The 72,089-nt window shown below is 39.1% G+C and overlaps 1 protein-coding gene and 2 pseudogenes across 1 annotated transcript; 2 read left to right on the top strand and 1 right to left on the bottom strand.

The window, feature by feature from the left end:
* Window positions 1-4,178: 4,178 nt before the first annotated feature.
* Window positions 4,179-4,978, top strand: LOC134482434 (large ribosomal subunit protein eL8-like; annotated as a pseudogene).
* Window positions 4,979-30,845: 25,867 nt separating this feature from the next.
* On the top strand, window positions 30,846-33,185 carry Ezr-ps1 (Ezrin, pseudogene 1; annotated as a pseudogene).
* A 6,326-nt stretch (window positions 33,186-39,511) lies between these two features.
* Window positions 39,512-62,073, bottom strand: Slc10a2 (solute carrier family 10 member 2). Its single transcript, NM_017222.2, is given in 6 exon segments — window positions 39,512-42,768; window positions 45,958-46,115; window positions 48,191-48,366; window positions 49,515-49,603; window positions 53,575-53,693; window positions 61,590-62,073. Coding segments are annotated over 6 exon segments (1,047 nt in total). The 5' UTR covers window positions 61,967-62,073; the 3' UTR covers window positions 39,512-42,640.
* Between the last annotated feature and the right edge of the window lie 10,016 nt (window positions 62,074-72,089).

The following is a 72,089-nucleotide window of genomic DNA, read 5'->3' as shown; positions in this document are numbered from 1 at the left end:
TCTAGAGCTTTTAGGTGTGCTGTCAAGCTGCTGACATATGCTCTTTCCTGTTTCTTTCTGCAGGCACTCAGCGCTATGAGTTTTCCTCTTAGCACAGCTTTCATTGTGTCCCATAAGTTTGAGTATGTTGTATCTTCATTTTCATTAAATTCTAAAAAGTTTTTAATTTCTTTCTTTATTTTTTCCTTGACCAGGTTATCATTGAGTAGAGCATTGTTCAATTTCCACGTATATGTGGGCATTCTTCCCTTATTGTTATTGAAGACCAGTTTTAGGCCGTGGTGGTCCGATAGCACGCATGGGATTATTTCTATCTTTCTGTACCTGTTGAGGCCCGTTTTTTGACCAATTATATGGTCAATTTTGGAGAAAGTACCATGAGGAGCTGAGAAGAAGGTATATCCTTTTGCTTTAGGATAGAATGTTCTATAAATATCCGTTAAATCCATTTGGCTCATGACTTCTCTTAGTCTGTCTACATCACTGTTTAATTTCTGTTTCCATGATCTGTCCATTGATGAGAGTGGGGTGTTGAAATCTCCCACTATTATTGTGGGAGGTGCAATGTGTGTTTTGAGCTTTAGTAAGGTTTCTTTTACGTATGTAGGTGCCCTTGTATTTGGGGCATAGATATTTAGGATTGAGAGTTCATCTTGGTTGATTTTTCCTTTGATGAATATGAAGTGTCCTTCCTTATCTTTTTTGATGACTTTTAGTTGGAAATTGATTTTATTTGATATTAGAATGGCTACTCCAGCTTGCTTCTTCTGACCATTTGCTTGGAAAGTTGTTTTCCAGCCTTTCACTCTGAGGTAGTGTCTGTCTTTGTCTCTGAGGTGTGTTTCCTGTAGGCAGCAGAATGCAGGGTCCTCGTTGCCTATCCAGTTTGTTAATCTATGTCTTTTTATTGGGGAGTTGAGGCCATTGATATAGAGAGATATTAAGGAATAGTGATTATTGCTTCCCCTTATATTCATATTTGGATGTGAGGTTATGTTTGTGTGCTTTTCTTCTCTTTGTTTTGTTGCCAAGACGATTAGTTTCTTGCTTCTTCTAGGGTATAGCTTGCCTCCTTATGTTGGGCTTTACCATTTATTATCCTTTGTAGTGCTGGATTTGTAGAAAGATATTGTGTAAATTTGGTTTTGTCATGGAATATCTTGGTTTCTCCATCAATGTTAATTGAGAGTTTTGCTGGATACAGTAACCTGGGCTGGCATTTGTGTTCTCTTAGGGTCTGTATAACATCAGTCCAGGATCTTCTGGCCTTCATAGTTTCTGGCGAGAAGTCTGGTGTGATTCTGATAGGTCTGCCTTTATATGTTACTTGACTTTTTCCCTTACTGCTTTTAATATTCTTTCTTTATTTTGTGCGTTTGGTGTTTTGACAATTATGTGATGGGAGGTGTTTCTTTTCTGGTCCAATCTATTTGGAGTTCTGTAGGCTTCTTGTATGTCTATGGGTATCTCTTTTTTTAGGTTAGGGAAGTTTTCTTCTATGATTTTGTTGAAGATATTTACTGGTCCTTTGAGCTGGGAGTCTTCACTCTCTTCTATACCTATTATCCTTAGGTTTGATCTTCTCATTGAGTCCTGGATTTCCTGTATGTTTTGGACCAGTAGCTTTTTCCGCTTTACATTATCTTTGACAGTTGAGTCAATGATTTCTATGGAATCTTCTGCTCCTGAGATTCTCTCTTCCATCTCTTGTATTCTGTTGGTGAAGCTTGTATCTACAGCTCCTTGTCTCTTCTTTTGGTTTTCTATATCCAGGGATGTTTCCATGTGTTCTTTCTTGATTGCTTCTATTTCCATTTTTAATACCTTCAACTGTTTGATTGTGTTTTCCTGGAATTCTTTCAGGGATTTTTGCGATTCCTCTCTGTAGTCTTTTACTTGTTTATTAATGTTTTCCTGTGCTTCCCTAAGTGTGTTCATGTCTTTCTTGAAGTCCTCCAGCATCATGATCAAATATGATTTTGAAACTAGATCTTGCTTTTCTGGTGTGTTTGGATATTCCATGTTTGTTTTGGTGGGAGAATTGGGCTCCGATGATGGCATGTAGTCTTGGTTTCTGTTGCTTGGGTTCCTGCGCTTGCCTCTCGCCATCAGATTATCTCTAGTGTTACTTTGTTCTGCTATTTCTGACAGTGGCTAGACTGTCCTATAAGCCTGTGTGTCAGGAGTGCTGTAGACCTGTTTTCCTCTCTTTCAGTCAGTTATGGGGACAGAGTGTTCTGCTTTCGGGCGTGTAGTTTTTCCTCTCTACAGGTCTTCAGCTGTTCCTGTGGGCCTGTGTCTTGAGTTCACCAGGCAGCTTTCTTGCAGCAGAAAATTTGGTCTTACCTGTGGTCCCGAGGCTCAGGTTTGCTCGTGGGGTGCTGCCCAGGGGCTTTCTGCAGCGGCAGCAACCAGGAAGACCTGTGCCGCCCCTTCCGGGAGCTTCAGTGCACCAGGGTTCCAGATGGTCTTTGGCTTTTTCCTCTGGCGTCCGAGATGTGTGTGCAGGGAGCAGTCTCTTCTGGTTTCCCAGGCTTGTCTGCCTCTCTGAAGGTTTAGCTCTCCCTCCCACGGGATTTGGGTGCAGAGAACTGTTTATCTGGTCTGTTTCCTTCAGGGTCTGGCGGTGTCTCAGGCAGGGGTCCTGCCGCTCCTGGGCCCTCCCCCACGGGATCCCAGAGGCCTTATACAGTTTCCTCTTGGGCCAGGGATGTGGGCAGGGGTGAGCAGTGTTGGTGGTCTCTTCCGCTCTGCAGCCTCAGGAGTGCCCACCTGACCAGGCGGTTGGGTCTCTCTCTCACAGGGTCTGGGAGCAGAGAGCTGCTGCGGGCTGGGATCCGCGGGTGTGGGACTTCTCGTAAACACAGAACGTGCCCGGTCCTAGAGAAATTCTGCTTCCGTGTTTCCCAAGCTCACCAGGCAGCTTTCTTGCAGCAGAAAATTTGGTCTTACCTGTGGTCCCGAGGCTCAGGTTCGCTCGTGGGGTGCTGCCCAGGGGCTCTCTGCAGCGGCAGCAACGAGGAAGACCTGTTCCGCCCCTTCCGGGAGCTTCAGTGCACCAGGGTTCCAGATGGTCTTTGGCTTTTTCCTCTGGCGTCCGAGATGTGTGTGCAGGGAGCAGTCTCTTCTGGTTTCCCAGGCTTGTCTGCCTCTCTGAAGGTTTAGCTCTCCCTCCCACGGGATTTGGGTGCAGAGAACTGTTTATCCTGTCTGTTTCCTTCAGGGTCCGGCGGTTTCTCTGGCAGGGGTCCTGCCGCTCCTGGCCCCTCCCCCACGGGAGCCCAGAGGCCTTATACAGTTTCCTCTTGGGCCAGGGATGTGGGCAGGGGTGAGCAGTGTTGGTGGTCTCTTCCGCTCTGCAGCCTCAGGAGTGCCCACCTGACCAGGCGGTTGGGTCTCTCTCTCACAGGGTCTGGGAGCAGAGAGCTGCTGCGGGCCGGGATCCGCGGGTGTGGGACTTCCCGGTTCTTTCCTTTTAATGTTAGAATTTCTTTTCCACTTTGCTGTTTCTAGGTGGGAAGTGGCATCACTGACCTCTTGTGGTTTGATTGGTGATTTAATCCTAGTATTGAAAGCTGAGGAAAGGCTGTTTGCTGCTGTGGAACATAGGTTATGATTACGCTCTTGGAGCTTAGGAAAGGGCTCTCTAGATGTATCCATTCTAATCCTTATGCAGACTTTTCTTATCATCTTATAGCTAAAAATTATTCTCTTAAAAATTTGTTGGCAAGTTTACTTGTCAGGTTCACACTGAGGTAAATGTTGGCAGGTGGACAGGCAGCTTTTGTTCCAGCTCCTGTCTGATTATGTTCCAGTTTGATGTGGGTTTCTGGCATAATCTGAGGAGTGTCTGATGCCTCCTCCACTTCTGGCCCAGAAGGCCTCTTGTGGGCAGGGTGGGAGGCAGTTCCATCCTGTCACTGATCTGTTTCTCCATTTCTTTGCATTGTTTAGCCTGAAAATCTGCCTTTCTTCTGTGGCATTTCTTGGAACTCTCATGTGTGATGGGAATTCCAAGAATAGAGGCTGTGATCTGTGATTTGAACATTTATAGGTTTTTGTTTATAGTTTTTTTATTTGTAGAAAGCTAGAGATTTCTTTGCTAAATGTCTTTGCTTCTAGTGTAGAACTTTAGAACTCAACTATAAAGATGCCTTTTGCTCCTCCAGCTGAGCAAGATGCCCAAAGGAAAGAAGGCCAAGGGGAATAAGGTGGCTCTGGCCCTCCCCATCATCAAGAAACAGGAGGCCAAAAAGGTGATCAATCCTTTGTTTGAGAAAAGGCCCAAGAACTTCGGCATTGGGCAGGACATCCACCCCCAAAGAGATCTAACACGCTTCGTCAAATGGCCCCCCTACATCAGGCTCAGCGGCAAAGAGTCGTCCTCTATAAGCGGCTCAAAGTATCTCCTGCCATTAACCAGTTCACCCAGGCTCTGGACAGGCAAACAGCGACTCAGCTGCTTAACCTTACCCACAAGTACAGGCCAGAGACAAAGCAAGAGAAGCAAAGGCTACTACAGGCCCGTGTTGAGAAGAAAGCTGCTGACAAAGGGGATGTCCCAACTGAGAGACCACCTGTCCTCTGAGCAGGGGTCAATACAGTCACCACCATGGTGGAGAACAAGGAGGCTCAGCTGGTGGTGATTGCCCATGATGTAGACCCCACTGAGCTGATGGTTTTCCTGTCTGCCCTGTGTCGAAAGATGGGGGTGCCCTACTGCATCATCAAGAGAAAGGCCAGGCTGGGGTGCCTGGTCCTCAGGAAGACGTGCACCACTGTTGCCTTCACACAGGTTAACTCGGAAGACAAGGGTGCTCTGGCTAAGCTGGTGGAAGCTCTTAGGACCAATTATAATGACAGATATGACGAGATCCACCGCCACTGGGGAGGCAACGTCCTGGGTCCTAAGTCTGTGGCTCGCATTGCCAAGCTGGAAAAGGCAAAGGCTAAAGAACTTGCCACTAAACTGGATTAAATGTACACTGTTTTCTGTACATAAATATAATTACAAAATTATTTTCCAAAAAATAAAAGGCTCCTTTTAAGTGGATCATGCTATTAAATTACTAATGTTTTCCTTTTTCCTCTCAAACCACATGCAACCAGAAAGCAAATTTAATTCACAATTAAAATTAAACACAATTATGTACAGCACGATATTTTGATTTTTATGTACTGTGTGAAATGATACAATTGGTATTCAACACTTGACTTTCCAGTTCAGCTCTCTTATATCACATGTGACTTTTACATTCTACAGATGAGTGTATTCAAGTGTTGTATCAGTTTCTATGCCTGCTTGTTTCTCTTTGTCTCGTGTCCTCCAGGTTTATCCTTGTCACAAGTATGGTTCATAATACACAGATACCACATTTTCCTTTCCATTGCCCTGTTGATTGACATCTAGGTGGATTTCATGTTTTAGCTGTTCTGAATAGTGTTGCAGTGCGTGCAATTTGGTTTGGTTTTCTATCTAACACACCCAGCTCATTATCTTTAAATGTGTATCCTATACAGAATTGATGGGTCACATGGTAGTTCTATTTATTTTCCATTTATGTGTGTGTGTGAGATATACATGTGTATGTTTAAGTATGTTATCATATGTGTAGGTGCACGTGTGTGTATGTGTGTATGTTGAGCCCAGTGTTGACATTGGATGTCTTATTTGATTGCTTTCCATTTTATTAAGGCAAGCCCTCTTTACTGAAACTGAGGCTCTCCAACTACACCTATTTTTTTCATTTTTATTGGATTTTTAAAATCTACATTTCAAATATTATCCCTCTTCCTGGTTTCCCCTCCAGAAATCCCCTATCTATCCCATCTCCCCATCCCCTTCCTCCATGAGGGTTTGCCCAACTCACCCACCCACTGCCTTCTGCCTTCCTGCCCCGGCATTCCCCTACACTGGGGCATCCAGCCTCCCATTGGTGCTGGACACGGCTATCCTCTGCTGCATATGTGGCTGGAGCCATGGGTTGCTTCATGAACTCTTTGGTTCATGGTTTAGTTCCTGGGAGCTCTGGGGTGTATGGTTGGTTGATATTGTTCTTCCTATGGGGTTGCAAACACCTTCAGCTACCTCAGTCCTTTCTCTAACTCCTCTTTTGGGGACCTGTTCTCTCAGTACTTCTTAGAATGGGGAACAAAATACTCACAGGAGGGAATACGGAGACAAAGTGTGAAGCAGAAACTAAAGGAAAGGCCATACAGAGACCGAAACACATGGGGATCCATTCCACATGCAGGCACAAAACCAGTCACTCTTGGGGATGCCAAGAGGTGCTTGCTGACAGGAGCCTGATAGCTGTCCCCTGAGAGGCTCTGCCACAGCCTGACAAATACAGAGGCAGATGCTCGCAGCCACTATACCTACCTTAATGAGCCTGTTTTCTCTACGGATTCCCTGTCTCTGTCTCTCCCGTAATGGGATTATAGGCAGCTTCCATGACTGTCTGATACTGGGGATTTAGTTGAGAGCCCTCGCAACTATGTTTTCCATAATGCCTATATTAATTTATATTCTCATCAATAATGTGCAAGGGTCTCTTTGTCTACCCTCATAGGGACTTATTATTTTTTAGCTTCTTTGATGATAATCAGTCTAACTGGTATGAGATGATATCTCATTGTATATTTAGTTTGCATTATTATTAATGTTGAAAATTATTTCAAAATACTATTGGCTCTCTGTGTATTTTGTTTGAGAAATGCTCATTCATACCTTTTGCCCATGTTAATCCACCTATTTGCCTTCTTGCTACTGAAGTGTTTAAATATCCATTATGAATAATGTACGAATATGTATTTTGGAGACTAACTTTACAATGTGTAATTTTAGATATTTTCTTTTTAAAAATTATTTATTTTTCTTTTTTCTATTTAATTATTTACATTCCAGCCATCGACTACACACCCTGCCCTCCCCCAGTTCCTCATCCTGTTTCCCTCATCCTTGCCTCCAAGAGAGTGCTCCCCGGTGCCCTGGGGAATCCCCCTTACCTGGGGCCTCAAGCCTCTCATTAGGCACATCTTTCACTGAGGCCAGACCAGGCAGTCCTCTGCTACATGTGATGCCTGTTGTCTGGGAGCTCCCAGAGGTCCAGGTTAGCTGAGACTACTGGTCTTCCTATGGGATCACCCTCCCCTTCAGCTCCTTCCCCTAATTCCTCCATATGGGTCTCTGACTTCAGTTCAATGGTTGACTGAACATATCTGCATCTGTCTCAGTCACCTACTGGTAGGGCCTCTCAGAGGGCAGTCATGTTCCTGTCTGTAAGCACATCAGTGATAGCGTCAGGCCTTGGTGCCTCCCACCCACCATGATGTCAAGTTGGGCTGGTCACTGGACAGCCTTTTCTTAAGTCTTTTCTCCATTTTTATCTCTGCATTTCTTTTAGATGGATATAATTCTGGGTCAGAAATTTTGACTGTGGTTTGGTAACCCGGTTCTTCCACTTGGGCCCCTGTTTATCTACTGGAGTTGGACTCTTTGAGTTCCCTCTTCCCACTGTTGAGCATTTTGGCTAAGGTCACCCCATTGAGCCTTGGGAGTCTTCCACATCCCAGGTCTCTAGGACTTTCTTAGAGGGTCTCTTCACTTCCTGCCCCCTGAAGCTGCATATTTTCACTCATTATCCTGGTCCTCTGGGCTTCTCTTCCATCCCTCTCACCTCCTACACCTCATCCTGTTCCCCATTTTCCTCTCCCCCTCCCCTTTCCCACCCAAGTTATTTTCTTATAAAATGGGTATTATGTCTTCACCTTGTTGCTTTTTTTTTTAGTTTGATGTAATCTCACTTGCTAAAGTAATGTCTTGAAGACTCCCAGCTGACTTCTGTCTAATATTTTAATGTTAAGTCTTAGAATTAAGACAGTGATCCATTTTATGTTGAGGTTTGACCTTTTGTTGTGTATTTTAATGCTGAGTGTGGACCCCTAAGACCTAGTTGCCTGAGAGACAAGAGTCTGTACATAGATCCAAATGACACTATGTTGTCTCTAAGTTATTTCTGATTGGTAAATGAAGATGCTGGACAGAAAAGACATAAATGAGTTTTAGGGTTCTCGGGCCTGGGGACTTGAGAGAGAATCATGAAGGGAAGAAGAAGGAGGAGGAAAAAGAAGCTGCTATGGATTAGGTAAGTTCATGAAAATATGGCCTTGAGGGATGGCCAACTGAAGTTAAGAGCAGCCCAGATGAAGCATAGTAAGTAATAACCCAGGGTTAATGATAGGAAGTAGATTCTAATAGCATAGAGGGTAGATATCTGCCTACTTCTTGTGCTGTTTAAGGATTATTGCAAATAATAAAAGTTGTGTATCCTATCTGGGAATTGAATGATTAAGGTGGGGTAGAAACCCTGGATTGGTATTAAATAATTTCTACAACAATTTTAAGATGATTTTTCCCTCTGAATGTATATATAGTTTATTTTTGTCAATTATATAAGGAATAATTTTAATACATATGTGATAAAGGTGTAATATTTTTCTGAGTGGACATCCTGTTCTGACACCATTTAGAGAAGAGACTGCCAGTTTCCATTGTGGATCAATCACACCCTTATTGAAAATTAACTTACAGTAATGATATAATTTTAGATTGTTTTGTGTTTCTGTATGTCCTTACAGTAAGATTATAATTTTGAATTCTATAACTCTATAGTATAATTTGAAATCAAGTGATGTGATTATAGCTTTGTTCTTTTTGCTCAGTATTTCTCTGGTTACAATAGGTTTTTTTTTGGCCTTGAATTTAAGTTTGTGTTGTTTCTTCTATTTGTGGTCCAGTTTAGGATTTTTTAACTAAATTCTACAGGAGTTTTGATAAGGATTATGTTGATTGTGGTATGATTCTTCAATTTCTTTCAATTCATCTTTTAAGATGACTTTTTATTGCTTAGCTAAATTTATTCCTAATCATTACAATTCTTTCCATTACAATTCTTGTAAATGGGTTTGTTTTCTTCTTTAAGATTGTTTAAGAGTATAGAAAACCCATTGATTTTGTGCATTAGCTATGTATGCTATAACTTAATGAAGTGAATTAAATAATTATAATTACTTTTGGCTAAGAAATTTATGTGCTACATACCTTATTCATTTGTTAAAATTTTTATACCTATTTGTGTGCGTGCGTGCGTGTGTGCGTGTGTGTGTGTGTGTGTGTGTGTGTGTGTGTGTGTGTATGAGTGAACACCATGGCAGACATGTGGAAGTCAGGGGACAACTTGTAGGAGTTATTTCTCTCCCTTCATCATTGTGGATCCCAGGGATGGAAATCAGATTTTTAAGGCTTAACTCACCAAACCATGGCACTCACCACTTCTATTTTATTTACAAACAGAGAGATCTTACTCATCTATAATTTGAATACTTTTTACTTATTTTCTTGCCTAACTTCTCTCCTTGGACTTTCACTGCTTTTTTAAACAGAAGTATGAAGCTGTCATAAGGTTTTCTCATTATTTTCTATTTTCTCATTCTTTCTTCCAATTTTACTCCCTTCTTTCATGATTGAATGCTTTTTTCTATTGCTATTCCTAAATATTTTTTTTTTTATTAACTTGAGTATTTCTTATATACATTTCAAGTGTTATTCCCTTTCCCGGTTTCCGGGCAAAATCCCCCTCCCCCCTCCCCTTCCTTATGGGTGTTCCCCTCCCAACCCTCCCCCCATTGCCGCCCTCCCCCCATAGTCTAGTTCACTGGGGGTTCAGTCTTAGCAGGACCCAGGGCTTCCCCTTCCACTGGTGCTCTTACTAGGATATTCATTGCTACCTATGGGGTCAGAGTCCAGGGTCAGTCCATATATAGTCTTTAGGTAGTGGCTTAGTCCCTGGAAGCTCTGGTTGCTTGACATTGTTGTACTTTTGGGGTCTCGAGCCCCTTCAAGCTCTTCCAGTTCTTTCTCTGATTCCTTCAACGGGGGACCTATTCTCAGCTCAGTGGTTTGCTGCTGGCATTCGCCTCTGTATTTGCTGTATTCTGGCTGTGTCTCTCAGGAGCGATCTACATCCGGCTCCTGTCGGTCTGCACTTCTTTGCTTCATCCATCTTGTCCAATTGGGTGGCTGTATATGTATGGGCCACCTGTGGGGCAGGCTCTGAATGGGTGTTCCTTCAGTCTCTGTTTTAATCTTTGCCTCTCCCTTCCCAGCCAAGGGTATTCTTTTTGCTCATTTAAAGAAGGAGTGAAGCATTCACATTTTGATCATCCGTCTTGAGTTTCGTTTGTTCTAGGGATCTAGGGTAATTCAAGCATTTGGGCTAATAGCCACTTATCAATGAGTGCATACCATGTATGTCTTTCTGTGATTGGGTTAGCTCACTCAGGATGATATTTTCCAGTTCCAACCATTTGCCTACGAATTTCATAGACTCGTTGTTTTTGATAGCTGAGTAATATTCCATTGTGTAGATGTACCACATTTTCTGTATCCATTCCTCTGTTGAAGGGCATCTGGGTTCTTTCCATTTTCTGGCTATTATAAATAAGGCTGCGATGAACATAGTGGAGCACGTGTCTCTTTTATATGTTGAGGCATCTTTTGGGTATATGCCCAAGAGAGGTATAGCTGGATCCTCAGGCAGTTCAATGTCCAATTTTCTGAGGAACCTCCAGACTGATTTCCAGAATGGTTTTACCAGTCTGCAATCCCACCAACAATGGAGGAGTGTTCCTCTTTCTCCACATCCTCGCCAGCATCTGCTGTCACCTGAGTTTTTGATCTTAGCCATTCTCACTGGTGTGAGGTGAAATCTCAGGGTTGTTTTGATTTGCATTTCCCTTATGACTAAAGATGTTGAACATTTCTTTAGGTGTTTCTCAGCCATTCGGCATTCCTCAGCTGTGAATTCTTTGTTTAGCTCTGAACCCCATTTTGTAATAGGGTTATTTGTTTCCCTGCGGTCTAACTTCTTGAGTTCTTTGTATATTTTGGATATAAGGCCTCTATCTGTTGTAGGATTGGTAAAGATCTTTTCCCAATCTGTTGGTTGCCGTTTTGTCCTAACCACCGTGTCCTTTGCCTTACAGAAGCTTTGCAGTTTTATGAGATCCCATTTGTCGATTCTTGATCTTAGAGCATAAGCCATTGGTGTTTTGTTCAGGAAATTTTTTCCAGTGCCCATGTGTTCCAGATGCTTCCCTAGTTTTTCTTCTATTAGTTTGAGTGTGTCTGGTTTGATGTGGAGGTCCTTGATCCACTTGGACTTAAGCTTTGTACAGGGTGATAAGCATGGATCGATCTGCATTCTTCTACATGTTGCCCTCCAGTTGAACCAGCACCATTTGCTGAAAATGCTATCTTTTTTCCATTGGATGGTTTTGGCTCCTTTGTCAAAAATCAAGTGACCATAGGTGTGTGGGTTCATTTCTGGGTCTTCAATTCTATTCCATTGGTCTATCTGTCTGTCTCTGTACAAATACCATGCAGTTTTTATCACTATTGCTCTGTAATACTGCTTGAGTTCAGGGATAGTGATTCCCCCTGAAGTCCTTTTATTGTTGAGGATAGCTTTAGCTATCCTGGGTTTTTTGTTATTCCAGATGAATTTGCAAATTGTTCTGTCTAACTCTTTGAAGAATTGGATTGGTATTTTGATGGGGATTGCATTGAATCTGTAGATTGCTTTTGGTAAAATGGCCATTTTTACTATATTAATCCTGCCAATCCATGAGCATGGGAGATCTTTCCATCTTCTGAGGTCTTCTTCAATTTCTTTCCTCAGTGTCTTGAAGTTCTTATTGTACAGATCTTTTACTTGCTTGGTTAAAGTCACACCGAGGTACTTTATATTATTTGGGTCTATTATGAAGGGTGTCGTTTCCCTAATTTCTTTCTCGGCTTGTTTCTCTTTTGTATAGAGGAAGGCAACTGATTTATTTGAGTTAATTTTATACCCAGCCACTTTGCTGAAGTTGTTTATCAGCTTTAGTAGTTCTCTGGTGGAACTTTTGGGATCACTTAAATATACTATCATGTCATCTGCAAATAGTGATATTTTGACTTCTTCTTTTCCGATCTGTATCCCTTTGATCTCCTTTTGTTGTCTGATTGCTCTGGCTAGAACTTCAAGAACTATATTGAATAAGTAGGGAGAGAGTGGGCAGCCTTGTCTAGTCCCTGATTTTAGTGGGATTGCTTCAAGTTTCTCTCCATTTAGTTTAATGTTAGCAACTGGTTTGCTGTATATGGCTTTTACTATGTTTAGGTATGGGCCTTGAATTCCTATTCTTTCCAGGACTTTTATCATGAAGGGGTGTTGAATTTTGTCAAATGCTTTCTCAGCATCTAATGAAATGATCATGTGGTTTTGTTCTTTCAGTTTGTTTATATGATGGATCACGTTGATGGTTTTCCGTATATTAAACCATCCCTGCATGCCTGGGATGAAGCCTACTTGATCATGGTGGATGATTGTTTTGATGTGCTCTTGCATTCGGTTTGCCAGAATTTTATTGAGTATTTTTGCGTCGATATTCATAAGGGAAATTGGTCTGTAGTTCTCTTTCTTTGTTGTGTCTTTGTGTGGTTTAGGTATAAGAGTAATTGTGGCTTCGTAGAAGGAATTCGGTAGTGCTCCATCTGTTTCAATTTTGTGGAATAGTTTGGATAATATTGGTATGAGGTCTTCTATGAAGGTTTGATAGAATTCTGCACTAAACCCGTCTGGACCTGGGCTCTTTTTGGTTGGGAGACCTTTAATGACTGCTTCTATTTCCTTAGGAGTTATGGGGTTGTTTAACTGGTTTATCTGTTCCTGATTTAACTTCGATACCTGGTATCTGTCTAGGAAATTGTCCATTTCCTGAAGATTTTCAAATTTTGTTGAATATAGGTTTTTATAGTAAGATCTGATGATTTTTTGAATTTCCTCCGAATCTGTAGTTATGTCTCCCTTTTCATTTCTGATTTTGTTAATTTGGACACACTCTCTGTGTCCTCTCGTTAGTCTGGCTAAGGGTTTATCTATCTTGTTGATTTTCTCAAAGAACCAACTTTTGGTTCTGTTGATTCTTTCTATGGTCCTTTTTGTTTCTACTTGGTTGATTTCAGCTCTGAGTTTGATTATTTCCTGCCTTCTACTCCTCCTGGGTGTATTTGCTTCTTTTTGTTCTAGAGCTTTTAGGTGTGCTGTCAAGCTGCTGACATATGCTCTTTCCTGTTTCTTTCTGCAGGCACTCAGCGCTATGAGTTTTCCTCTTAGCACAGCTTTCATTGTGTCCCATAAGTTTGGGTATGTTGTATCTTCATTTTCATTAAATTCTAAAAAGTTTTTAATTTCTTTCTTTATTTCTTCCTTGACCAGGTTATCATTGAGTAGAGCATTGTTCAATTTCCACGTATATGTGGGCATTCTTCCCTTATTGTTATTGAAGAACAGTTTTAGGCCGTGGTGGTCCGATAGCATGCATGGGATTATCTCTATCTTTCTGTACCTGTTGAGGCCCATTTTTTGACCAATTATATGGTCAATTTTGGAGAAAGTACCATGAGGAGCTGAGAAGAAGGTATATCCTTTTGCTTTAGGATAGAATGTTCTATAAATATCCGTTAAGTCCATTTGGCTCATGACTTCTCTTAGTCTGTCGACATCACTGTTTAATTTCTGTTTCCATGATCTGTCCATTGATGAGAGTGGGGTGTTGAAGTCTCCCACTATTATTGTGTGAGGTGCAATGTGTGTTTTGAGCTTTAGTAAGGTTTCTTTTACGTATGTAGGTGCCCTTGTATTTGGGGCATAGATATTTAGGATTGAGAGTTCATCTTGGTGGATTTTTCCTTTGATGAATATGAAGTGTCCTTCCTTATCTTTTTTGATGACTTTTAGTTGGAAATTGATTTTATTTGATATTAGAATGGCTACTCCAGCTTGCTTCTTCTGACCATTTGCTTGGAAAATTGTTTTCCAGCCTTTCACTCTGAGGTAATGTCTGTCTTTGTCTCTGAGGTGTGTTTCCTGTAGGCAGCAGAATGCAGGGTCCTCGTTGCGTATCCAGTTTGTTAATCTATGTCTTTTTATTGGGGAGTTGAGGCCATTGATGTTGAGAGATATTAAGGAATAGTGATTATTGCTTCCCGTTATATTCATATTTGGATGTGAGGTTATGTTTGTGTGCTTTCATTCTCTTTGTTTTGTTGCCAAGACGATTAGTTTCTTGCTTCTTCTAGGGTATAGCTTGCCTCCTTATGTTGGGCTTTACCATTTATTATCCTTTGTAGTGCTGGATTTGTAGAAAGATATTGTGTAAATTTGGTTTTGTCATGGAATATCTTGGTTTCTCCATCAATGTTAATTGAGAGTTTTCCTGGATACAGTAACCTGGGCTGGCATTTGTGTTCTCTTAGGGTCTGTATGACATCAGTCCAGGATCTTCTGGCCTTCATAATTTCTGGCGAGAAGTCTGGTGTGATTCTGATAGGTCTCCCTTTATATGTTACTTGACCTTTTTCCCTTACTGCTTTTAATATTCTTTCTTTATTTTGTGCGTTTGGTGTTTTGACAATTATGTGACGGGAGGTGTTTCTTTTCTGGTCCAATCTATTTGGAGTTCTGTAGGCTTCTTGTATGTCTATGGGTATCTCTTTTTTTAGGTTAGGGAAGTTTTCTTCTATGATTTTGTTGAAGATATTTACTGGTCTTTTGAGCTGGGAGTCTTCACTCTCTTCTATACCTATTATCCTTAGGTTTGATCTTCTCATTGAGTCCTGGATTTCCTGTATGTTTTGGACCAGTAGCTTTTTCCGCTTTACATTATCTTTGACAGTTGAGTCAATGATTTCTATGGAATCTTCTGCTCCTGAGATTCTCTCTTCCATCTCTTGAATTCTGTTGGTGAGGCTTGTATCTACAGCTCCTTGTCTCTTCTTTTGGTTTTCTATATCCAGGGTTGTTTCCATGTGTTCTTTCTTGATTGCTTCTATTTCCATTTTTAATTCCTTCAACTGTTTGATTGTGTTTTCCTGGAATTCTTTCAGGGATTTTTGCGATTCCTCTCTGTAGGCTTTTACTTGTTTATTAATGTTTTCCTGTGCTTCCCTAAGTGTGTTCATGTCTTTCTTGAAGTCCTCCAGCATCATGATCAAATATGATTTTGAAACTAGATCTTGCTTTTGTGGTGTGTTTGGATATTCCATGTTTGTTTTGGTGGGAGAATTGGGCTCCGATGATGGCATGTAGTCTTGGTTTCTGTTGCTTGGGTTCCTGCGCTTGCCTCTCGCCATCAGATTATCTCTAGTGTTACTTTGTTCTGCTATTTCTGACAGTGGCTAGACTGTCCTATAAGCCTGTGTGTCAGGAGTGCTGTAGACCTGTTTTCCTCTCTTTCAGTCAGTTATGGGGACAGAGTGTTCTGCTTTCTGGCATGTAGTTTTTCCTCTCTACAGGTCTTCAGCTGTTCCTGTGGGCCTGTGTCTTGAGTTCACCAGGCAGCTTTCTTGCAGCAGAAAATTTGGTCTTACCTGTGGTCCCGAGGCTCAGGTTCGCTCGTGGGGTGCTGCCCACGGGCTCTCTGCAGCGGCAGCAACCAGGAAGACCTGTGCCGCCCCTTCCGGGAACTTCAGTGCACCAGGGTTCCAGATGGTCTTTGGCTTTTTCCTCTGGCGTCCGAGATGTGTGTGCAGGGAGCAGTCACTTCTGGTTTCCCAGGCTTGTCTGCCTCTCTGAAGGTTTAGCTCTCCCTCCCACGGGATTTGGGTGCAGAGAACTGTTTATCTGGTCTGTTTCTTTCAGGTTCCGGCGGTGTCTCAGGCACAGGGGTCTTGCCGCTCCTGGGCCCTTCCCCACGGGAGCCCAGAGGCCTTATACAGTTTCCTCTTGGGCCAGGGATGTGGGCAGGGGTGAGCAGAGTTGGTGGTCTCTTCCGCTCTGCAGCCTCAGGAGTGCCCACCTGACCAGGCGGTTGGGTCTCTCTCTCACCGGGTCTGGGAGCAGAGAGCTGCTGTGGGCCGGGATCCGTGGGTGTGGGACTTCCGGTAAACACAGAACGTGCCTGGTCCTAGAGAAATTCTGCTTTCCTGTGTCCCAAGCTCACCAGGCAGCTTTCTTGCAGCAGAAAATTTGGTCTTACCTGTGGTCCCGAGGCTCAGGTTCGCTCGTGGGGTGCTGCCCAGGGGCTCTCTGCAGCGGCAGCAACCAGGAAGACCTGTGCCGCCCCTTCCGGGAGCTTCAGTGCACCAGGGTTCCAGATGGTCTTTGGCTTTTTCCTCTGGCGTCCGAGATGTGTGTGCAGGGAGCAGTCACTTCTGGTTTCCCAGGCTTGTCTGCCTCTCTGAAGGTTTAGCTCTCCCTCCCACGGGATTTGGGTGCAGAGAACTGTTTATCTGGTCTGTTTCTTTCAGGTTCCGGCGGTGTCTCCCCTAAATATTTTTAAACATTTTTCTGAGGCTAGTATAAATTTTTTACTGCCTTTATATGAGGCTTATATAAGATAGTTTATAATTAGAATAGACTACTTTTACCTGATTAAATCTTAACTGCCCTTGAATAAAACTAATTACTTTATCTCCATACATATCTCAATAATATTGTAGTTATTATTATATTTAGCAATTTGACCTTTCACCTTTCCTTACAAACATGTAACATTCACATTAACATCACAGTATCAAATTATTTTATATTTGACTGTATACTTACAAAATTTTAAACATTATTTATGGTAAATGTACGTATAGCTGTGCATGCCACAGTTCAAATGTGAAGACTAAAGGAAAACTTGTGGGAGTCAGTTCTCTCCTTCTACCACATGAAATCTGGGGATTGAACTCATTCATCAGGCTTGGTTGAAAGTACCTGTGCCCTCTGAGCCCACTTGCTGACCCCCAAACTCTTATGAATATAATGGAACCATAGACTTCTATTTGTTTCATGTCAGCATCTGGTGTTCTTTTCAACTTGAACCCTCCTTGTAAATAAGATTTAGTGTCGATGAAATCTCTCAGCTTTGGTTTGGGAGAAATGTTTGTTGCTCATTCAGTTCTAAAGTATAATTTTGGTAGATACTGTATTCTTGACAGCTTTCCCTCTTCTGTACTTCAGACTTGCCACTCTATTCTGGTCAACCAGTTTCTGCTGAAAAGTCTGCTGCTAACACGACTGAAAGTCTCTTGTATGTGGCAATCTTTTCTTTCATTCTTACAGTTGCTACACCTATTCATTCAATCATGTGTCAAAAGTACTGAGAAAGATTATACCTATATGAAACATGTACAGACTTCTTTATTTTTTTAACCATTGCTCCTTAACAATGCAGTATAACAGCTACCAGCATAGTGTTTCTATCAGGCATTGTAAACAATCTAGAAAAGATTTGATATATTTTCTTGACCCTGTGAAGTTTTTGCAGGAGCTGCAGTCTCTCATTTGATAAGTCCCAGAAAGTACATTCCATGGGCTCAACTTCCTTAATGCTGTTAATGGAGTTTTAATTTTCGTAGTACTTTCTCTTTATTATGGATCTTTTTGGTATGTTAAAATTTACACTAATACAGAACAATAGTAGACTGGAAAGACTTTTCATGTAGAGATGGAAAGCTAAAGGAAATTTTATGCATTCCGTAGTTAATAATTCTACAGTTGCTGTGTGCAAAGTAAGTAATGACTGCATAGTTACTGAAGACATTTATAGTTTAGAATGATGTCGGTCCTTTATGAAGTTGATTGGACTTCTATCTTCTATTTTGAGTGAGCATCATTATTGACATTGAGGGGTTTCTTGGGAGAGATGAAATCTATTACTTGAATTTGAGGAAAATAGATTTACTTTATTAGGAACAGTATAAAGCACACTTTCTGAGGAGCAAAAAGATTGTAACAGTTTTAAAAGGCCCAATTCAAGTATGAATTTATAGCATGTATGCTTGTCTAGCGGGGTTTATCTAATGCATGTTCTGACTCATTAGATGATGTTGGAGAGGATCTATTGTGAACCACTGCTAGAAAATCTATGGTATAGCCTTGAATGGATAGTTCAGAGGTTGAGTTTACCTAACTCCCATTCAGGCCAATTGTAATAGATAAACCTCATTGTCAGTTGGGTGGGTTAGTATTTCCCACAGAAACACACATGGGAACCTGGGTGTTTCTATGAAAGCATTTTTAGAAAGATTTTATAGAAGAAGGAAGATTCACTGTGTGTGGGTAGTAGCATGTGTCTGACTATCTCATATTCCTGTATATGATTTCCCAGCCATGGTGGTGGATTGTATTTTTCAGATAAATTGAAAATAAATCCTTCTTCCTTAAGTTACTTTCGCTATGTATTTTCATACATCAAGGAAAAGAGTAATTAATAAATGAATCTTCTGGAGTGGAAATGATTCCCTCTTTTAATTATGTTAACTAAGGATAATGAAAACTATGATTTATATTGTTTTAATAAAAGTCAGTTGATCTATTTTCCATTCCTGGAGCACCCTGTTTGCCTAATAAACAGTTGATGCTCAGATGGATGAGAAGTCTAGATATGTTACCTTGTCATCGTCTCAGGCATTTCTAAAAAGATTGTAGATTTATTTCTCTTTCATTGAATATTCACGTTGCAGTCTTAAATATTATTTCCAAACAATTCATAGAAATCTAGAAGCTTTTCAATATAGAAGCATCCTGGACTGTGAATATGGTATTAAAGTCTGTGTGAAATATATTCACAAAAACTGTGTTCAATTATGTCAGAATAAGAGAAAGGATTGATGATCGACAAAAGAGTGTTTTTGTGTGTGTCACGTATGTGCATGCAGGTAAGATATCAGAGGAGTGTGTTGGATATTGTACTTTATCATTCTCTATTCTATTGAACTACAATCTCTTTCTGAACAAGGGTTAGGCTGCAAGCCATTCAGTTCAAGTAAGCAATCCTGTCCCCCTACCACCCAGGGCTGGGATCACTGATTCAGAGGTGCAAAAATGCAGATTTTCATGTGAATTTTGGAATTTGAATTCAAATACTCATGCTTGAACATTGTACCTACATTTTGAACCATTTCTTTTGCCCCATGTTGAAAAATTTTCGCCATATCCTGTTTCTTAGTTATGAAATTTGAAAATAAGAATCACATAAGCATTCAACTTTCAGTCACCAGAAGGCTATCTATCACTTGGCTGCTCTGGGGTCCTTTTGGTACACCTCAATAATATGAGCATATAACTATCAAGAGCAAGGAAATGTTATGTTAGAAATTACTAGGGATCCTTTTGAACTTTTTCCACTGCTACAAGTGTTACAAGTTAAAGACTTTGGCCAAGGCAGCAGTGTACCATAAAACCATCCTACAAACCAAGAATATTACTCATAACTATAAGGGGACTCATCAAATGTTAAAGTAAATATCTTTGTGGTATTATTTGTGAGGGGATTTAAGATAGAACATTTATATTATAAATATTTCTCTTCCTTTACTGTGTTCCCTTGTTTTCCTTTTTGAGTTTGGATGAAAAGCTTTCAAAAAAAAATACAGTGATAAGTGTTGATTCATTTTCTGAAGAGTGTTGAATAGAACAGTTGGAGGGTGGACCAGGAGGGGAATAAAATCTGGAGTGTAAAAAAAATAAAAAATATATTTTTTCTATCTTTATTAACTTGAGTATTTCTTATTTACATTTCGATTGTTATTCCCCTTTCCGGTTTTCGGGCCAACATCCCCCTCCCCATCCTTCCCCCATTACCACCCTCCCCCCAGCAATCACATTCACTGGGGGTTCAGTCTTGGCAGGACCAAGGGCTTCCCCTTCCGCTGGTGCTCTTACTAGGATATTCATTGCTACCTATGTGGTGGGAGCCCAGGGTCAGTCCATGTATAGTCTTTGGGTAGTGGCTTAGTTCCTGGAAGCTCTGGTTGGTTGGCATTGTTCATATGGGTCTTGAGCCCCTTCAAGCTCTTCCAGTCCTTTCTCTGATTCCTTCAACGGGGGTCCCATTCTCAGTTCAGTGGTTTGCTGCTGGCATTCGCCTATGTATTTGCTGTATTCTGGCTGTGTCTCTCAGGAGAGATCTACAACCGGTTCCTGTCAGCCTGCACTTCTTTGCTTCATCCATCTTATCTAGTTTGGTGGCTGTATATGTATGGGCCACATGTGGGGCAGGCTCTGAATGGGTGTTCCTTCTGCCTCTGTTCTACACTTTGCCTTCCTATTCCCTGCCAAGGGTATTCTTCTTCCCCTTTTAAAGAAGGAGTGAAGCATTCGCATTTTGATAAAATTGTCTCTTGCCACAGACATGTCCTTCTTTTCTATAATAGATGCTTGAAAGAGACCACTAACATCATTAGTTTTACTACCGTACTGCCCATAGTTCTGGATATGTATATTCTACAGATGTGGATGCAAGGTACATTGCTGTCATAGTTACTTTACCTATCAGTTTGATACATGTTAGAGTTACCTGAGAAGACAGTTTCTCTCTACCTATATCTACCTGTCTACATCTATATATATCATATCATATATCATATCATCATATCATGTATATATATGCATATATATATGTTATTTTATTTGTTTACATTTCAAATGTTGACTCCCTTTATGGCTTCCTCTCTGCAAAACCCCTATCCCGTTCCCCTTCCCTCTGCCTCTGTGAGGGTACTCCCCCTACCCAGTCACTCTGACCTCACTGCTCTAGCATCCCCCATATGCTGGAGCAAATAGCCTCCACAGGACCAAGGGCCTTTCCTCCCATTGATGCCAGATAAGGCAATCCTCTGCTACATCTGCTGGTGGAGCCACGGGGTCCCTACATGTGTATTCTTTGGTTGGTGGTTTAGTCCCTGGGAACTCTGGGGGATCTGGTTTGTTGATATTGTTGTTCTTCTTATGGGGTTGCAATCTTCTTCAGCCCCTTTGGTCCTTCCCCTAAATCTTCTCTTGGGTGTCCCTGTGCTCAGTCTGATGTTTGGCTGAGAGCATCCTCATCTGTCTTGGTCAGGCACTGGCAGAGCCTCTTGGGGGACTACTATACCAGGCTTCTGTCAGCAAGTGCTTCTTGGCATCGGCTATACTGTATGGGTTTGGTGTCTGCAGATGGGATGGAAGCCTGAGCTGGGCATTCTCTGGATAGCCTTTCCTTCAATCTCTGCTCCACTCAGTTCCTGTATTCTCTTCAGATAGAAAACAATTCTGGGTTAAAATTTTTGAGATGGGTGGGTGGGCACATCACTCAAACAGGAGTTGTGCCTATTTACTTGATATGGTCTCTATAGGTTTTATCTTCCCTATGTTGGGTTTTTGGCTAATATCATCCCTGTTGGGTCCTGAAAACCTCTTGCTTCCATGACATCTGGGACTTTCTAGTGATTAGACCCAGATCCTACACACCTCCACTCAATTTCCTGACCCTCTGAACTTCTGTCTCTCCCACACCCGATCCTGTCCCCTTTTATCCTTCTCTTCCTTTTGTCCTCCAAGATCCCTCCCTCCCAATTATTTCCTGTAATTATTTTGTTCCTCCTTCTAGGTAGGATTGAAGCATCCACAATTTGGTCTTCCTTCTTGGGTTTTGTGTGGTCTGTGAGTTGTATTGTGGGTATTCCAAGTTTGTGGGCTAATATCTACTTATCAGTGAGTACATACCATGGGTGTTCTTTTGTGACTGGGTTACCTTAATCAGCGTGATATTTTCTACTTCCATCCATTTGCCTACAAATTTCATAAAGTCATTGTTTTTGATAGCCATTGTATGAATGTATCACATTTTCTGTATCCATTCCTCAGTTGAGGGACACTTCAATTGAGGATTTTCCTAGTTCAAATTGACTTGTGGGTAGATCTAAGGAGGGTTGTCTCTAATTGTTGACATATGGGGCTTAATACACTGTGGGTGGCACCATCATTTAGGCAGATGGTTCTGAGCTGTATAAGAGTACAGCTGAGCATGATAAGTGAGTCACAAAGAAACATTCTTCCATGGGTCTTGTCTTTGGTTTGGTGTATGCTTTGATTTCCTCTATTGATGGGCTCTGGTTTGGAATTATGAAATGAGATAAAGTCTTTTCTCCAAAAGTGTTTTAGGTTAGCAAATTTTGTCACATCAACAGAAAGGAAACTAGACAAATAACAAAACCAGTCACAGGAGGACATAGAAGTGGATAAACCATGATTTGGTTCCAACCTTTTCCAACTCAGATGACCACAGGTGTGCACTGAAGAGGTGTTTATAAAGTTCTTTTTTTCTTCTTACTAATTGAATATGGAATAACACTGGTCACTGAGTCCTAAAATAAAAGACAATCCCCAATAGGAGAACTTGTGCTTATGTTCTCCTCAAGACGATAAGTCATTCATCAAGTTAGAGTGCTAGGGGCCTTTCCACATCAGTCATCAACTAAAACCTGTGCAGAAGTCTTGCCTGAAGACCAATCTGATGGGGGCATTTCCCCAAATATTGTTTTCCCAAGTTTCTATCTTGTGTTAAGATAGAAACTAGCCAGCATAGCACCTCAGGAATAGCATAGCACTTCACTGCTTGTTACATCTCTGAGACCTATAACATGGATTAATGGGATCAGAAAGGGACACAGCTGGTTCTGGTAAAGAACCAGCATAAAGTATGTATAAAAGGTGATTGTAAAATACTGAGTTATTTGCCTTATTAGGGAACATGTTTAATGAAGAAATTGTTCAAGATAATTTAATAATCATAGTGAAAACCTTGCATGAAGAAGGAACCACGCTAGGGCAAAGGGGCGTTTGAAGTTCATCTTATATGTTGGCTTGAGTTAGGACTGCTCATATAATCACGGTTTTGTCTAACATTTTTCTTCAAAAACCTCTAATTATAAAGTATCAAGGCTAAGTGGATACTGTAATAATTATGTGAAAGCAAAGCAAAATGAAACAGAGATTAAAACTTAGGAAAACATTTCCTTAACAGCCCAGTATTTCCTGTAGTTAAAAGATGTGGGCTATTTTCTTTAATATTTTTCAAACTGCCCACTAGTCTTTGGAGGATTAAAATAAACTTTTATCTTTGGCCATACTTCTTATCTTTGGAATGTATCCAATAGGAGTGCTTTCTACTTTCCCACTGCAAGAAAAAGCATTCTTAAAAAAGTCCTATGACTCATTCTTTCCTACATGAATTTTATCACTGATGATTTTCTTTCCTTTGACGTACTATTACTGGATGCTTTCAAGAAACAGGTTGTGGAGAAATTTTATTCTTAAATGTATTAAAAAAACCTAATAAAATAAGTCCATTAATTTTTTATATAAAATTTGGAGCAAAAAGCATGTTTTCTCTGATTGTAGCTAACTTTTAATATTTTGAGTTAGCAGTCAGTTTGAGCACATTTGTGAGGCAGGAATTGTGAAAAGAGAAAAATATTCTATTTTAGATTCTAGTATTTGACTTCCCTGTCACAAATCTTGTAGCTGGAAATGTAAACACTTAGAAAGCACTGTTTCTCAAGGTCCTTGTGAGGCATGTAATCCATGTTAATTAATTGATATAGAATGTGTGGTTTTCTCTCCTTTAAATAGTCTATTATGCACAGATATTTTTATGCCTTGAAGTTGGTTTCAGTTTTATTTTTTAAGAAACTACAGAAAGGTAAACTGAAGTATAAATTCAGTTAAAGAAATACTAAGGCATCTAAATCATTCAAGTTAGCCAAGAAAATACCTTGAGATACTGTTTAGGTCTGCCATGATTATACAGATCTCACTGATATGAAAAGATATGTGTATAAGAAATACCAAAGTGATAAGCAGATTGGAATGTCAAAATTGATTACTATTATGTGCAAAATGTTCCATAATTTAGAGAGAATGGAATCTAAGGAGGAGCAGTAGTCATTTTAGATATCTGCTAATAGAGACAATGGGGCACATCTTACAAGTGTAGAAAGAAAGGAGCATGCTTTCTAGAGGTTGTAAGCTGCAGTCTGCATTGCTTAGGGAAAGCTTCCTGGGACAGTATCTTAATGTGGAAATATACGGCAGAAGTTAGAGACATTGTAGACATATTTGAAGCCTGGGTTAAGACATACTAGAATCAAAGTGACTATGAAGAGCTCCATATCTAATTTACATGGTGCCATTGTTGCCTTTCAGTCATTATTTATTTCATACATTAAACAAATAGTATATGGCTCCTAATATTTGATAGACATAATGTCAAGTATTGAGTGTACAAGATTATGTAAGAGACAGAAAGGGATAAGGGGAATTAGGTGGATGATGTAATTATCTTACATGAGGGCGACTGTTGGATTATAGAGAAAGAAAATTTCAACATAAGATAACCCAGATTTTCATTCAATAAATATTATTGTTTGCCTTATACAGGTGAAGCATTTTGTTAAGTGTTAAGGTTGCATGAATGAGCATACATGTAGGTGAATTCAAGAAAAAAGGAAATATTACTGTCTCATGTGAGATAACATTTTAACTAAATGTCAGGGCATGTTTTATGAACATTCAGAATAAACATGCAATAAAATAATAATAAAAATATTTTAAATAGAACACTTTTTCACTTGAGTTTATGATTCAGTAATACCAATGACAAGAAACTAGTTATAAAAAACGATATAAGGAAGTGAAGATTGTACAGAACTTTATGTTTATGACTGATATGTATCTCAACCATCATCAGATAGAATATGATTTCTTTACAAGACCATAAAATGCCTGAGACCTTGAAAAGGGCTGGTTGTAGAAGGGGTGCGGCAGGGACAAGGCTTAACAAGGCTTAAGACAAGATACTTAAGACATGCTCCCTTGAGAAATAAAGCTGTTGAGTCAGTTTTAACCATTAGTTTTGACCTCTAGTGATTTGTCAGAAAAGTGACAAACAAGGAAAACAATACGTAGGTAGCTGTATGATGTACTAAGCTCATAATAGAGAAGTCTTTTCTTTTTTTATATATGCATTTTATCTCTGGGAGAACACTTAACAGGATCTTGTATATACTAACTAGACACATGAAGCACGCACCTGTGCACGTGCACAGCTATGCCTTCACAGGCACACTCACCATTCATTCATTGGTAAACAGCATCATACTTCACAGACTTTGCAAGGACTTTCTTATTCTAGAACAGAGTCTATTATGGGTTTTATGTTATGTTTTTATAGTCCAGAAAAACTTGGCATAAACTGCAAGGATAACCATGCATGGCTTCCTGATTAAATATATATAAAGCCAATATATATTTTGTGTTATGTAATAATACACTGTAGGGCTAATGATTATCTGAAAGACAAGAACCTTTTGCTGTATGTGATTGAAAAGAGATAAAGACAATTTAACTTTGAAATCTATAATTTTTAGCTAACTATAGAAATGATTTAAGAGTAGTATAAATAATTTACAACCTACAATACTTTAAAGCTGTATTTCTCAACCTGTCATCAAATGCCTTTGGGGGTTACATATCAGATATCCTGTTTATTGTATATTTACTGTATGATTTATAACAGTAGAAAATTGAAGTTACGAAATAGCAACAGAATAATTTTATGGTTGGGAGTCACCACAACATGAAGAATTGTATTAAAAGGCCACAGCATTAGGTTGAGAACTACTGTTTTAAAGTATCCATTATTCAGGGACTATTTGTCAAACTTTATGACGTTTGGAAAAAGGGAGAGAAAACTAATAACACTTTGAGAAGCGTCAAAATGATTCTAAAGATAATAAAAGTTATGAGGGGTTTGGGTAGGTAGAAAATAATAGGCATTGCATTAACTTTCTCTGGGGAGACCTGAACAAACACCTTTTTAACCTAAAGAGGGTCTAGCTTGCTGAACCACTATGTTTGCTGTGCTAACTTGTTGAACCATCATTAAGAGCTTACTTGTGATTGCTGATGACCTCATAGTAGCTTAATCACTGAAAAGTTCCAACCCAGTGTAGGTGATGGTCTCCTCAAACTGCATTGATTTTAGATTCAGTTAGTCTACGTGCATATATGCCTTCCTGAAATGCTGGGCCAGCTGATAGAAAGGTACAGAGGAAGGCAATAGCTGGAATCTTCGTGAGAAAGCTAATGACTTTCCTCATTCCTCTTCTTTATGTGAAGGAATGCCAACAGGCCCTATTTTGTTAGAGTCTCATGTAGATAACTATAGTAACTTTGATTAAGAAGTAACAACTCTGCTATGTGCAGAGGATAGTATTTCGTTACATCAGAAAATGGCTCAGTGTATATACTGTTGTTGTTGAAGATCTCAGTGGTCCCCAGCACCCATATGGTGACCCACAACCACCTGTAATTCCAGATCCAGAGGATCTGACAATCTCTTATAGTCTCTATGGTGACTGAACACATGTGCATATACAACCTCCATAATTATAAATAAAATAAGTCTTTAAAAATAAAATTGACCCCTGTGCTGCAGGATAAAGAATTTCCTACTGCTTCAGAATCTTGAGGACCATCATTTGGCACAGTATTAAAAATCCCTGGTATAATGAACATATTACTTTGGTATTTAATAGAACTCTAATGAATCAATTTAACATGTGAGCCATTCCCAAAGACCCAGTCTAGATTCACTTGATAAATTGGATAGACTTATTGTTAATGGTCTTGTTCTGGTTGGCTGAGCTTATAATAATGAGTGCTTGAAACCTACACCTAATGCAAATTAAGTGTAGGTTTACACTTGTCTTTACAAAGTTGAAAAAAAAAACCATGTACAGAAATTTAAAGTATTAAATGAGCATTTTAAGTTTTGAAGAAACAAATCATTGGGAATTCATCATTTTTATTTTATTTTATTTTTTGTGTTCTGTCCCATCCTTCTAGTTGCTATTTGATAGTTACTTAATTTTCCCTATATCAAATAAATTGTGTATTTACCCTTGAAAGAAATGTGTATAGTTAGGAAAGTGGTAATTAAAGACATGATAATTGTTCTTTATCAATGTGAAATATTAGCTGTTCAGAAATACAAATTAATTCCTGTGTTAATTACCCTCAATTCTGTGTTAATTACCTTTAAGTGCATGTCTATGAGGAGGATTGTCTTGAAAGTGGGCAGGATTTGATAATCTAATTCAAGACCAATATTCTCAATTTCACAAGTGCAATTAAACTCCTTTTGTGATAATGAGAGATATGGCGAAATAAATGTCAATCATTGTCTTTATGGAATTTCTCATCCTGTTCCTCAGACAAAATGTTTTATAGGAAAACTTTGTTTTCAATTACCTTCTACATTGTTTTTACTCTTGTCTGTCTTCACTGATTCTTCAAGCATTTGTGAAGGTATATGATACTTAAGGAAACTCTGGTTATAAGAGATCAGCAGATTTTAAGTGGAATTGGCTCTGGGCATCTACAACTTAAGTAAACATATGTTTAACTTGCTCTTGGGTCAATATAGTTAGAGGTAGTTACTGGTTATGATTCTATGGTGGCTCATTTGGTAGGGGAGATTGTTTCTGTCCCTCCCTTCTTAATCACAAGAAGGCATCAGCAAGAAGCCTTTTACCTTAAAAGCAGAAGTTAGAAAGAGATCAATACTAGCATATATTGCCTTTTAATAGCATCAACACAAAGGTAGCCAAGGATGACCTTAAGCTTCATATCCTGCTGCTTCCTCTTCCTGAGTGCTGGAATTGCAAGGGTGTGCCACCATAGCTGGTTTATGTGGTACTGAAAAAGTGTTTCTTGCCTGGTAGATAAGCACTTTATCAACTGTCATGCATTCAGGAAAGAATTTCATTCTATTGCAAGCTTTGACATTTATTTGCCTGTGGATATTTCACAGTTTAGTATTTTGGTCAATCTACAGAATGCTGAGCCTGATTTATTTAGTTCAAGTTTTGTCACTTTTCAACTAAGAGATCTTAAAAATGTTACCTAGACTTCCTGTGCTTAAATTAACCCAACTGTAAAAGGGGATACTACGCTATGGAATTATTGTGGGGACTAATTGAATTGCTGTATGCAAATAACCTAGAAGAAAGTAAGGATAGTGGTAATATTATGTTGAAGTCTTCTGTTGCTGTTAGATGGTGACGTATTTTATATTTAATTAAGAGTGAATTTTGTTTACATAAAGAATTAGATGGTATGGGATGGCTTATAAAATTCTATGAACAATTTGATGGTATCTTTTTTTTTTACCATTTTTGCTGAAAATATTGAATTGGAGCTTTCAAATTGTTTCTCTAACTGAAGGTATTCATCACTTCAATTTCTGAGAAGTTGGCAGTCAAAGAATTTACTAGTTTTTGTTTTTAAAAATAACTCTTAGTTCCTGCTATTTTTTACTTAGAGGCTCCAAATTTAGTATAATATTCTTTGAAAGTGCTGGAAAAATGTTGAATAAAATTTTGCTGCTGTGTCTTTGCCAATGAAATTTTCAGTCAGTTTTATTATGGAGAAATGTATATAAAGCAAGATTCCCCAAGCTTAAAAAGTATAGTTGTTCTAGGTGGTAAGACATTATGACTGAAGATACGATATGCCTCTCCATCATGTGAAATAGAGAAATCTAGCTTTAACTATGAAAATTTTCTTCTTCATGCTAGCTTTTATACCACCAAAAGGTGTTATGCAGGGTCTTGGGAAGAATTGTCACCAATACTCCTACTTAGCTGTGGACCTTGTATGCAGCAGTCCTGATAGGCCAGTCAAGACGACCTCACTACTGAAACAGTGAAAAGTTATTTATTGGATAACCAATCACATTATTATTGGATTTGAGGCTTGATTTATAGGAAGGATTCATGTTTGGAGCTATAAACTCAGTTAAAATCTCTAGATAAGGAAGGTGTAGGTCATTACTGGGGAAGCTCCTGCTAGTGTCTTGCCAAATGGGCATGATGTGCCTGTCAAATTGGCTTCAAAATAACTGTTTATGCCCACAGAATAGTGTCAATGCCAGCTTTGGACAGGGAAACTTTATTTTGCTGTGGTGGGTGGTAACTTCAGAGATTTCTAACCAGTCAAAGTTCAAAGAATAAATGACTATTGAAGGCACAGCCATAAATTGGGCATTCACGCTATTCCCTCAAAGGCCCAGAGAACATCTTGGAAGATAGTGCCAAAAGCTGAAGGAAGGGTAAGGGTGTGGTATGAAATGCTGACTTCTGGGCATGACGTAGTTGTACTCTTGAACTCACAGTAGCTGTGATTACCTACCCAAGACCTTCACAATATTGGGCCCGTCAACACCCTGTTGTAGAAGGGGGAAGAGTTCATAAGACTCATCTCCTCCCTGAAGATCCATACAGAATTAATATTTGATGAGGAAGGGAGAAACATTTTCTTTAGTGGTATTGTATTAATTAATTTTGGTTGCTGTGAAAAATGCCATGATTAAAAACGAGTTATCAAAAATTTATTTGGCTTATGATTCCATGGTGTAAGAGTCCATAATAGTTGGGAGGCATGGGGTCAATGTGCTGAAATAAAAAGCTGAGAGATACCATCTCCAATCACACAAAGAAACCAGAGAGAGTGAACATGAAGATGAATGAAGCTATAAATTCTCAAAGCCCATACCAAGTGATGTATGTTCTTTCTTGTTTTTGCATCTGAAAGGTTCTGTAACCTCTCTAAACAGCACCACCATCCTGGGACCAAATTCAAATGCCTAAGCCTTTGTGGTACATTTTTCAGTCAAATCACCATGTATAGACATTGGTAAGATTCCCATATTCTTCTATATAACTATAATAGAAGGTATTGGGTTTCACACACATAAAAGGCATGAAAGCAGATGCACTACTTGAAAGAGGAAAGATATCAGTAGAAGAAGAAAGGGAGCAAGAGAGGTTAAGGGATACACTCTGAATATATATGAAAGTAGCATAAGAATACTGATTATTATGTAAAATTAAGATGATGATAAAAATTAAAAGAACATTTTTATGAATTTGTAGTTTATATTCACTATACAAAATAATGAATATCATTGTGATATTTATATATTCCTATCATGCATTGTGCTTTACTCATTTTCCAACCTCCTTCTCTTCCCTTGATTCTACTCACTTCAGTGAATGTCCTTTCATTCTCCCCACTTCTACCATGGCTCATTATTATTTTTAAAAATCTAAATTATGAGAAAACATGTAATAATTTTTCTTTCTGAAATTGGCCTATATTCTGTAACAAAATGATTGTTAGTTTTATCCATTTTCCTATAGATTACATTCTTTTCATAAACTCTACTGCGTGGATGGATACTACATAAACTATGACAAATACAAAACTCCCTCCAAAGTCAATATGATCTTAAATTGCTCTTTCATGTTTCCTTGCATTCAATATCTTCTATATGCCTAGAAGAGTGGCTTTTTGTAATAATGTTTATTTCAGGTGATACTGCTTGATTATAAAGAGTTGAGATTGCTAGCTTGTTTTACCTTTTAAAGAAACTGCAAAGTGTTTTTTAAAGCACCACCAGGAGTCTATGAGAATTGCTGTTTGCTTCTTGTCATCTCTGTTGTCTTATCTTGCTAGCAATTTTTTCTGGACATGCAGTGGTTCCTCACTGTGATTTAATTAATGCTTACCTAACTGTCATGGTATCTTTTCATTGTCATTATCTTCTGCTCATTGGCTCCAGTTGCCAGTATTTGATGAAATCAAAGGATCTTGTCAGAACAATTAGCCAAATTAGATCTTTCTAACAGAAAAAAATATTGAATTCAGTCTTCAACTGAAAAAAAAGTGTCATTGTAGAATGTTATGGAAAACATCTCAAATTTGAATGCTGAGTCTAAGAGAGATAATCTTCAGCCATTTTTTTAGTGTATTTTATAGGAAAAAAGAATCCATATGTCTTCTTTCGATGTCTCGGTGATGATCCAAGGTTTTTGGAGAATTACAGCAGCTATGCTCTGGTTGACAAAAATATTTCCACTTCCACCATTAAAAATATTCCAAAATAGAGGGCTTGCCTCCACCAGCAGGTCCCAACAAGTCTCCACCATCACTGCACATCAGACTTGCTGAGGACCCATCAGCCAGCCAAGATGCCCAAGTCAATCAATGTCCAGTTAACCACCATGCGTGTGGAACTGAAGTTTGTCATCCAGCCAAACACCACCAGGAAGCAGGTCTTTGATCAGGTGATAAAGATTATTGGCCTCTGGGAAGTGTGGTACTTTGGCCTACAGTATGTAGACAATAAAGGATTTCCTGCCTGGTTGAAACTTGATAAAAAGGTCTCTGCATAGGAAATTCTAAAGGAGAACCCTGTCCAGTTCAAATTCTGAGCCATGCTCTACCCTGAGGGAGTAGCTCATCCAGGGCATCACACAGAAGCTCTTCTTCCTGCAAGTCAAGGAAGGGATCCTCAGCAATGAGATCTACTTTCCCCAGAGACATTCATGCTCCTGGGGTTCTATGAGGTTCAGGCCAAGTTCGGAGATTAGAACAAGGAAATGCAGAAGTCTGGGTACCTCAGGTCTGAATAACTGATCCCTTAGAGAGTCATGAGCCAGCTCAAGCTTAGCAGGGACCAGCAGGAAAACCAGATCCATGTGTGGCACATAGAACACCAAGGGATGCTCAAGAACAGTGGTATGCTAGAATATCTGAAGATTGCCCAGGACTTGGAAATGTATGGGATCAACTATTTCGAGATCAAAAACAAGAAAGGAACAGATCTTTGGCTTGGAGTTTATGTCCTTGAACTTAACATTTATGAAAAAAATGACAAGTTGACCCTGAAGATTGGTTTCCCTTGGAGTGAAATTAGGAACAAGAAGTCTGTCATCAAGCCCATTTGTCAAGAAGGCACCTTTTTTGTGTTCTATGTTCCCCACCTGAGAATGGGGAACCATGGGGTGTACATGAGCCACAGGAAGCCCAATAACATCAAGACACAGAAGAAGGCCCAGGCTTGGGAGGAGAAGCACCAAAAGTAGCTGGAGTGACAGCAGTTGGAAACCAAGAAAAGGAGAGAAATTGTAGAGAGAGAAAAGGAACAGATGCTCTAGAAGGAGGAGGAGATGATGCTTTGGTTGCAGGACTATGAGCAGAAGACCAAGAGGGCAGTGAAAGAGCTCTCTGAGCAGATTGAAAAGGTCTTTCAGAGGACTGGAAGAGCTTGAAGGGGCTTGAGACCCCATATGAACAACAATGCCAACCAACCAGAGCTTCCAGGGACTAAGCCACTACCCAAAGACTATACATGGACTGACCCTGGGCTCCAATCTCATAGGTAGCAATGAATAGCCTAGTAAGAGCACCAGTGGAAGGGGAAGCCCTTGGTCCTGCCAAGACTGAACGCCCAGTGAACGTGATTGTTGGGGAGAGAGTGGTAATGGGGTGAGGATGGGGAGGGAAAGCTCATATAGAAGGGAAGGGGGAGGGGTTAGGGGGATGTTGGCCGGGAGACCGGGAAGGGGAATAACAATCGAAATGTAAATAAGAAATACTCAAGTTAATAAAGATGGAAAAGAAAAAGAAAAAAAAAAAGAAAAGGTCTTTCAGTTGGAGGAAGAAAGGAGGCAAGCTCAGGAAGAGGCTGAACATTTGCAGGCTGACCCAGGCCAAGGAAGATTTGGAGAGATAGGTACAGGATCAGATAAAGAGTCAGGAACAGCTTGCTGCAGAGCTGGCAGAGTAGAGGGCCAAGATTTCACACTGGAGGAGGCAAGGAGGTGCAAGGAGGTCAACATGGAGGAGTGGCAGAACTGGGCTAAAGCAGCCCAGAATGACCTAGTGAAGATCAAGGAGGAGCTGCAGCCATAGATGAAAACCCCCTCCCTTACCACCCCCAGTGTATGGGCCATGATTTCCATATGCAGGAGGGACTGCAGGATGAGAGAGCAGAGACCATGGGCTACAGGGTTGAACTCTCCAGTGAGGGCATCCTAGATGACGACATCAAAGAGGAGAAGCAGATCACTGAGGCAGAGAAAAATGAACATTTGCAAAATTTGCAGCTGTTAATTCTGAGCAATGAGTTGTTCCAGGCCTGGGATGAGAATAAGAGAAGCCACAATGACATCATCTACAATGAGAACATGTGGAAAGGCCATGACAAGTATAAGGCGCTCTGGCAGATCAGGCAAGGAAACACCAAGCAGCACACCTGCCAGTTCAAGGCCATGTAGAGCCCAGGCTGGGACCAAGAGCATGGGGCACCTTACAGTAGGCAGGTGTCACACTTGGTTCTTAAGTCTAGAAACTCCCTTGTCAGTCTGTGCCTGGAGCTGACCTGGTGCCACAGCTCTCTGTGCCCAGATCCTGTGGGGAGAGAGCTGTTATCTCAGAGGTGTGGACTATCTGGGAGCACAGGTCAGAACACCACTTCTGCTCACATACCTGTCCCAAGAAGAACCCACCTGGAGCCCTCTGGACACAGGAACCAAGGAGCAGTCTGCGAGAGAATCCTGGTTTCTGTCAGCACTGGAGCTGACCCTGTGGCACAGCTCTCTGTATCCAGATCCCACTGGAGTGCTGAAATACAGACTTACAGGAGGGTCAAACCACTGTCATAGACAGCAAGACCAGCTCACACTAGAGATAAAAAGATGGCAGGAAGCAAGGGCAAGAACCTAAGCAACAGAAACCAAGACCACTTTGCATCATCACAACCCAGTTCTCCTACCACAGCAAGCCCTGGATACCACCAACACACCTGAAAAGCAAGATTTGGATTTAAAAAGCACAACCCATGATGATGTTAGAGGTCTTTAAGAAGGACATAAACAACTCCCTTAAAGAAATACAGGACAATACAGGTAAGCAGGTAGAATGCCAAAATTCCTTAAAGGATTACAGGAAAACACAACCAAACAGATGAAGGAATTGAACAAAAGCACACAGGATTTAAAAATGGAAATAGAAATAATAAGGAAATCACAAAGAGAGACAACCATGGAGATAGAAAACCTATGGAAGAGATCAGGAGTCATAGATGCAAGCATTACCAACAGACTACAAGAGAGACAAGAGAGAATCTCAGGGGCAGAAGATACCATAGAAAACATTGACACAGCAGTCAAAGAAAATGCAAAACTCAAAAAACTCCTAACCCAAAACATCCAGCAAATCAAGGACACAGTGAGAAGATCAAACCTATAGGTATAGAAGACAGCAAAGATTCCCAATTTAAAGGGCCAGTAAATATCTTCAACAAAATTATAGAAGAAAACTTCCCTAACCTAAAGAAAGAAATGCCCATAAAAAGAAACCTACAGAACTCCAAATAGATTGGACCAGAAAAGAAATTCCTCCTGTCACAAAATAGTCAAAACATCAAATGCACAAATCAAAGAAAGAATATTAAAAGCTGTAAGAGAAAAAGGTCAAGTAACATATAAATGCAGACCTATCAAAATTACCTGAGAATTCTTACCAGAATCTATGAAAGACAGATGATCTTGGGCAGATGTCATACAGACGGTAAGATAAGAGAAATGCCAGCCCAGGCTACTATATCCAGCAAAACTCTCAATTAACATAGATGGAGAAATCAAAATATTCCACGACAAAACAAAATTTACACAGTATCTTCCACAAATCCAGCCATACAAAAGATTATAGATGGAAAACTTGAATAGACAGAGGGAAACTACAACCTAGAAAAAGCAAGAAAGTAATCTAATTTCAACTAACCCAAAAGAAGACAACCACACAAACATGATTCCATCCTAATGACAGAAAACAACAATCATTAGTCCCTGATCCCGCAAATCAAATTGAGTCCTGATCAATGGACTCGATTCATCAATAAAAAGACAGACTACCAGACCTAAACCACACAAAGACCCAACAAAGAAAGAGAACTTCAGACCAATTTCGCCTATGAATATAGACACAAAAATATTCATAAAATTCTAGCAAACCAAATCTAAGAACACATCAAAACAATCATCCATCATGATCAAGTAGGCTTCATTTCAGGAATGCAAGGTTGGTTCACTATACAGAAATTCATCAACATAATCCACTTTATAAACAAAAATCAAGGGAAAAACCACATGATTATCCCATTAGATGCTGAGTAAGCATTTGACAAAATTTAACACTCCTCCATGTTCCAAGTCTTGGAAAGATCAGGAATTCAAGGCCCATATCTAAACATAGTAAAGCAATACACGGCAAAGCAGTAGCCAACATAAAACTAAATGGAGAGAAATTTGAAGCAGTCCCACTAAAATCAAGGACTCGACAAGGCTGCCCACTCTATTCCTAGTTATTCAATATAGCACTCAAAATCCTAGCCAGAGCAATCAGACAACAAAAGGAGGTCAAAGAATACCAATTGGAAAGGAAGAAGTCAAAATATCACTATTTTCAGATGATATAGTATACTTAGGTGACCCTAAAAGTTTCACCAGAGAACACCTAAACCTGATAAACAACTTCACCATAGTAGCTGGATATAAAATGAACTCAAACAAGTCAGTAGCTTTTCTCTACTCAAAAGATAAACAGACTGAGAAAGAGATTAGGGAATTGAAACCCTTCACGATAGTCACAAATAATATAAAATATCTCAGTGTGACTATAGCCAAGAAGGTGAAAGATCTGTGTGACAAGAACATCTTGTCTTTGAAGAAAGAAATTGAAGATTTCAGAAATGGAAAGATCTCATATGCTTATGGAATGAAAGGATTAATATAGTAAAAATGGCCATCTTGCCAAAAGAAATCTACAGATTCAATGCAATCCCCATGAAAATTCCAACTCAACTCTTCATAGAGTTAGAAAGAGTAGCTTGCAAATTCATTTGGAATAAGAAAAAACCAAGGAGTGCCAAAACTATCCTCAACAATCAAAGAAATTCTGGGGAAATTACCATCCCTGACCTTAAGTTGTATTACAGAGCAATAGTGATAAAAATGTATTTTATTTGTACAGAGACAGGTACTTAGATCAATGGAATAGAATTGAAGACTCAGAAATGAACCTACACACCCATGGTCACTTGATCTTTGACCAAGGTGCTAAAACTATTCAGTGAAAAAAAGAGCATTCTTAACAAATTGTGCTGGTTCAACTGGTGGTCAGATGAAATCTACACATTGAATGAAAATCTATACATTGTTATGGCCCTTTACAAAGATTGAGTCCAAGTGGATCAAGGACCTTGACATAAAATCAGATACACTCAAACTATTAGAAGAAAAGTTGGGGGAGAGCTTCCAACACATCAGCACTGGGGAAAATTTCCTGAATTAAACACCAGCGGCTTATGCTCTAAGATAAAGAACTGACAAATGGCACTTAATAAAATTTCAAAACTTCTGTAAGGTAAAGGACACTGTCATTAGGACAAAATGTCAAAGAACATATTGGGAAAAGATCTTTACCAATCCTACATCCAATAGAAGGCTTATATGCAATATATACAAAGAACTGAAGAAGTTAGACTCTAGATAATCAAATATCCCTACTAAAAATGGGGGTACAGAGATAAACAAAGAATTCTCAATTGGGGAATATTAAATGGCTGAGAAGTACCTTAAGAAATGTTTAATGTCTGTAGTCATCAGGGAAATGCAAATCAAAACAACCCTGAGATTCCACCTCACAACAGTCAGAATGGCTAAGATCAAAAACTCAGGTAACAGCAGATACTGGAAAGAATGTGGAGAAAGAGGAACACTCCTCCATTGTTGGTGGGATTGCAAACTGGTACAAATACTCTGGAAATAAGTCTGGAGGTTCCTCAGAAAATTGGACGTAGAACTACATGAGGATCAGGTTATATCACTCCTGATCATATACTTAAATGATGCTCCAACATATAACAAGGACACATGCTCCATTATGTTCATAGCAGCCTTATTTATAATAGCCAGAATCTGGAAAGAACCCAGATGTCCCTTAACAGAGAAATGGATATAGAACATGTGATACATTTGCACAATGGAGTACTACTCAGCTATTAAAAACAATGACTTCATGAGATTCATAGGCAAATGGATGGAACTAGATCCATCCTGAGTGAAGTAACCCAATCACAAAAAAACACACATGGTATGCACTCACTGATAAGTGGATATTAGCCCAAAAGCTCGGATAACCCAAGATGAAATCCATAGACCACATGAAGCTCTAGAAGGAGGACAACCAAAGTGTGGATGCTTCAGTCTTTCTTAGAATGGGGAATGGAAATATTCATAGGAGGAAATACGGAGACAAAGTTTGGAGGAGGAATTGAAGGACAGTCTATCCAGAGACTGCCCTACCTGGGGATCCAGCCCATATACATACAGCCACCATACCCAGACAATATTGCTGATGCCAAGTAGTGCATGCTGACAGGAGCCTGATTAAGCTGTGTCCTGAGAGGCTTTTCCAGCGCATGACAAATACCATGACAGATGCTGTTTGCAGCCAACCATTGAACTGAGAATGTAGTCCCTATTAGAGGAGTTAGAGAAAGAATTGAAGGAGCTGAAGGGGTTTTCAACCCCATAAGAACAACAATACCAATCAACCAGAGCTCCCAGGAACTAAAGCCCCATCCAAAGAGTTCACAGGGACAGATCCATAGTTCCAGCTGCGTATGTATTAGAGGATGACCTTCTTGGGCATCAATGGGAGGAGAAGCCCTTGTTCCTGCCAAGGTTTGACCCTATCCCACTCTCCCTGGTGTAGGGGAGTGTCAGGGTGGGGAGGCGGGAAGGGGTGTGTAGATGGGTGGGAGAACACCCTCATACCTCATAGATGAAGGGGGAAGAGGAATGGGTTAAGGGTTTATGGATGGGATACCAGGAAAGGGGATAACATTTGAAAGGTACATAAAAAATTCAATAAAATAAAGGAAAAAAAGAGGAAAATTTAAAGGCAAATTTCAAGAGAGAGAAAGAGAGAGAGGAGAGAGAGAGAAAGAGAGAGAGGAGAGAGAGGAGAGAGAGGGGGAGAGAGAGAGAGGAGAGAGAGGAGAGGAGAGGAGAGGAGAGAGAGAGAGAGAGAGAGAGAGAGAGAGAGAGAGAGAGAGAGAGAGAGAGAGAGAGAGACTCCTTACTCTTTGTCAGTCTTGTGGAGGCTTGTTTCCCCATGTAGGGTAATGCTGTGGTGTTGTTGTCAGAGTGGCTGGATGGGAGGGAATGGGATCTTCCTCATAGAAGCAGGGGGAGTGGGGAAGGGGTTACTGGGGCAGATTTTTTTATGACAGCTACTGAATCACTTCCTGTGCTGATGGCTGGCCTTTATGACACAAGATTCAGTGTCACTTGGGACAACACTGTGGATCACTATACTTTCTCTAGTTTTACAATGAGCTCAAATTGAATTTGTTCTTGATTTGTATGAAGGATTCATCTCTTTCTGTTGAGGGGTGAAATGATTTTGAAATTTGAGTCTAAATCAGGCCCTCACACAGTCTCTTTCCTCCCAACCTCTGGCAGAGTCTACGTCAGTCCTTCAGAGTTTATGGTACAGGACTCTCCTATACAAAATTCTCATGATTAGCTGTTAGCATACATTGTTGAACATATTCCTAGTGTTCTGCTAGAGAATAATATTTATATATGTGATAATATGGGTTTGTAACATCATTTTTAAAAAAGGAAAGTTTTGTTCTGTATATTTTGTTACCGTTTACAGAATAAAAGAATTCAACATTAAAAATAAATTCCAAATTAGACCCAAACCATCTTTTTTGAAAATCAAATCTTAAATATGTGTAGAACTAGAAAAAGATATGAATCTTTCTCTCAGATTATCAATATGTTGGATGGATTGGTTGATACTAAGTTTTTTTCTTCTTTGGGCCAATACCTTGTAGTAAGACTAGGAATGCTGAGAGCTGGCTGTGGACAGGAGTTGAGAAAGGATAGAGGTTAACTCAAACACTGAACATATCAGATAGATTTATAAAACATAAATATGGAAAACATAAAACGTGAAACTCTATATTGTTTCATGTGTACATACTCCTTGGGCAATCCCATGAGTTCCTGTGAGTACCTAAGGTATAGTTTGAGGACTTGTGTTTTAAATGTAAGCCCCAATCAAAAAGTCTCATTAAGAGATATTCAACATCCCACTGTCTTTCTATGGGTGCCTCAGTGAGATATTAAACATTCCAAGGAAGATACATTTTTTGTTAGAAGAGGAGTTGAATAAGGTTGAGACTCTGAATTTTTCTCATTGGCATTGATTTCAATACATGAGAAATTGAGTAATTGATTTCTCTCTCTCTCTCTCTCTCACACACGCACACACACACACACACACAGAGAGAGAGAGAGAGAGAGAGAGAGAGAGAGAGAGAGAGAGAGAGAGAGAGAGAGAGAGAGGCATATGTCTCTCATATAGGGTGGTGGTTTTATTAATGAGTCATTGAAGTACTTTTATTATTTTAAATTAGCAATCATTGTCACATCACTATTAAGAACCTTTGATTAATGTTTCTCCTGCATTATTTTCTTGTGGGAAAACCTTAGTGTCAGTGGGAGATCCAATTATTATTGTATTTAATTAAGAGTTTCCTTATTTCACTTTTCAAAGAACAATTTAAGAACTCAGAAACTCAGCCTTATTTATATCCCTAGTATTGTGCACTGAGGACCTCTTGACAATATTCAGAGACTCCACTAACCAGATATTACAAAATAATTTTTATTCTTTCCTTTAAAATATAAATATTCATTTAATATGAAACAGAGGCAATAATATACATGAGTTAATCAGCTTTTCAAAATCATTTAAAAATAGAGATTTGTCATTTTAGAAAGCTTAACTATTTTTCTTCCTTCTAGAGTATTAGGGGAAAAATAAACACAAGCCACCCTACCTGGTAAGAAAACAAAGATCTATGTCACTCACATTCTTTAATCATTAGGGAAGAAAACCCAGCTGAATCAGCTGCTGGCATCCAGGCACATTGGGTATGTTGAAAACTTGATAGAAATTCACAGGGTGTCTTTAGTGTATCTGTCTGTTTTCTTCTTGATGAGGAAAGTGCACAAGGTATTTTAACAGCTAGATTTCCTTTCGTATCCTTGGAGGTACTTTCTTGACATTACTGAGAAGAAAATCCAGTCTCTTGTATCCCAGTCAATGCCCAGTGCTTTAAAACATTCTGAGTTCTGAAGAGCTTGATAGAGCTCGAGACCCCTTATGAACAACAATGCCAAGCAACCAGAGCTTCCAGGGACTAAGCCACTACCTAAGGACTATACATGGACTGACCGTGGACTCTGACCTCATAGGTAGCAATGAATATTCTAGTAAGATCACCAGTGGAAGGGGAAGCCCTTGGTCCTGCTAAGACTGAACCCCCAGTGAACGTGATTGTTGTGGGGAGGGCGGCAATGGGGGGAGGATGGGGAGGGGAACACCCATAAAGAAGGGGAGGTGGAGGGATTAGGGGGATGTTGGCCCCGAAACCAGGAAAGGGAATAACACTCGAAATGTAAATAAGAAACACTCAAGTTAATAAAAAAAAGTAAAAAAAAAAAGAAATTAACCTTCACATTCCATAATCAGTTCAATTTAAGAAAAAAATAAATTAGACTTACACACAAAAAAAGCAAACATTCTGAGTTCAACTTACTTCTTTTGTCTAGTGATAGAAGATGCTCCGTGTGTGTGTGTGTGTGTGTGTGTGTGTGTGTGTGTGTGTGATGTGTATGTGGTCAATTGTAAGCAACTCCCTTTATAGCTGTTCATTTTAGTATTTCCAACATGGTCTCTCACTGAACATAGAGCCCACTGATTGGCTAGACTGGATCTAATCCTCCTGGCTTCTCCTTTCTAGCACTGGGATTACGGCTGCACATTATCATACTTAGCATTTTTATATGAGTGTTGATAGTCAAGCTCAGACCCTCATGCTGTCGGAACAAACATGCTGTACAGACAGTGACAATATCTCCAATTAAATATATTGCAACATTTTAAGTCTACAACCAGAAGCCTTCTTCGTGATCTAAAGTCAGATCAATCAAATGTAATATACTCTTTGAAGGCAGAACATTATAAGTTAAAGGAATCCACAAGAATATGGGGGTATCAAAAGTTTCCATAAGACCAACCACTAAAGGCTAGTTAAAAACATGTATCTGCTCCAAAATGAAGAAAAGTAAACCAAGTTGGGTCTCAAGACCCAGCACTTGACAAATTCCTTCCCTATGGCAGTCATAAAATCTTGCTGATTTTTACCAAATCTTATTTGTTTTCTATCATTATGGATATATACAGGCATATTTATAGGTATATCTGTGACATCTGAGGGGTGACTTTCCTGCTTTGCTGCCTGGAGACTTCTCATCTTCTTCAAATCTCACTTTCAGATATGAATCTTCCTGTATCTACTTCCTGTCACACATCAGTTTTGCCATATTAAGTTTTGGCAATATTTCTTTTATCTTTTTCTTTTTCTTTATGCTTCTTTGTCTCTCCATTGTATTATTTGTCATTGTATTATTTGTCTCTCCATTGTCATTTTCTAGACTGATACCTTTTTTCCTTTGTAACTTCTGACATCTTCCTGCTCGTGGTGGCTGGTATGGCACCTCCTATGAGCTGAATAGCTATCATATTGGCCCATTTGGACCTGCTTCATACAGGTCATATTTGAATAAACCTCTCCAGAGTTCCAAAAATTATTGTCAAATTTAAACTGTATTGAATTAGCCCTATTTCTGGAAAGATAAAATGAGTATCAATGGATCCTAGAGGTATGCGAATGGATAAAAAAAAAGATAAGTTAATCCAATTCTAATTTGTTATTGAATTAATTAGTAATGCTTTCTCTCATTTCTACTTCTAGAATGTCATTTGAAGCTACTTTTCTAAAATATAAATATAGACATTTGCCAGAGTATAGTCCAAAATCACAAGTAAATATGTTGCAAAAATTTAAAATTCATAATTAAAATTCATTCACATCAATCTTCTTACAATCATAAGCACTCAAGAAAAAATCATTTTACAGTAGTAATATGCTATATTTTTACATACCAAAGTATTTAACTCTGAATTCAGCTTACATATGACAAAGTTTCAAGTTTGACCTATATCAAGTTAGGTCTATAGATGTTTTCTGATAATATATTAATGATAATCAGCTATCTCTCTGTCTGCCTATCTTCTGTCTGTCTATCATCTATCTATCTATCTATCTATCTATCTATCTATCTATCTATCTATCTATCTATCTATCTATCTATCTATACATTCTATGTACATGTCTTTGGCCTCCCAAAGATGTTTGACATCTATGATTTTAACTATGGCCAAAATATTGAAAAATGATATCTGTACTAAACATAAAACAATCATTTTCTAAACAATACAGTGGACAACTATTTACACAACATTTACATCATGTTAAATATTTTAGTAAGATAATATTGATTTGAAGTATATAGGAGATTAATACAAACACTTTGCCTTTTTATAAAAGAGGCTTAAGCTTCTGTGAATTTGGAATCAAGGAATATCTTGTGACCAATCTGACCATGGATACAGAAAAATGACTCCTGTAAACACACATGCACGTGCGCGCGCACGTGCGCGCGCGCGCACACACACACACACACACACACACACACACACACACACCCCTTTGTCACACAAAAGAATGGATCACTAGTCCCTTTATACAAAAAAACCCAATAATTTAAATTTGAATTTAACTTTTAAATTTGTTTTTCTGCTGATTATTCCACCAAAAGAAATAATTTTAGTTTTCGTTTAATGAATGTTGTTCCAGAAGCTTTCTTCTTTTGCCTCCTTAGTGTCTATTTCTCATCTGGTTGAAATCCCTTGTTTGTCTCCTGGAATGATGGCATGGGGTCCATATCATTGTCTGTTTTCTCTAGAAACTCAGCATCATTTTTTCCATGACATTTCTTGTATGTGACATACACTGTAAAAGACAATATATGGAGGGGTTGTCAAGTAAATTTCAGAACGGCACCTTGAAAATTTATTTCAAACAGTGATTGCATTGTATAGCTCAGAAAGCAGTTTGTATTTTCTACAGACTGGAGTTATTGTGACAAACCAACTTTCTTTCTTTCTTTCTTTCTTTGTTGTTGTTGTTGTTTTGTTGTTGTTGTTGTTGTTGTTGTTGTTGTATGATCACTGGTATGGCAGCAATGACTGTCCTCAAAAAGTCTGGGTGAGAAGCTTCAGTGGATGTTTGCTTAGTACATGATCTTTTCATGACTTAAAGTTATATATGGTACTTAACAGTAAGGAAAAATTATTTTGTGTTTATTCTACTCCAGTTAATGTAGTAGTCTTCAAATTATATATATATATATATATATATATATATATATATATATATATATATATATATATATATATATATTATACCTGTGTGCAATGCCTTGGTTTGATCATTCCCTGTGGAGAGACTTGGTCAGAATAACATGCCTGGTCTAATGTCTTTACCTATTCCTTCCTGTTGTTGATCAGACTTCCTTTCTCCCGTGGTGCACGTTTTTCTGAACATATTGTTTTGTCTTTCCATTGTTTTGTTTGTATCCATTTGAACCTGTGTGTACTTGTATGTGTACGTGTTGTATTCAGATAATGTGTGAATTCAGATTCATTTCCATGTATATGTGTAATTTGTAGAGGTCAGGGGTCATCCTTGAATCTTGCTCCTCAAGAGCTATCTATCTTGCTTGTTGAAACAGGTGTCAGAAGTCATCTAGAAAAGACTGAGGCCTGTAAACGAGTTTTCTAGGAATGGCCCACCATTTTGGATGGCCTGTGATAGCTGAGCTTTGAGATGCAAGGTCACTGGAGACTTCATCTCTGGATTGTTTCTTGCTACGGATCTGCCTTACCTGTCACCATTACAGAGCCTAATGATTTCTGGGCATTATTAGCACCACCCTATTGGGCAGATTTCCTGCAGATCAACATAGCAATGTACTCTCATTTAATAATTCTGTATAGATGAACTGATGATGTCACAATTCTTGATAACAGTTTTATAGAACTCTTAAATTGGTACAAGAAATACCAAGCCCCCTGTAGAATAAAGCTGTAAACAGAGTTCTGTAAACCTTCATGTGTAATGAGCTAATTGCACTAAAATTAGAAGGCAGAGTTGAAACAAGTTTGTGATCAAGGAAAAACATTCATTGTAGGTTAGTTCCAAGGATGAAGCCACAAGTATGCACTGTGATAAAGCAGGGACATGCCAAATTGTTGCTTTGAACTTACAGCTTATAGAATAAAACACTGCTTTGAACTCTGCTTTTGTGTAACTTTTTATCTATGAGGTAATTTTTTTAATTTATTTTATTCTATGTATATGAGTTACACTGTAGCTGTCTTCACATACACCAGAAGAGGGCATTGGATTTCATTACAGATGGTCGTGAGCCACCATGTGGTTGCTGTGAATTGAACTCAGGACCTCTGGAAGAGCAGTCAGTGCTCTTAACCGCTGAGCCATCTCTCCAGCCCCCTATGAGGTAATTTTTTTCTACTTAAGTACTAATTTTTATTTTTTGAAAGTTTCATTCATTTATACAATATATATTGTTCATACCAATTCACTACTACCCTCCTCCCACTTCCCCCAGAGTCTCCTAATCCATCTCCCTTTCAACTTCACATCCCTATGAAGTAATTTTATAAAGAACTTTTTGACTAAGAAGGTATGAGGAAGCCAGAGAGAGGAAATAAATGTGGCTTATTATTCTTATTATTTGGGGCTCTTCCCCACTCACATGATATCTTTGGCATTTGGGGCAATCCACCAACTGTATATATGTATATGTCTGTCTATATGCATGTATTTACATATATGTATGTGTGTGTGTGTGTGTGTGTGTGTGTGTGTGTGTGTGTGTATGCCTATAGGTATGCATCTGCACTTGTAAAATTGAGACAGGTGGTCAGGCTTGACCAGTGTGTGTGTGTGTGTGTGTGTGTATGTGTGTGTGTGTGTGTGTGTGTGTTTGTGCGTGTGCATGTCTGACTTCTTTTTCTTTTTCTGTGAAATTGCCAAAAGTTATCAGTTCTTGTCTCCAGAACAGTAGTAGTTATATTGCCAGAAGTCAGAAGCTTCTGGCTTCTGGGTCAGTGAGAGAGAGAATTACAAGGCCAGAGATCATCAGTCTTTGACTTTCATTCAACTCAATGCCCCACCTCAGTACCTGACCCCTGCCAGGGCTAGTCACCACAGACAAGTTTTCCACTAGCCTGAAACTCACTTGTTAGGCTAGGTTAGATGACCAGAAAGCTCAAGCCACCTACTTATCCGCATTTCCTCAAAGCCAGACCCTTAATGAATCCATGTGATGTTTGAGATATTAACATGATGGCTACATACTAGAGCCGAGGAGAAAAAAAAAGATAAGTGAAACTATCTCTGGGCAATTCACAACTTAATCTTCACAGTGTTTTTATCATGCACTTCTTTCCATTTCCTATTAAAATGTCATGAAATGTTAAAGGAAAGTTTCTTTGTTTTAAATAGGACTTTAAAAATGAGGGTTAAGTAACATCAGGCTTTGGATAGTCAAATGAAAGGAAAATTTCAATTTGGTGAAGGCCAGTTGGTATGGGCCAAATGAGGATGAAACTATGCTATAACAGAACAAAATTAAAAATTGTGCAATCTATCTTTGCTTACACATCTTTAGTTCTATCAATATTTAAAATTGATATACATGAACTTAAAAATACATTTTCTGACATATGATTTCCATGATAAATATGGTTTGCTATTTTCTGATAAATGCCCTATTTATAAAACATATCAAGACAAGGCTTTGGAGAAAAACATCACTAAAACCTGAGTTCCTTGAAAGCATCTAGAAGGTTAATATGCCTATATGACTACTGAGGAAGATTAAGTCACCAAAGAGAATCCATTTCCTTTGCTTTTCTCTTTAAAAAGCCCCACTAAGACCTTCATCAGCATAGATGAAGTCATGATAAGTGTCTTTGGTGAGTACATTTTCTTTCCATTTGTACAATTTGCTGCCTGAAATGGAAAATCTTAAACAAGTCCTTTTTTTAAATCAAATCCAGAATTTATCCAAAAAGTACATCATCATAGAATTTGATTAGCATTATTCCTTACTTCCTAATATTATTGCTGCAAAGACGAGCTGGAAAACAGTATAGATGAGTGGGAAGGTGAACACAAGGTTGAGATCCTCAGGGCTAAAGGAGAGTTGTACAATGGTGGAACACAGTTGAGTGTTCTGCATTCCAGTTTCCAAGGCAACTGTTCGGCACCTGGGAATAAGATGTATATGCATGATATAACACAAAGGAAAGGTATGATAAGAGCATGTACACAAATTGTGATTTTTGTCTTCCCTCCCTCCTTCCCTCCTTTTCTCTGTCCCTTCCTTCAGCCCTTCTTTCCTTTATTCTTTTCCTACCTTATTTCCTTTCTTCTTACTCCTTCCCTCTCTCTACTTTTCTGTTTTCCTTTTTCTCCCCTCCTCTCCTCCTCCTCCTCCCCTCCTCCTCCCCTCCTCTCCTCCTCCTCCTCCTCCTCCTCCTCCTCCTCCTCCTCCTCCTCCTCCTCCTCCTCCTCCTCCTCCTCCTCCTCCTCCTCCTCCTCCTCCTCCTTCTTCTTCTTCTTCTTCTTCTTCTTCTTCTTCTTCTTCTTCTTCTTCTTCTTCTTCTTCTTCTTCTTCTTCTTCTTCTTCTTCTTCTTCTCCCCCCCCCACCTCTCTCCTTTCAAGATAGGTCTCACCAAATCAGGTTCTTCTAACTTGTGGCAATCCTCATGCTTCCGCTATTCTGTTCTTGAGACTACAAGCACATACCTAATTTTTTCTCTGCTTTTAACATACATATTTGGTGCATATTTTTAACATATAACTTTACATTGAATAAGTACATTAATATATAAAACTATTATATATGTTATTTTAACTTTAATGTTGTGTATGCATGTGGGTATATTCATGCATGTGCAGGTGCACATAGTGACCAGAGACATTGGGTGCCCCTGAAGTTGGAGTTTCAGGTGGTTGTGATGCTAGGATAAAAACTCAGCTTCTTTGGAAGAGCAGCACATGCTCTTAACTACTGAACCTTTTCACCCTTCCCAATATATTTATAACGTGAAAGGTAGGTTCATTTCCAACAACATTCCATAGGCTGCAAAGGAGGTTCTTTCACCTTTTCAAATTATTTCCTTAGTAAAAGTATATGAGAGAGATTGGGGCTCAGAAAATATTGAAGTATGGTATTTTTCATAGGCATTTATTTTAAAATAAATTTTGTTTATTCAGTCTTGATTAAAATATGAAAGATAAAAATTAATGGAAGAGGGGTGATTGAGGAGGGGGAACACCCTTATAGAATGGAAGGGATATGGGATGGGGGCTTATGGTGAATAGGAAACTGGGAAATGGAATAACATTTGAATGAAACTTATTCTGCTTATTAAACTAGAGTATATAGCAAAGAAAAAGCTTTGCTTCATGGGATAAGGACTAGTGAAGAATATCAGGGAGTTGAGGACAAGAGCAGCCAGTATTTTTGAAGATTTGTATAATTTTTGAACAAATTATGCTATTTAAATGATGTAATCAGTGATTGAAGGTAAAGGGTTTTGAACTTGGCATCAATAGTTTCAGCTCCTATAAGCTGAGTATATCTCTCATCCAAATTTAAGTATTTCCAACCTGTATCTAACCCTTAGTATCTAAGAATGTGACTTTATGTGGAAACAGGGTTACTGCAGGTATAATTAGTTAAGACGAAGATATTAGGCTGGCCTGTAATTTAATGTGACTCATGTACTTATAAAATGGAGGTAATTTGAACTCAGAATGCATGCATAGAAGTCATAAAACATGATGGGACACAAGGAGAAGATAGACATTGAAACCTGTTTATTGGAAGTGAAAGACTTCCAATAAATCATCCTCCACATATCTCAAAAATCAGCTCCATGCTGCCTTAGTGATTTATGACTTGTGAAATGGTAAGAATGTGCCTTTTTGTTGTCAAAATGATTGACCTTGGGGTAGTTTTCTTATTTTTTAATTAAATATTTTATATGAATGAATATTTTGTCTGCACATATGCTTATGTACCACATATATGCCTGGTGTCTGCAGAGGCCAGAAAATAGTGTTGAATACCCTAGAACTGGAATTATAGGTGATTATGAGCAGTCATGAAGGTGCTGAGAAGAAAATTTGAGTCCTCTTAAAGATCAGCTTGTCTTCTAAATTGCTAAGCTATTTCTCTATGCCCCGTGGTTGTTTTGTAATGGCACCACAGAAAACTATTGCATCAACTGTTATCAACTAAAATGGTCAAACTCATTTATCTAAACCTCATACCTGTACCAGGGTTGACCAGCTAGTCTAGCCAGGAAGAAACCAAGGCTGTAGCCAGCTATAGGAAATATCGTTCCTATAATCCATAGTTTGGGTTCAATGATCCAGGCACTTTGGTACAGTATTCCTCCAACCACAGCTATGAGCACAATGAGAATTGCACCTGCGATGGATCCAATCTGGAAGAAAAGTGAGACCAGAGATGTTTGTTAGGTATGAAGGTTTGGCAGTCTGTTCCTTTGGGAAAATGAAGATGGAGCTTTGTATGTCCCTTCTGCTTCATCGGAAGAGATGAGCTTCTTATGTATTTTAGAGACTAAGAAAACATCAGGACAATGTATTGTCCAGGCTTAATTGGCCCAGGGAAGATTCCTGAGCTTTCAAAACATCCTGTACTCCTGGGAAGAAGCCTTTTCTATCAAGAGCCTATGTTTTTCTTCCAGTTGGACTTCTTTCTATTATATGTCCTTTAGTAAACCATACACACCATTTTCAATTTTGACTTATTTTCACTTGTTATTGGGGATAAGATCTTTCCTCAGTCACATTTTATGCTTTTATCATAAGAAAAAAATCCAGTAAAATTAAAAATAAACCATTCTCCTTATTTTTCTTTAAAAAGGTTTTATTTTGCTATGTGTATGTCAATGTGTACATAATTTTGCTATATATATATACATACATATATATATATATATATATATATATATATATATATATATATATATATATATATCCACAGAGGGCCTTGATCACTTAGAGCTAAAGTTACTGGTGGCTTTGAACAGTCTGATGTGGGTCCTTTGCAAGAGGAGTACAGACTCTTAATGGCTGAGCCATCTCCATTTTCTTCTTTTTTAAAATTAAACCTAAAAAAACCTGGAGATGAGAACTTTGTTTTTTTCCTATAAAGCAAGAAATGTCAACTACTTTATCTCTCCACAACCCACAAATTAATATCTACCAGTTTTTGAGCACTGAGTTCCGTGTTATTCTAGGTATGAAAAAATATGCTATATCTTCTCAAAAAAGCTGCCTCGATATATTTTATACCATAAACTCAACCTGTATAACATCAAGACCACTTGAGAATAAATTAAAACTAAAAGATCACACTTGAATTTGTGGCTTAGTGACTGGGTAGAAATTTGTCCCTCAGATAGGATCAAAAAGGGCCTCTAAGCAAAGACTTTATGTCTGACAATGGCAAGTCTTACAGAAGGTAGTGTGAGAATAGCGCAGCTGAGGAGATGTAAAGACCATCTCATTCCAGTTCTGACTGCAGAGCACTGAATTGTGCAGACTATTCCATGCATGAAATACTTACTTTAAGTATAATCTTCGCTTTTTGGGGCCATTTGTGATTTACAAACATTCCAATGGAAACAGGAATAACAAGCGCAACCAGAGAAATGCCTAACAAAGATGAAAACAACATTAACACATGAAAAAGAAAATGGAAGTAGCTAGGAAAAAGCTTAGCAGTATTTGTCTTCTTGAATACTGCAAACAATGTAGAATTATGTGCACACAGATACATGCATGCACATAATCACACACAAATTCACACATCCACATATTTATACACCCCTCCTGCTCTTCTCTCTCTTTCCATTCCAGTTAATAGTTGGTAGACAAATGATAGTATAAATAATTTATCTGAATCTAGGGATGATTATTTCCTTATATTAACAACCTACTTTCATTCTATTTGTCAAAATTTTTGCTTCTTTACTCTAGTATGTCTTTTTTTCTGACAATATAGTCAGAAAAAGTACCTTTCCATACTTTGTGTATATATGTGTTTATATATGTTCTTGAGGTATAAGTAGTTATATTTTACAATACCCTGTTACTTCATGGTGGTATAAGTAAACATTTATAAATTTTAAAATGGAAGAAAATATATAAAAGATTACTTAATAGCCATAAGATATTTGAAGGCTAACAAACTCTAGTTAAAATTCATTTTAATTTTTCAAATTTATGACAGAGTTGTGAGAGAATAAGATGAGAAACCATACCTTAAATTTTCTGTGAGATAATATATTTGGCAACCTCTCATGTAATTATAATTCTTTGCAGCTCAGTGTTCACCCAACCAGATAAAAGAGTCACACTTTAACTTTACCATGGGAGATTTACTGCTTTTCCTGTGACATACGATTTGTGTCTCTATGTTATTTAATACTTGTTTGCCCAATAGTCCCTTTGTTTAACAGACCACTGGAGACTTCCAATTTCTCATAGGCAAATACTCTTTTAAGCAAGTATGAGACAATGAAACCGAGTGGTAAAATTTTGAGAATAGATATCTTCCTAGTATTGGAAAGTTTGACCCAGGTCTGGCCAACAGACTATCGGTTGAAAGCCCGAGACATATTAAGGTAAAATGAATCTAAAAACATAATTTTCATAGCATCTTAGCTTTCCTGTCAATATATCAGCAATTACTGTTGCTCACAAATCACTCAGAATTAAAAAAGTAACTAAGAGAAACATAGAAAATAAAATAAATGAGGGACAATAAAATGGATAAAATTACTCTAACATAGGAGAAAGGGTACAGGAAGAGCTATGGAAAAGGGCGTTAGCTCTAGTGCTCAGGTCTTCTACAAGGTTCCTTTTGTTATTCCTGCATCCACCATTTGGAAGAGATTTTATTTCTTAGATATGTAGAACACAGTATAAATTTTGTTAAGTTTCTAGGCTTTGAATTAAAATTATCTTGATATAACTGGTTGATTCCTTTGGCCTAGAATCCTCCCATCTTGGAGGAGTGCCTGGTGACAGGGCAGCATGAAGAGATACTCCTGGCAGAAGTTCTCTGGGCCAGTTAAAGCCAATGAAGGTTTCAGTGACTTCAAAGACCATTTTGGTTCTTCTTCACACCCAGGAGTGTGGCCCCTGTCCATGGAGGGAAGGTGCTGTAATGGTTACTCTAAGAGACTGGGAAGCAAGCTTTCCCCTCTCCAGATTTTTGGATTTACTGACTTGTTTATGCTCTCTGTGTAAGATGCCTGTCTGTACATATACAAAGGAGATGTTTACACACACCCAAACCATCATGTGCTTTCCATTTATGACACAGTGGGAATAGGAAGAAAGGGAAGGAGAAGAGGAAGGATGAGAAGATAATGTGGACCGAGAGCTGTAGCTTTCATAAGATAATCTCTATATAATAATGGGATGGAGTAATGCCTGCATCATTGTGCTGTGGTGGTATGTATAGTAATGTTAACATCAGGCACTCACTGACTGACGCAGTGCAGCCTCAGTGGCTCAAGCTCCACAGGGATTGATTTTCAGCCACATGTCAGCATCGTCAGGGTTCAGCAGCGCTTGTAGAGTGGTAGAGGCACTCTGTGTAATGTGGAGGCTGCCAGAAGCACAGTGCCTGCCGAGTAGGCTGGAGAGCTTGCCAGAATCTATTCCCAGCTCCCCAATAATCTTTGGCAAATTAAATTATTACCCAAGCCTCAACAACCTCATTTATAAGTGATAACGGCATCTTATGATGCTGTCAGTTCATTTTTATGCTCATTAAAAGATTAAAATCGAACAGGAAAAAGGTCAGTTTAGATAACAGAATGCCTAGGAAGATATTGGGAGCAAATAATTTTTGTGTTCAAAACTCCATTTTTTCTCTTATGAGGTCATTCCTCATGCATTTGAAATCCATTCTTTATTTTATCCTTTCAAAATTTATTTGACTTGCTGGTCACCATGACATACACCTTGAATCATAGAATTCAGGAAGCAGATCTCTGAATTTGAAGACAGTCTATTCTACATAGAAAGTCCCAGGACAACCAGAGAGCTACATGGTGATACTTTGTTACAAAACAAAGAAAATAAAATCTAATTCAAAGTTTATTTGGCTTAAAATATATAGTGTAAGTCATCTACATATTCCTGTGGGACATTTTCCAGAAGGGTCTGAACAAGAAAAAAAATGAATATTTTAAGGCTTAAATTATTTGTTTTAGCACTGAATAATGTACAATCAAAGTTGTTTAATCAGCTCTGAGATGCCTAAAGTTCAGTTTAGTGTTTAAACAGCTGGGATTATTTAACTCTAGGGAAGGTTTTCAATAAAGGAAGAATTTGAGATGCAAGCAGCAGCATACACACTTGAGCTTGGGTGTCACTCTAAACCCGTTTGAAGGAGATTCTATTGTTACTTAGGAGCTCCTCAGGAGCCAATAGGGGGATCTTATACAAACAGAATTCCCCAACGAAATCAAGGGGAATCCACAATTTAATGTACATAATAGGGGTGGGAGAAAGCAGAAACCGAAAAAACTGCATGACAGATGTTTACCTTACGGCTAGTCCTCACAATTTTTTTTTTATTATTTGTCTCTAGGTTGAACCATATTTAATCACTGAAATAATCTTTCTTTGAAATAGAAGAGTCTTTTAGACTAGTTTCCTACTACAGGAATTTCTTTTCTAAATAACTTTGAGAGTTCCTAGTTGACCTTGGATTTGTGCTTCTTTCTGTTAATAGTAAAACCCAAGCCTTTCTGAGACAGTTTTGGGAAGAATTCTTTGCAAAGTCATCTTAAAAACAACTGTCATGCATTATTATACCTGATGACTGGTACTAGGTACTATATTATATAGCTCATTTCTGTCAGGGCATTTCTGAGAGCTTTGCACATACTTGTAGTTCTTTCAGCCTGTCCCTGACCCCATCTCCGTGTTATACCAAATGCTTCATCTTTTAACATTTCTTTTCTTCCCAAAACAGAAAAGAAGCTTCTTTAAAATGGCATGTAGGGTTTTAAATGAGTAGATGTAAAGTTATAACTAGAAAATTTGACTTCCAGAACATGAAAATAGGAGAGTATCATTAAATTAACTTTTATATCAAGAGATGGCTCACAGTTGAGGATAGAGAACTTATGCATTTTATTCAGGAGTGTCCATTTTGCCACTCACAACTACTTACTATTCTGAAGTTTTCTTATGATTTTGTGTGTGTATGCATTTCTTTAATATGAATGTGTGGTGCAAAAACCCTTTTTCATAAACTCACCACAGGAAAAAATGGTGGCTGCTACCTGCCAGTAGCCTAGTCTTCCTCAGGGCAGACTGTTAGGTAAAAGCTACATTTCTAACGCTGTTTCTTTCCCATGTTAATTTGAACTGAGACAAATTTAGGTTTTCTTCGTGGAGTCAAGTTTTGGAATTTATATTCTATCAGTACTCTTACAAACTCCAGGGTCAGTTCATAAAAAATTATATGTGCGAAAATATCTACCCCTAGTTCAAAGGGAAATAATGCTTAGATGTGAGCCTGGAGCCTGACCTGAGATCCTAGAGGGGCTAAGCAGATAACTTGAGGGTAATAAGAAATATCCTGCAGAGGAATTACTTACCAATGCTATCGTAGGGGATCACAATCGTTCCTGAGTCAACCCACATCTTGGTATAGATGAAGAGGCAAAGGGGCATCATTCCAAGAGCAAGCAGTGTGGAGCAAGTGGTCATGCTAACACTGAAATGAAAAACAGCTTGAGGTATGTACTTGTATTTTCTAGGGAGATGTTCTTTCATTTTTAAGTTCTGTGAGAGTCGGACTCAACCAGTACATCATTCTCTGTGATAGAAATACACATTGGTTATGTTTCTAAAGTGCTTGACTTCAGGAAGGGTCACCTGCACTTGGCGTTGTCTCATGTGGTCTGTACCATCCTTCTCAGTATCTGTTCTGATAGAGGGTAGTTAATGATGCTTAAAAATAATTATTGAAAAAGGTACCAGATATCTGGGCTTGTGAACTGTTGTATATAATTTTTTAAATTTAAACATAACTTATCATACCAGGTTGTCTTGGAATAGAATTACATTGGCTTAGTAGCCATGACAACAAAATAAGAAGATTAATATGATGCTAATTAGTCTATGGTAATGGTAATGGACGTGGTGATCATTTTCCTATAGAAAGGATATGGGGAGGGTCACAGGACCCCATCTAGAATCCATGTCCTTTTGTTTGCCCCATCCCCATATCATAGGGATATTGGGAGCTACTTCAATACACAGGAAGCGGAAGGTTGATTGCAGGTAGGAAGACTCTGACCATAATGGGGTGGATTTTGTGGTGATGCATGTTTTGGAGTTATTGATACTTCTAGCAGTAACTTCTTCCCCATGCTTTATAAGTAAGTTCAATAAATTCATTGATTCACAAGTGTATTTGGGTGAAATCCTTAGCTTTGTCTCTTATCAGGATAAGTAGGTGTTTGTTCTCATCTTCCCTGGGAAAGTTAATGTAATATCACTGTTTGAATTATTGACAATCAAAGAACTGTAAGCACTTTTTTTACTATGGGTGCCTGACTAAGTAGGAAGATTATAGCTTTTGATCTGGAAGAATCTCTTACTTAAGCTATTTTCAGAGAATGGAAAAAAGGTTTTGAGCACTGGGTATTCTTTAAAAGTTCTGGACAAAGGTGTACTTTCTCTTCTTGTAAAATAGAGGGGCGTCATACATATACAGCCACCCAATTAGACAAGATGGATGAAGCAAAGAAGTGCAGGCCGACAGGAGCCGGATGTAGATCGCTCCTGAGAGACACAGCCAGAATACAGCAATACAGAGGCGAATGCCAGCAGCAAACCACTGAACTGAGAATAGGTCCCCCGTTGAAGGAATCAGAGAAAGAACTGGAAGAGCTTGAAGGGGCTCGAGACCCCAAAAGTACAACAATGTCAAGCAACCAGAGCTTCCAGGGACTAAGCCACTACCTAAAGACTATACATGGACTGACCCTGGACTCTTACTTCATAGGTAGCAATGAATATTCTAGTAAGAGCACCAGTGGAAGGGGAAGCCCTGGGTCCTGCTAAGACTGAACCCCCAGTGAACTAGACTATGGGGGGAGGGCGGCAATGGGGGGAGGGTTGGGAGGGGAACACCCATAAGGAAGGGGAGGGGGGAGGGGGATGTTTGCCCGGAAACCGGGAAAGGGAATAACACTTGAAATGTATATAAGAAATACTCAAGTTAATATAAATATAAAAAAAAATAGAGGGGCGTAATACCTGTGCTTTGAAGGCACACACTGGATTGGGAGAATGTGATGTCCCTTAGTTTGTAAGTCTGGGCAACACATTGGACTTCTCTTTGTCACTGTTATCTCACAGACCACAAAGAATTAAACAGCCATCTGGTGCAGTTTGGTTTCTGAAACACTATCCAGAGGAAAACCAATTGTATTTGCAGTATATATTTCCTCCATGGCAAATAACTATACCATGGTAAGGAAAGTAGATGAAGATAAATGATTTCATCTCAATGCATCTGTTAATAAATTTGCAAAATTTGGGCAAAATAATGGGTTAGAAACAGTCTATTAAGGGTCTTAACTTCTTTAGAAATCTTTTTTAAATGAATGAATTTAAAATGGGTATAAAAGATTCCAATTAAAATGTTTGTGTTAATAGAGCTAAAATACCATAAAGTAAACCAATACAAAACAATGCATTTAAAACACTTTCTGGAGATGGGGAGAAGTAAAAAACCAATTTATGTTTTTGCCCACATATAAAACCATGTTTACCTGCCTGCCTGTCTGTCTGTCTGCCTGTGTTTTAGTCCCTGTTTGTAGGTCTACCTTCTTTCTCTCTCTCTCTCTCTCTCTCTCTCTCTCTCTCTCTCTCTCTCTCATCTATTTATCATCTATCTATGTCATCTATCTATTTTAGACATGATGTAGCCATATATTTCTTGAACTTACCAGAAGGAAATATATATATATATATATATATATATATATATACATATACATATACACACATATGTGATTGTGCCTATTAACTTTCTATCAAGTCTGGGATATGTGTGCTTGCAAAGCTGTGTACCTCCCAAGGATTTATACAGCCAATGGTTGTTTGATGATGGAAGACATTCTTTATTAGGGTAGCTAGTTCATGCTCCTGTAAGTAATATTTCGCTCATGCTCCTATAAGTAACTCCAGTTAAACTTGTAGGTTCCTTTAGCTAGATTTTCATGAAATCATCTCTGCTTCTACTGTTGATGTCCTGTGGTGTTTAGTTGTTTACTCACATATCCTCTGAAAAATGTCACACTATGATATATAACAACCTCAAAGTAGAGGAACTGTAAGCACAAGAGTAAAACTGTGGGGGAAAATATTGGGCAGTGAATCTTAATGAAGCACAATGATAATATATGAACTTTGATGTCATAATGAATTGTGTTGCTTTACATACTAACTAAAATGAAATAAAAAGTTTCTCATAAGTTTATTTGTTGTCAGAGATGAACTTAATATAAACAAATAAAGTTATACATTTAATATTAGCAGTTCTTCACCCTGTTTGTAACTAACACAATGGAATTTGCAAACCTGCCCCACCTGCTTCCTTCTTTCATTGTTCTGACATTTTTTGTTTTAACCTATTCCGCAATTCTCCCCACCCCCCCACTTTTTTTTGCTGGGCACCTAGTACGTCCTCATAGTGAGGAGGGAGTTCAGGGTGATAGGACTCCTTATCAGCTCATGGTAAAGAGGAGGAGGCCAACTATAACAGATATTAGAAGGAAATCAGAATTATTCTCTTGTTTCATAAAAGTTTGAATGAGAATTATTGTCCAACTTAAGAAATTATATTGTGTGCTTGAATTACCCTAGATGCCTAGAACAAATGAAACTCAAGACGGATGATCAAAACGTGAATGCTTCACTCCTTCTTTAAAAGGGGAACAAGAATGCCCTTGGCAGGGAATAGAGAAGCAAAGATTAAAACAGACACAGAAGGAACACCCATTCAGAGCCTGCCCACATGTGGCCCATACATATACAGCCATCCAATTAGACAAGATGGATGAAGCAAAGAAGTGCAGGCCGACAGGAGCCGGATGTAGATCGCTCCTGAGAGACACAGCCAGAATACAGCAAATACAGAGGCAAATGCCAGCAGCAAACCACTGAACTGAGAATAGGACCCCCGTTGAAGGAATCAGAGAAAGAACTGGAAGAGCTTGAAGGGGCTCGAGACCCCAAAAGTACAACAATGCCAAGCAACCAGAGCTTCCAGGGACTAAGCCACTACCTAAAGACTATACATGGACTGACCCTGGACTCTGACCTCATAGGTAGCAATGAATATCCTAGTAAGAGCACCAGTGGAAGGGGAAGCCCTGGGTCCTGCTAAGACTGGACCCCCAGTGAACTAGTCTGTTGGGGGGAGGGCGGCAATGGGGGGAGGGTTGGGAGGGGAACACCCATAAGGAAGGGGAGGGGGGAGGGGGATGTTTGCCCGGAAACCGGGAAAGGGAATAACACTCGAAATGTATATAAGAAATACTCAAGTTAATAAAAAAAAAGAAATTATATTGTGGTATTGACTTCTTTGTGAGACAATTTTTAGTAAAACTTTATGGGAGAGAAAAGATGAAAGTGGTAAAATGAAGCAACTAGGTGTAGTAGGACTCTTGTAAATAAGATGTTCAGAAATAAATGAAAGGAGGCTAGAAGTTGATGTTATCTGAGTTAATAGCAAAAACAAAACAAAAATTATATTGAAATGGTCCACAGAGAATTTTCATAAAGAGTAGAGAGAACAATAACTTCATGGAACAAAAAAATACATTTTATGTGAAAAATTTAAGTTCTATAAAGGGCATAGGTGTAGAAAATATAAATGCTTCTGAGAGATCTCATTGGAATGATAAAATCTAATAAATTTCAAAATTAAAAAATAATATGGTTTTAATTCTTCTCAGGTTCATCTATTAACTGCTAGAAAAAAACTTTGTATTTTGGGGAAAGACATTCATAAATGAAAATCTGGTATGTGATGAGGAATTGGGTGTAATCAAGGATAAGGAAATACAAAGACTGTCTGTCTGTCTGTCTCTTTTCTCTTTCTTCCTTTCTCTCTTTCTGTGCTTGTGTTTGCGCTTATATTTGTGTTTTTGTGTGCGAGTGTATACTTGTGTGTGTATATTGGTGCATACAGAGACCAAAGAGGCCATTCTATGTCCTGGAGCTGGAGTTACAGCTTTGATCTACCTCATATGGGTGCTGGGAGTGAAACCTAGGTCATAGGCAAAATCAGCAAGTGATCTTATCCCCCAAGACTTCTGTTTAACTACTAATGTTATCTTGCATTATAACATGACCACCTGTTAATGACAGAGGTCCATTATAATCTCTGTGTAGAACATGGTGATATTGTCTGCACTATACTACAGAGTGATTTTACCTCAGCACAAGTGATGTAGGGGAATTAATATGGTACCATATTCAACTGACTTTATGTTCAGCAATAATGTATGGTATTATGTTCAGGTACAGGTTGTACTGTTATAAGACTATATTGCTTAAATCTTACAAATATTAAGAAGCTATTTAGTGTAGGCCAAAGCCTCAGTGTCACTTCCTGAAGACTGGTAGTTATGAGTTCCTGGAACTCTCATTCTCTGTGCATGTACAGGTCAATGGTTTAGAAGTCTAAAAAGTTCTAATTACTATATTGTGGTTCACAGATTAACTAAATGTCAATAGCACTTACTATTCTGTGTTCTTTCACAGGGTTTTTCTTTAAAAATAGTAATACTTGTTGCTAAGCAGTAATTCTATGTCTTATGCAAAAATGAGTAATGCATGTTCTTTGTTTTCTAAGGCTTCAAAAAAGTAGCACCAATTGGGAAGTTCCCAGCTGCTCACCAGGCAGCCAGGGACTAACAAAACTGATGGTAGGTTGTCCAGCATTTAATGAGCAGAAACAGATGCAGAGACCAAAAGCCAAATAACAGGTAGAGTTCAGGGAGTCTCCCAGAAAAGTAGAAAAGTGAGGGATAGAATTGAGGGAGCGAGAGGGGTGAAGGACACCATAAGAAGATCTACAGAGTAAACTAACTGTGGACCATTGGGACTCACAGAGACTGAACCACCAACCAAAGAACATACAGAGGCTGGACCTAGACACCCCACATTTGTGGCAGATATGAAGCTTGTTCTTCATGTGGGTCCCCTAACAATTGTCTCTGATTCTATTGCCTGCCATTGTATTCCCTTCTCCTACCTGTCCTACCTGGTTGTGCCTCAGTGGGAGAAGAAGTATTTAGTGCTACTGGGACTAGATATTCCAGAGTTGGGTGGTACCCAAGAGGGGCTTCTCCTTCTCTGCAGAGATGGGGAGGGGTAATGGGGGGAGAAATTTATAAGAGCTGGACTGGGAGGAGAGGAGGGAGGGACTGTGATTGAGATGTCACGTGAATAAAAATATTATGGAAAAAAAAGAGCTTTGTCCTGGAACGACTCAATGTTTAACTGAAATGCATGTCTTCCACAAGAGAGGAGGAAAATGACACTTGGCTATCCAACTTTCAGCATTAAAACTCCCACTTAAAGCTGACTCAGACAGATGCAGACACCCACAGACAGTGGATGGATGTTGGGGGCTCTCATGAAAGAACAGGAGGAAGGACTACAATCTCTAAGAAGATAGGAACTCCATGGGAAGACCAACAGAGTCAACGAACCTGGACCCTTGAATGTCTTAGAGACTGAACCACCAACCAAAGAACATTCATGGGGTGAACCTAGGCCTCCAGGCTCATATGTAGTATATGTGCAGTTTGGTCTTCATGTGGATCCTGAACAACTTGAACGGTGTCTGTCCCAAAAGCTGTTGGGCAGGCTCTGAATGGGTGTTCCTTCTGCCTCTGTTTAAACTTTGCCTCCCTATTCCCTCCCAAGGGTATTCTTGTTCCCCTTTTAAAGAAGGATTGAAGCATTCACATTTTGGTCATCCTTCCTGAGTTTCATGTTTTCTGTGCATCTAGGGCAATTCAAGCATTTGGGCTAATATCCACTTATCAATGAGTGAATACCATGTGTGTTTTTCTGTGATTGGGTTACCTCACTCAGGATGATATTTTCCAGTTCCATCCATTTGCCTATGAATTTCATAAAGTCATTGTTTTCATAGAGAATGGGGGGGAGGGGTTAGGGGGATGTTAGTCCGGAAACCGGGAAAGGGAATAACAATCAAAATGTAAATAAGAAATACCCAAGTTAATAAAGATGAAAAAAAAGAAAGCAGCTGTTGTCTGTATGTGGGATAAGTTGTTCTAGCTGACTGCCTTGTCTGGCCTCAGTGAGAGAGGATGTTCCTAGTCTCTCAGAGCCTTGTTGTGGGCCACCAAGTGGGGGCCCACTTGCCAAGATGAGGAGGAGGGATTAGGGAAGGATTGTGGGATGGGTGACTGAGAGTAGGGCAGTGATCGAAATAGAAATTGATTAAGTAAAAACAAAACAAAACAACAAAACCCCCAAAACTCCTGCTTTAATTCCATTAATGTTTCTTGTTTCTATTAGTCACCAATCCTCCCTTGCACCCAGTGCTAGTTAAAACTGGCACAAGTTGTTTTGGACAAATGTTACAGTTAGATTACTATTGAAAAAGAGAGACATTACTTTCTCCTTATTTTATAAAGAAGTAAGCATAACTAAAAAATACCACTGAAGAATTTTTCTTTTAATGTCAGCAGATATAAAATGAATTTATGAATTCTTCATTAGATTTTTAACTAAGAAGTGTTTGTCCAGAGAACAGACTCTTTGGTGGAGCTGATGTTGACCAGAGTTTAACATTTGATGAGAAGTTTGAGTTTGTATTTGCACTCAGACCAACTTGGCATCATACAGAAAGTTCATCCTTATTCCATTGCAACAAGACTTTCTCAGTCGCAGTTTGTGGATTAGGGAAAAATTACTTAATAAAAAACTTTGAATCTGTCCCAGAGATAATATACCTTTTAACTGAGATAGAATCCAAAGTGCAAGCATAGTAATACAGACTAAGAAAGTGAAATACCAAGTCTTCCTCTCAGAGACTGATCTTGATTTAAATGTATACATATATGCATAGCCATACATACATACAGGACTTGAAAGAGAGGGAACTATCAGGGCAGAGCATGGAGGGAATAGAGAAGATAATGGAATTTATATGACATAAAAGCAGTATAGGGAGTGGACCAGCAGGAGGGAGAAAAGGGTGCTAGATGGTAATGAGGGATGATTAGGAACAAAACACAATGATATACATGCATACAAATGTCGTACAGAAGCTTGCTACTTTGTGTGCTAAAATATTAAACATACAAAATTAAAATCTAAATTACTGTTTGGTTTAGAATGAAAACTACAAAAAATACACAGGCACAAAATAAAAGTTCACAATTCTAACAGCAAAGCAGCTGTCTCAAAAGGCACACAAATGCACTTACTCTTCCCATTTAACTCCTTAGACATTTAGTCAGCTCAATCGGTCAAATGGATGCTGAAAAAAATACAAATTTCTAAGTATAACCCAAGCTGGCTGTAGCGGTTACAGATACCTACATCTTACCTGAGGTCCATGTCACCATCTATCCAATAGGCCAGGATATTGGAGCCAGTTCCTCCAGGGCAGCAACCCATAATTAGCACCACCACAGCCTGCACAGGAAGGATGCCAGAGGCCACAGACAGGATAAATCCTGTGAGAGGCATGATTCCAAACTGACAGAGGAAGCCCACGAAGATGCCCCATGGCCGCTTTATGTGTCCTAGGAACTTGTTGATTTCCACATTGCACCCCATAGAAAACATCACCATGGCTAGAAGAATGGTGAGCACGGTGCTCATCACTGTGCTGAGAATGGCATTGAAGTTGCTTTCAGTTACTAGGCAGGAATCACCTTCGCAGAAAGTTGCATTTGGGGAACAGACGGAGGAGTTATCCATCACTGCTTGTGCTGTGCAAATGGCCAAGTCCACAGAAGCACCAGTCCCCTGGTTCTGTCTCTATTGCCAGCTGAGTAATGCTTACTTTCAACACGCCAAACTTTTAAACCCTTTCTAAACATGTGGGACTTGGTGTCTCTTTCAAGAGCCACATTAGAGAAGCAATAAAAAACAATAAATGCTAGTATGTCAGTTTCAAGAGGCTGCATTACAACATAGCACAAATAATGAATCATAAAAAGTCCAGAAAAACTACTGGCCAAGACAGAAAGTTATAATTAATCATTTATTGGCATGATAATGAACTGTGCCACACAGAAATAGCCATGTTAATGTTTAATGCCGGGGAAGTTTGCTGGGAATAATTTTAGTTAAACTCTGAATTGCATAGACCATGCTAAAGGTTGAAGTGTAGAAAAGTGTATTATTCCCTCCTCCCACATTAAGTAGGGAGGACAAGAGCTTTGAAAATTACATTAATAACAAAAATTAATAACCCTGTGCCAAACTACATTACAAGTTGATAACAGACTAAAGATTTCTAGATTTTTACAATAGCTTTCAAGTGGTCATTCTTCCTTATATTAACTATGGTGTCACAACACATATGTATGTTCACAGACTTCTAGGGCTTGAAAGAAAACTTAGGGGAGAGTGGTTAATCCTTGAGGGTACAAAATGTTTTCTGCTGGAGTCTATCATATAGAGTCACACTTAATTACTTACACATGAATTATACATATATTGACATGGCAACAAAGTGTTTTATAGATAGAGACAATACAGTTATTTAGAGGCATGAACTCTAGGTTAGGTCAAAGTGACAGTATATCTCTTTGTGCTTAGAGTCAGGGATTAAGAGTGTGTATGTCATGTGGCCCATACATATACAGCCACCCAATTAGACAAGATGGATGAAGCAAAGAAGTGCAGACCGACAGGAGCCGGATGTAGATCGCTCCTGAGAGACACAGCCAGAATACAGCATATACAGAGGCGAATGCCAGCAGCAAACCACTGAACTGAGAATAGGACCCCCGTTGAAGGAATCAGAGAAAGAACTGGAAGAGCTTGAAGGGGCTCGAGACCCCATATGTACAACAATGCCAAGCAACCAGAGCTTCCAGGGACTAAGCCACTACCTAAAGACTATACATGGACTGACCCTGGACTCTGACCTCATAGGTAGCAATGAATATCCTAGTAAGAGCACCAGTGGAAGGGGAAGCCCTGGGTCCTGCTAAGACTGAACCCCCAGTGAACTAGACTGTTGGGGGGAGGGCGGCAATGGGGGGAGGGTTGGGAGGGGAACACCCATAAGGAAGGGGAGGGGGGAGGGGGATGTTTGCCTGGAAACTGGGAATGGGAATAACACTCGAAATGTGTATAAGAAATACTCAAGTTAATAAAGTGTGTGTGTGTGTGTGTGTGTGTGTGTGTGTGTGTGTGTGTGTATGAGAAAATGTGTATTATAAGAAGTTGTTGGAAATATCAAGTAGTTAATTTTATGATGGATGCACAGAACACAGTGGTTAGGTATATAGGGTAGACACAAAAACAGGCAGAAGGCAAATGGTCCAGTTCTCAGGTGTTTAAAACCCAATATTAGAACAGGCTGGGTTGTAGCTTATGTCTGTAGATGCAGGAGTCTGAAGAGAATGAAATATGAGGATGTGAAGTTTAAGACTACCATGTACTAAAAAATGAGACCCTGTCTCCATCTCTTTCCTCTAGGAAGACGAACTTACTACACTAGCACAAACAATTTAAAACAGTTTCCTAGAACTCAGTATGCTCAAGATCCTCAGGGGACCTTACTAAAATGCAGGTTCTGACTCTGGGGTGAACTTTGTTTTCTATGGAGCTCACAGTTGAAGGTAATGATGATGAACAGGGAACCCCTTTGATATTGGGCAGGGCTTTGATTGTGTCACTAGTTGTATTATAATAGTGAAGTCTGACTACTCACACTCAGAAACTACCTGTGAAGAACAACTCTGCATAGGAAGAATGGCCTTCTTATCACGACTTATCGCCAGGCAGAAGACACGTCCCAACAGCTGGAGGACTGGGGACACTGTCCCTTTAATCTATGATAGAGCTAATGTCAGGATCAGGGCCATTTCCTTGACTGATAACTGATTAATTCTCCCTGTTAATATAACTTCTGTCCCAGGAATGCCCTTTTAAGCTGTTAGGTTTGTGCTTTCTCCTGTGGGTGGGTTATAATTGGCGCTGCCATATCCAGCCACAGATTGCCTAAGATTGTAGTTAGTTGGCTGGAGGCAAGAATCTGGAAGATCCTTACTTTTCTCTCACTACCTGTCCTGCCTTGTGGCTAAATGATTAGCTAGGTTTCCCAGCAAGGTCTCTCCTCCCACTTCTGGCTCTGCCTCTCTAAGCTTCTTCCCCTGATTGACCTCTGGTTCAGTCACCTGGTGCCAGCCAGACCCAAGGCCTCTGAGTAAGGTGCGCCCCCTGCTGCTGCCTTTGTGTACCAGCCAGCATTAGTTCCTTTATCTTAACGTTTAAGTCAGAAAGGTAACCCAGGATCTGACTTCATATAGCCTATTTATTTAATCAGGTCTCATCTGCCAAGAGATATTTGAGCTCTAGCCTGGAAGGATTTAGATTTGTGAATCTCCTCTAAGTTGAAAGACTTCACTATCAGGTCAAAGCACCTAACTTTCAGACTTCCTCCTTTGAATGCAGGGCAGCAAACTTCATGACTGAGGACTATGTTTTTGGTTAGGCTGGTCATCTGCAACCAATCCTATCCTCATCCTTCTTTTTATGTAAATGTGTTTATTTGGCTTGCTAATCATGTAAAATGGTCAGACTATTTCTAGTAAAGAAGTTTCCTAATTGTGATTTTTATGACTACACATTTGGAAAAATATTTTTAATTGGTGCATATATGTTGTCTATGGTGACAGATCTCATATAGACTTTGATTAAGAATGTTGGTTGCCAACACCCTTCCCCCCATTTCCTACAATTTCTTCCAATCTAGCTTTGTTTTTCTGTCATAAGAATAGATGAGTATACGTATCTGTATAGACTCCAGGATCTGCAATGAGAAGAATATGTGGTGTTTGTCTTTCTGAATCTAAAATATTTTATTTAGTATGATAATCTCTAGCTATATCCATTTTCTGGCAAAGATAAGTAATTTTATTTCTTTTCCTGGCTGAATAAAGCTCCAATGCTAATTATTCTACTGTTTCTTTGTCCATTTCTCTGTTGACCTAGACTGATTCCATAACTGGGGCATTGTGGGCAATGCTGCAATAATGATGGGTTGAAAGTGTCCTTGTGGTGCGTTGACTCAGAGTCTTCTGGATACCCACAGGGGAGTGAACAGCTAGGGTATAAAGGAATTCTATTGATAGCTTTCGGAGGAATCTCCTGCTGATTTTATATTTTTTGCCACAGTGTTGGAAGCAAAGAAGAGAAAACGAAGAGTTCAGAAAGCAAGGCCAGAACAAAGCTGTTATCCAATTCGAGATGACTCGATGAGGCGATCTTAAGTTTTCAAGGGCAGAATGCTTTGCATGTAGACAACTTGCAAATGAGCAGTCTGTTTGACTAGACAGAGTGCTACAATTTTGACTTTTTAAAAAATGTGTCAATGCATATCTAATTTTCACATTGTTTTTTACATAAATTTTCACATTAGGCTTGAGAGGCTATACTCAAGTGCTGGAATAATTCACAATTAATGAGTATCCTTAACTTTAGAGACAGTTCTAAGACACTGCAAATGTTTAAACACAGAGAAATAACTGTTCTTACACAGAATGGTGGGGCAGGTGCACATTTGACAGGGGAGGGTGGCATGTTGAAGCTCGATTTCCCATTGTCATAGTTCTCAGTTTCCTTATATGAAGCTCAGTTTCCAGTGGTTCTAAAGAAAGCAGCATCTCAGATCATTGTAAATCTGGCTCAGCAGTTAAAAGCACTGGATGCTATTCCAAAGAATCTGGGTTCTAACTCAGCACCCCAGTGGCAACCCACAACTATCTGTAACTCAGGTTCCAGGGGATCTGAGGTCCTATTCTGGTCTCTGTGGGCACACACACACACACACACACACACACACACACACACACACACCCCACATGCTTGTGTGCATGCACGAGAGAAAGCAGCATTTCACTGCCCTAGCATCATCCTTGGTGGGGACATGGAAGTTGTGCTTTAACTTGACACTTAAGGTTTCCCATCTTGGTCCCCTTCTCACGTGTCAGTTTTCAGGACCTGGGCTTTAATAGCTTGCCAGTGTGTCTGCCCAAAAGTTCAAATGATTTTCTCTCTATTTTCTGCTGTGTTCCACCAGGGCAACCTATAGGAAGCCCAGCTATCTCAACTAACCTGGTCCCCAGGATATCTCAGACACTGAGACACCAACCAGACAGCATACACCAGCTGATATGAGGCCCTTAACACATATATAGCAGAGGACTGCTGAGTCTGGACTCATTCAAAGAAGATGCACCTAACCCTCAAGAGACTTGGGGTCCCAGGGAGTAGAGCAGCCTGTTGGGGTGGGTGTGTGTGGGGCATCCTCTTGGAGTTGGGGGTGGTTGGGGAGGAGGTGTGGGATGTTGAACAGTCAGAGGGTGGACCAGGAGAGGGATAAAGTCTGGAATGTAAAAAAAGGTTTAAGAATAAATAAAATGTAAAAGATTTTATTAAACCTTATTAAAATAGGTTTTGAAAAACCAAAGCCTTCAATGCTGTACATTCATCTTCATTGAATTGGAGGATTTCTTTAGTTTCTTAAATTTCCTTGTGTCTGTTGAGGCTTGCCTTGTGACTGACTATGTGGTCAGTTTTGGAGAAACCATGAGGTGCTGAGAAATTATATTCTTTTATGGTTGAGTCAAATGTTCTGTAGATATCCATTAGGTCCAATTGAGTCATAATGTCTGTTAACCCCATTATTGTTCTATTTAGTTTTTGTCTGGTTGACCTGCCCATAGTTGAGAATGGGATATGGAGGTCTCCTACTATTATTGTATGGTGTTCAAAGCTTTAGTAATGATTCTTTTACAAACATGGGTTCTTTTATGTTTGGAGTATAAATATTCAAAATTGAGACGTTATCTTGGTAGATTTCCCTGTGATGAGTATGAAGTATCCTTCCTCGATTTTTTGATTATTTTTGGAAGTCTATTTTGTTAGATATTAGAATGGCTTCATCAGCTTGTTTCTTCATTCCATTTGCTTTGGAAAATCTTTTTCCAACCCTTTATTCTGAGGTACTGCCTATCTTTGATGTTGAGGTTTTTTTCTTGTATATAGCAGAAGCAGGTTCTGTTTTCACATTTATTCTGTTAGTCTGCATGCTTTTATTAAGGGATTAAGTTTAATGATATTCAGAGATATTAATGATCAATGATCATTATTTCCTGTTATTTTGTTGTTGTTGGTAATGGCGATGGTAAAGTGTGTGTGTATGTTTCCCTTCTGATTTTTATGGTATTATTTATTACCTATGTTTCCATGGGTATAGTTTACCTTCTTTGGTTGGAGTTTTTCTTCTAGTACCTTCTGTAGGACTGTATTGTTGATGGATGTTATGAAAATTTGGCTTAGTCATAGAATATCTTGTTTTCTCCATCTATGGTGACTCAAAGTTTTACTGGGTATAGTAGTCTGGGCTGGCATCTGTAGTCTCTTAGAGTCTGCAAGACATCTCTCTAGGTCCTTCTGACCTTCAGTGTCTCCAGTGAAAAGTCAGGTATAATTATAATAGGTATGACTTTATATGTTAGTTGGAATTTTTCCTTTGCAGATTTTAATATTCTTTCTTTGTTCTATATGTTTAGTGCTTTGATTATTATGTGGCAGAAGGAGTTTCTTTTTGATTTACTCTATTTGGTGTTCTGTAAGCCTTTTGCACTTATAGGCCTCTCCTTTAGGGTAGGAGAATTTTCTTCAATGATTTTGTTAAAAATATTTCCTGGGAAGAAGGTACATTCTTTTGTTTTGGGATGAAATGGTCTGTAGATATCTGTTAAATCCATTCCTACTTTTCCTTATAACACATTGGTATTATATCATATCATATATATGGGTTATCACCTTAGGAATCTTAAGAAGAGACGCTAGAGGACTACAGAGGAATGAGATAATGTAATTTAATGCTGAGATGTTGATTTTTATATATTAGCTCTACTAAATATTGTTACTGTCTTTGTAATTTAGGACATGGTAATTGAACCTAAGTATAAAGTGACTAAAGCTGGCAATACCATGTGGAGCAACTTGGACATTCTTAAGCTTTGTTACATGTATACAGTTCCAAAATTAATGAGTATCAGTTTCCACACAGAGAGGGAGGGACCACAATACAGTCAGCCACATAAGGGCCTGCTGATATTATTTTCACAAAGAGAAAGGCTTTCATTTGGAAGTTTTCCTTGTGAATGTCCTTCTTTCTCTAATAACCTAACAAAAAAGAGCAAAGTTTCTCAGATGTGGTAAGAACTGAAATAAACAAAACAAAACAAGAACTCCAAATGAGAATATTATTCTGAAAATTTGAAAATTTGGAAAGGTTACCTTGACTCCAATAATGTTTAGTTATGTATGAGGCCTGCAGACCCTCTATGTTTCATTAAACATTGTCTCTAAATTTGACAATTGAGAAAATTTTGAAATCTTATTGTGTGTGTAACAGAACGACTTTGACTCGCCATTAGTTATTATTATTTGTTGTCATAAATGTTTTTCTTTTTTCCAAAAAGTTGCATTTATAAGTTCCATCTCAGGAATTGTAAAGAGATTGTACTATTAACCAAGAAGAATCATTCTGGCAAGTGTCTTGAGCCAGCCTGCCTGCCTGCCTGCCTTCCTTCCTTCCTTCCTTCCTTCCTTCCTTCCTTCCTTCCTTCCTTCCTTCCTTCCTTTCTTTCTTTCTTTCTTTCTTTCTTTCTTTCTTTCTTTCTTTCTTTCTTTCTTTCTCGATGCAAAAGCAAGAGGTTTATTTTCAATTGCCTTAGTATTTTCCAGTGTATTAGGTTCGACCTTCAATTAGTCCCTCAATTCGAGTGTCTAGAAGGTGACCCTGGATGGCTATTACAAGCAGTTTTTGTATGTTTTAGGAACACAGGTTACCTTAGTAGGTTACAGTTCAAACTTATTGACCTTTAAATCTATTGGCTAGAAAGCAGTCAGTACATTGTGAGAATTTTTTTTTATTAACTTGAGTATTTCTTGTATACATTTCAAGTGTTATTCCCTTTCCCGGTTTCCGGGCAAACATCTCCCTCCCCCCTCCCCTTCCTTATGGGTGTTCCCCTCCCCATCCTCCCCCCATTGCCTCCCTCCCCACAACAATCTAGTTCACTGGGGGTTCAGTCTTAGCAGGACCCAGGGCTTCCCCTTCCACTGGTGCTCTTACTAGGATATTCATTGCTACCTATGAGGTCAGAGTCCAGGGTCAGTCCATGTATAGTCTTTAGGTAGTGGCTTAGTCCCTGGAAGCTCTGGTTGCTTGGCATTGTTGTACATATGGGGTCACGAGCCCCTTCAAGCTCTTCCAGTTCTTTCTCTGATTCCTTCAACGGGGGTCCTGTTCTCAGTTCAGTGGTTTGCTCCAGGCATTTGCCTCTGTGTTTGCTGTATTCTGGCTGTGTCTCTCAGGAGCGATCTACATCCGGCTCCTGTCGGCCTGCACTTCTTTGCTTCATCCATCTTGTCTAATTGGGTGGCTGTATATGTATGGGCCACATGTGGGGCAGGCTCTGAATGGGTGTTCCTTCTGTCTCTGTTTTAATCTTTGCCTCTCTATTCCCTGCCAAGGGTGTTCTTGTTCCCCTTTTAAAGAAGGAGTGAAGCATTCACATTTTGATCATCCGTCTTGAGTTTCATGTGTTCTAGGCATCTAGGGTAATTCAAGCATTTGGGCTAATAGCTACTTATCAATGAGTGCATACCATGTGTGTATTTCTGTGATTGGGTTACCTCACTCAGGATGATATTTTTCCAGTTCTAACCATTTGCCTATGAATTTCATAAAGTCATTGTTTTTGATAGCTGAGTAATATTCCATTGTGTAGATGTACCACATTTTCTATATCCATTCCTCAGTTGAAGGGGATCTGGGTTCTTTCCAGCTTCTGGCTATTATAAATAAGACTGCTATGAACATAGTGAAGCACGTGTCTTTTTTATATGTTGAGGCATCTTTTGGGTATTTGCCCAAGAGAGGTATAGCTGGATCCTCAGGCAGTTCAATGTCCAACTTTCTGAGGAACCTCCAGACTGATTTCCAGAATGGTTGTACCAGTCTGCAGTCCCACCAACAATGGAGGAGTGTTCCTCCTTCTCCACATTCTTGCCAGCATTTGCTGTCACCTGAGTTTTTGATCTTAGCCATTCTCACTGGTGTGAGGTGAAATCTCAGGGTTGTTTTGATTTGCATTTCCCTTATGACTAAAGATGTTGAACATTTCTTTAGGTGTTTCTTAGCCATTCGGCATTCCTCAGCTGTGAATTCTTTGTTTAGCTCTGAACCCCATTTTTTAATAGGGTTATTTGTCTCCCTGCGGTCTAACTTCTTGAGTTCTTTGTATATTTTGGATATAAGGCCTCTATCTGTTGTAGGATTGGTAAATATCTTTTCCCAATCTGTTGGTTGCCGTTTTGTCCTAAGCACAGTGTCCTTTGCCTTACAGAAGCTTTGCAGTTTTATGAGATCCCATTTGTTGATTCTTGATCTTAGTGTATAAGCCATTGGTGTTTTTTTCAGGAAATTTTTTCCAGTGCCCATATGTTCGAGATGCTGCCCTAGTTTTTCTTCTATTAGTTTGAGTGTATCTGGTTTGATGTGGAGGTCCTTGATCCACTTGGACTTAAGCTTTGTACAGGCTGATAAGCATGGATCAATCTGCATTCTTCTACATGTTGACCTCCAGTTGAATCAGCACCATTTGCTGAAAATGCTTTTTTCCATTTGATGGTTTTGGCTCCTTTGTCAAAAATCAAGTGCCCATAGGTGTGTGGGTTCATTTCTGGGTCTTCAATTCTGTTCCATTGGTCTATCTTTCTGTCTCTGTACCAATACCATGCAGTTTTTATCACTATTGCTCTGTAGTACTGCTTGAGTTCAGGGATAGTGATTCCCCCTGAAGTCCTTTTATTGTTGAGGATAGTTTTAGCTATCCTGGGTTTTTTGTTATTCTAGATGAATTTGCAAATTGTTCTGTCTAACTCTTTGAAGAAATGGATTGGTATTTTGATGGGGATTGCATTGAATCTGTAGATCGCTTTTGGTAAAATGGCCATTTTTATTATGTTAATCCTGCCAATCCATGAGTATGGGAGATCTTTCCATCTTCTAAGGTCTTCTTCAATTTCTTTCTTCAGAGTCTTGAAGTTCTTATTGTACAGACCTTTTACGTGCTTGGTTAAAGTCACACCGAGGTACTTTATATTATTTGGGTCTATTATGAAGGGTGTTGTTTCCCTAATTTCTTTCTCTGTAGCCCAATTTTTAATAGGGTTATTTAACTCTCTGGAGTCTAACTTCTTGAGTTCTTTGTATATATTGGATATTAGCCCTCTATCAGATGTAGTATTTGTAAAGACTCATTCTCAGTCCGTTGGTTGCTGTTTTGTCCTAATTACAGTGTCTTTTGCCTTACAGAAGCTTTGCAATTTTATGAGGTCTCATTTGTGGATTCTTGATCTTAGAGCATAAGCCATTGGTATTTTGTTCAGGAAAATTTCCCCAGTGCCCATGTGTTAAATTCTCTTCCCCACATTTTATTCTAATAGTTTGAGTGTATCTGGTTTTATGTGGAGTCCATCTTGATCCACTTGGACTTAAGCTTTGTACAGGGCAATAAGAATAGATCAATTTTCATTCTTCTACATGCTGACCTCCAGTTGACCCAGCACCATTTGTTGAAAATGCTATCTTTTTTCTACTGGTTGGTTTTAACTCCTTTGTCAAAGATCAAGTGACCATAATTGTGTGGGTTCATTTCTGGGTCTTCGATTCTATTCCACTGATCTACCTGCCTGTCTCTGTACCAAAACCATACAGTTTTTATCACTATTGCTCTGTAATACTGCTTGAAGTCAGGGATAGTGATTCACCTAGTTCTTT

The sequence above is a fragment of the Rattus norvegicus genome, chromosome 16, assembly GCF_021556685.1.
Source record: "Rattus norvegicus strain SHRSP/BbbUtx chromosome 16, alternate assembly SHRSP_T2T, whole genome shotgun sequence".
NCBI classification, from domain to species: Eukaryota; Metazoa; Chordata; class Mammalia; order Rodentia; family Muridae; genus Rattus; species Rattus norvegicus.
Note: the sequence above shows the minus strand (reverse complement) of the source record. Positions and strands in the feature narration are given on the sequence as shown.